Raw genomic sequence first — 72,089 nt, forward strand, 5'->3', positions numbered from 1 at the left:
TTTAAGAGAGGTGATGGATTCATAGGACATTCATAACTTTAAGGCATAAATTTTATTAATTATGAACTAAGAACAAGACTCAAATATAGATATAAGATTAAACTATAGAATAAAAATAGAGAACAAAATAAGATAAAAAAAAAACGCAAACATAGGCTACTAATGATAGAGGTTTTCACAGAGTTAGGACTCAACAACCTTGATTTTGAGAAGTGGATGCTCCCTCAGCTTGAGAGGAGAGCTTTTGGCGTTTCAATTCTTGGATTTCACGCCCCTGCTTCTCTTGTTCCTTCAGCAATTTGCAGATCATGCAGTTCTGATTCTGCTGTTCTTCCTTCAGTTGCTCCATAGTCTCTTGCAACTTGTTAATGGATGCTTCTAGGCTGGCCCAGTAGCCCATTTCAGGGAATTCAGGGAGGAACTCATGCGCCCTCCTCTTGATAGAGTTGTCTTGCACTTGTCCTTCCATTGACTTCTTGGTGATTGGATGTTCAATGGGTATGAACTCATCTACTCCCATCTTTACCCCAGCCTCTTTACAGAGCAAGGAGATTAAGCTTGGGTAAGCCAATTTGGCTTCAGTGGAATTCTTATTTGCAATTGTGTAGATCTCACAAGCAATCACATGATGCACCTCCACTGCTTTTCCAAGCATAATGCAATGAATCATCACTGCTCTCTTGATGGTAACCTCAGAACGGTTGCTAGTGGGCAATATGGAACGCCCAATGAAGTCTAGCCACCCTCTTGCAATTGGTTTGAGGTCTCCCCTCTTGAGTTGGTTTGGGACACCCTTAGAATTGGTTATCCACTTAGTTCCAGGGAGGCATATGTCCTCTAGAACTTGATCCAACCCTTTGTCCACTCTCACCATCCTCCTATTAAAGGAGTCAGGATCATCTTGCAGTTGAGGCAACTTGAAGATTTCTCTTATTTTGTCCAGATGGAAGTATATAACTTTCCCTCTGACCATGGTTCTATAGGTATGGTAAGCGGTTCCAGTCATTCTCTGCTTATCTGTCAGCCACAGATTTGAGTAGAATTCCTGAACCATGTTCCTTCCAAACTTTGTCTCAGGATTGGTTAGAACTTCCCAACCTCTGTTTCGAATTTGCTCTTGGATCCCCGGATATTCATCTTCTTTCAGATCAAATTTCACTTCCGGGATCACTGACCTCAGACCCATTATTTTGTGATAATGGTCTTCATATTCTTTGGTTAGGAACTTCTCTTGATTCCAAAGATTCTTTGGATTATTCTCTTTCTTGCCTCTTAAATTGGTTTGTTTTCCCTTAGGAGCCATGATATTGATGAATCTTGGCTTAGTGATCACGGAAAAGCACACCAAACTTAGAGGTTTGCTTGTCCTCAAGCAAAAGAAAAGAGAGAAGAAAGGGGGAAGAAGAGAAAATTCGAATGGTGTGATGGAATGAGGGAGACAAACGTATATTTATAAGGTGGGGAGGGGAGTTTTCGAAAAAGAAGAGAGAAATTTGAAAGGAGATTTGAGAAGATATGGAAAGAAATTGAAAAAAGGGTGAAATTTTTGAACAATGTTTGTAATTGATTTGAAATAAATTTGAAGAATGGTTTTGATTTTTGAAGATTTGAAAGTGAATGATGAATGATTGAAGTGTGATTTTGTAGAAAAGTATGGGTGAAAAAAAAGAAAGTTTGAAAAAAAAATTGAATTGAAAACAAAATTGTGGTCCCCCCCACCAAGCTGGCGTTAAACGCCCAGAATGGTGCCCATTCTGGCGTTTAACGCCCATTTGCTACCCTTTTTGGGCGTTTAACGCCCAGCCAGGTGCCCTGGCTGGCGTTAAACGCCAGAAATCCTTTATCACTGGGCGTTTTTCAAAACGCCCAGGATGCTGCACACAAGGCGTTAAACGCCCAGAATGGTGCCCATTCTAGCGTTTAACGCCCAAAATGGCACCATTCCTGGCGTTAAACGCCCAGAATGGTACCCATTCTGGCGTTTAACGCCCAAAATGCCCCTTACTGGCGTTTTTTCGCCAGTAAGCTCATTTTCTCTGCTTTTTGAGCTGAATCCTTCTGTAACTCTGTGAATTCCTTCATTTTTGATACTTGCCTCTGTAAGAACTAATTATATACCTTTCTAATGACTGGGTTGCCTCCCAGCAAGCGCTTCTTTACTGTCTTTAGCTGGACTTCTGCTAAGAATCACTCAAGTCTCAATCTTGAGCATTCCTGCTCAAAATTGCCTTCGAGATAATGCTTGATTCTCTGTCCATTAACAATGAACTTTCTGTCTGAATCAATATCCTGAAGCTCAACATATCCATATGGTGACACTCCTGTAATCACATACGGACCCCTCCACCGGGATTTGAGTTTTCCTGGAAACAATTTGAGCCTGGAGTTGAAGAGCAGAACTTTTTGTCCTGGCTCAAAGACTCTGGTTGACAATCTCTTGTCATGCCACTTCTTTGCCTTTTCCTTATAAATTTTTGCATTTTCAAAGGCATTGAGTCTGAACTCCTCTAGCTCATTTAGCTGGAGCAGTCTTTTCTCACCAGCTAACTGAGCATCCATGTTTAGGAATCTGGTTGCCCAATAGGCTTTATGTTCCAGTTCCACAGGCAAATGACAGGCCTTCCCATACACCAATTGGTATGGAGAGGTTCCTATAGGAGTCTTGAATGCTGTTCTGTATGCCCACAGAGCATCATCCAAGCTCTTTGCCCAATCCTTTCTTCGGGCCATCACAGTCCGTTCTAGGATTCTTTTTAGCTCTCTGTTAGAGACTTCAGCTTGCCCATTTGTCTGTGGATGATACGGAGTTGCCACTTTATGGCTGATTCCATATCTAACCATAGCAGAGTATAGCTGTTTGTTGCAGAAATGAGAGCCCCCATCACTGATTAGTACTCTGGGAACACCAAATCTGCTGAAAATGTTTTTCTGGAGAAATTTCAGCACGGTCTTGGTATCATTAGTGGGTGTAGCAATTGCTTCTACCCACTTAGATACATAGTCCACTGCCACCAGAATGTAAGTGTTTGAGTATGATGGTGGGAATGGCCCCATGAAGTCAATTCCCCATACATCAAACAATTCTATCTCTAATATCCCTTGTTGAGGCATGGCATATCTGTGAGGCAGGTTACCAGCTCTTTGGCAACTGTCACAGTTACGCACAAACTCTCGGGAATCTTTATAGAGAGTAGGCCAGTAGAAGCCACACTGGAGGACTTTAGTGGCTGTTCGCTCACTTCCAAAATGTCCTCCATAATGTGATCCATGGCAATGCCATAAGATCTTTTGTGCTTCTTCTCTGGGTACACATCTGCGGATCACTCCGTCAGCACATCTCTTAAAGAGATATGGTTCATCCCAGAGGTAGTACTTGGCATCTGAAATTAATTTCTTTCTTTGCACTCTGCTGTACTCCTTGGGTATGAACCTCACAGCTTTATAGTTTGCCATATCTGCAAACCATGGAGCTTCCTGAATGGCAAAGAGTTGCTCATCTGGGAAAGTCTCAGAGATCTCAGAAGAAGGGAGGGACGCCCCAGCTACTGGTTCTATTCGGGACAGATGATCAGCCACTTGGTTTTCTGTCCCTTTTCTGTCTCTTATTTCTATATCAAACTCTTGCAGAAGCAACATCCATCTGATAAGCCTGGGTTTTGAATCCTGCTTTGTGAGTAAGTATTTAAGAGCAGCATGGTCAGTGTACACAATCACCTTTGATCCCACTAGGTAGGATCTAAACTTGTCAATGGCATAAACCACTGCAAGTAACTCTTTCTCTGTGGTTGTGTAGTTCTTTTGTGCGTCATTTAGAACACGGCTGGCATAATAAATGACGTGCAAAAGCTTGTTATGCCTCTGTCCCAACACTGCACCAATGGCATGATCACTGGCATCACACATTAATTCAAATGGCAATGTCCAATCTGGTGCAGAGATAACTGGTGCTGTGACCAGCTTAGCTTTCAGGGTCTCAAATGCCTGCAGACACTCATTATCAAAGATAAATGGAGTGTCAGCAGCTAGCAGATTACTTAGAGGTTTGGCAATTTTGAAAAATCCTTTATAAACCTTCTGTAGAATCCTGCATGCCCAAGAAAGCTTCTGATTGCCTTAACATTGGCAGGTGGTGGTAATTTTCAATTACCTCTACCTTTGCCTTATCCACCTCTATTCCCCTGCTTGAAATTTTGTGCCCAAGGACAATTCCTTCAGTCACCATAAAGTGACATTTCTCCCAGTTTAAAACCAGGTTAGTCTCTTGGCATCTTTTCAGGACAAGTGATAGGTGGTTAAGACAGGAGCTGAATGAGTCTCCATATACTGAAAAGTCATCCATGAAGACTTCCAGAAATTTCTCTACCATGTCTGAGAAGATAGAGAGCATGCACCTCTGAAAGGTTGCAGGTGCATTGCACAGACCAAAAGGCATTCTCCTATAGGCAAACACGCCAGAAGGGCAGGTGAATGCTGTTTTCTCTTGGTCCTGGGGATCTACTGCAATTTGGTTGTAACCTGAATAGCCATCCAAAAAGCAGTAATAGTCATGACCAGCTAGTCTTTCTAGCATTTGGTCTATGAATGGTAAAGGAAAATGATCCTTTCTGGTGGCTGTATTGAGCCTTCTGTAGTCAATACACATACGCCACCCTGTGACTGTTCTTGTAGGAACCAGTTTATTTTTTTCATTATGAACCACTGTCATGCCTCCCTTTTTGGGGACAACTTGGACAGGGCTCACCCAGGGGCTATCAGAAATAGGATAAATAATCCCAGCCTCTAGTAATTTAGTGACCTCTTTCTGCACCACCTCCTTCATGGCTGGATTTAGCCTCCTCTGTGGTTGGACCACTGGTTTGGCATTATCCTCCAATAGGATCTTGTGCATGCATCTAGCTGGGCTAATGCCCTTAAGATCACTTATGGACCAACCAAGAGCTGTCTTGTGCGTCCTTAGCACTTGAATCAGTGCTTCCTCTTCCTGTGGATCTAAAGCAGAGCTTATAATCACTGGAAAGTGTCACCCTCTCCTAGAAATGCTATTTCAGAGATGGTGGTAGAGGTTTGAGTTCAGGTTTGGGAGGTTTATCCTCCTCCTGAGGAATTTTCGAAAATTCCTTTACTTCCTCTAGTTCTTCTTGATCAGGTTGAGGATCTTTGAAGATGTTCTCAAGCTCTGATTCTAGGCTTTCAGTCATATTGATCTCTTCTACCAGAGAGTCAATAATGTCAGCGCCCATACAGTCATCTGGTGTGTCTGGATGCTGCATTGCTTTCACAGCATTCAACTTGAACTCATCCTCATTGACTCTCAGGGTTACTTCCCCTTTTTGTACATCAATGAGAGTTCGTCCAGTTGCTAGGAATGGTCTTCCTAGAATGAGAGTTGCACTTTTGTGCTCCTCCATTTCCAGCACCACAAAGTCAGTGGGAAAGGCAAATGGCCCAACCTTGACAATCATGTCCTCTATTATGCCTGATGGGTGTTTAATGGAGCCATCAGCAAGTTGGAGGCATATCCTGGTTGGTTTGACTTCTCCAGCCAACCCAAGCTTTCTGATAGTGGATGCAGGTATTAGATTGATGCTTGCTCCAAGATCACATAGGGCTGTCTTGGTGCAAGCGCCTTCTAATGTGCATGGTATTATAAAGCTTCCAGGATCTTGAAGCTTTTCTGGTAAGCTTTTTAGTATGACTGCACTGCATTCTTCAGTGAGAAACACTTTTTCAGTTTCTCTCCAATCCTTCTTATGACTTAAGATCTCTTTCATGAACTTAGCATAAGAAGGTATTTGCTCAAGTGCCTCTGCAAACGGAATCTTTATTTCAAGAGTCCTTAGATAGTCTGCAAAGCGGGCAAATTGCTTATCCTGTTCCGCTTTGCGGAGTTTCTGAGGATAAGGCATCTTGGCTTGATATTCCTCAACCTTAGATGCTGCAGGTTTATTCCTTACAGAAGTGGTTGAAGAAGCCTTTTTAGAGGGATTACTGTCAGCACTCTCAGGTGTCTGATCCTCCCTTGGCGTATGAACGCCAGGATTGGGTGGAAAATGGGCGTTAAACGCCAGCTTTTCCCCCTTTTCTGGCGTTTGAACACCAGAACTGGGCAAGGAATGGGCGTTTAACGCCAGCTTTCCTTCCCTTTCTGGCATTTGAACGCCAATAATATTCCTCTCTGGGCCCTTACTGTCCTCAGAGGGATTTTGAACAGTGGTTTGGTTATCCTCTGTCAGTTGTTCCTTGTTTGGTTTTCTGCTCTTTTGAGCAGAGGTATTCAGTGTCTTCCCACTCCGCAGTTGAACTGCTTGACATTCCTCTGTTATCTGTTTAGATATTTGCTGTTTTGCTTGATTCAACTGCAGTTCTATGTTCTTGTTAGCAACTTTAGTATCATGGAGCATTTCTTTAAATTCTGCTAACTGTTCTGTCATCAGGAGCAATTGTTGATTAAGCTCATTCATCTGTTCTTGAGGATTAGGATCAGTGACTAAGGCCATGACCTCCTCTTTTGGAACGAACTCATTGCTAGAATATAAGTATTGGTTTCTAGCAACAGTGTCTATAAGCTCTTGAGCTTCTTCAATTGTCTTCCTCATGTGTATAGGTCCACCAGCTGAGTGGTCTAAAGACATCTGAGCTTTTTCTGTGAGCCCATAGTAGAAGATGTCTAACTGTACCCACTCTGAAAACATTTCAGAGGGGCATTTTCTAAGCATACCTCTATACCTCTCCCAGGCATTATAAAGGGATTCATTATCCTCTTGTTTAAAGCCTTGGATGTCCAGCCTTAGCTGTGTCATCCTCTTTGGAGGGTAAAAATGATTCAGGAATTTGTCTGATAACTGTTTCCATGTCTTTATGCTTGCTGCAGGTTGGTTATTCAACCACCTTTTAGCTTGATCTTTTACAGCAAATGGAAACAGTAATAGTCTGTAGACATCCTGATCTACCTCTTTATCATGTACTGTGTCAGCAATTTGTAAGAACTGTGCCAGAAACTCAGTAGGTTCTTCCTGTGGAAGACCGGAATACTGGCAATTTTGCTGCACTATGATAATGAGTTGAGGGTTTAGCTCAAAGCTGCTTGCTTTGATGGGAGGTATACAGATGCTACTCCCATATGCAGCTGTAATGGGGTTAGCATATGACCCCAGAGTCCTCTTGGACTGATTAATTCCACTTGAGTCCATAATGGACAAAAGGGAAATGATAATGATTGCAAAGAGATAAATTTTGTTTTTTTTTTTTTGAATTAAACGAAAATAATAAAATAAAACAAAAGGAAATTAAAATAAAAATTCGAAAATCAAAAAGAAAATAAAATAAAATTTCGAAAATTAAAAAGAAAATAAGATCAAAACAAATTGAGAACTGAATCAATTAGTTAATTAAAAAGATTTTGAAAACAGCAATTAAAAAGATATGATTGAAAAGTTTTTATGAAAAAGATTTGATTTTTAAAAAGAGGAAAGAGAAAAACAACAAAAAGACACCAAACTTAAAATTTTTAGAAAATCAAACACTAATTTTCGAAAATTTTAAAGGAAAAACACAAAGAGGACACCAAACTTAAAATATGAAACTAGACTCAACTAAAAGACTCTAAACAAACAAAAATAAAACAGTCCTAATCTAAGTAACAAGATAAGCCGTCAGTTGTCCAAACTCGAACAATCCCCGGCAACGGCGCCAAAAACCTGGTGCACGAAATTGCCATCACACTTTTGCAATCCCGCACAACTAACCAGCAAGTGCACTGGGTCGTCCAAGTAATACCTTGCGTGAGCAAGGGTCGATCCCACGGAGATTGTCGGCTTGAAGCAAGCTATGGTTACCTTGTAAATCTTAGTCAGGATAACAGAAATTATCAGGATTGAGTGTAAAAAGCAAAAGAACATGAGAAAGGTACTTGTTTTGCAGTAATGGAGAATAGGCTGAGGCTTTGGAGATGCTCCACCTTCCGAATCTCTGCTTTCCTACTGTCATCTTTATCAAACACGCAAGGCTCCTTCCATGGCAAGCTGTATGTAGGGTTTCACCGTTGTCAGTGGCTACCTCCCATCCTCTCATTGGAAATACGTCCCTGATGCTCTGTCACAGCATCGGCTATCCATCTGTCGGTCCTCAATCAGGCCGGAATAGAATCCAATGATTCTTTTGCGTCTGTCACTAACGCCCCGCCTTCAGGAGTTTGAAGCACGTCACAGTCATTCAATCATTGAGTCCTACTCAGAATACCACAGACAAGGTTTAGACCTTCCGGACTCTCTTGAATGCCGCCATCAGTTCTAGCTTATACCACGAAGATTCCGATTAAAGAACCCAAGAGATATCTACTTAATCTAAAATAGAACAGAGGTGGTTGTCAGGCACATGTTCATAGTTGAGAATGATGATGAGTGTCACGGATCATCACATTCATCCGGATTAAGAGCAAGTGATATCTTAGAATGGAAGCACGCATGATTGAATAAGAAACAGTAGTAATTGCATTAATCCATCAAGACACAGCAGAGCTCCTCACCCCCAACCATGGGGTTTAGAGACTCATGCTGCGGAAAGTGTACAAGAAACGTGTAAAAAATGTCATAAGGTCATAAGGTACCGATTACAATGTCAAAAGATCCTATAAATAGTAAACTAGTATCCCAAGGTTTACAGAAATGAGTAAATGACAGAAAAATCCACTTCCGGGCCCACTTGGTGTGTGCTTGGGCTGAGCATTGAAGCTTTTATGTGTAGAGACGTTTTCTGGAGTTAAACGCCAGCTTTCATGCCAGTTTGGGCGTTTAACTCCAACTTTTATGCCAGTTCCGGCGTTTAACGCTGGAATTTCTGATGCTGATTTGCCACGCCGGTTTGGGCCATCAAATCTTGGGCAAAGTATGGACTATCATATATTGCTGGAAAGCCCAGGATGTCTACTTTCCAATGCCGTTGAGAGCGCGCCAATTGGGCTTCTGTAGCTCCCGAAAATCCACTTCGAGTGAAGGGAGGTCAGAATCCAACAGGATCTACAGTCCTTTTCAGTCTCTGGATCAGATTTTTGCTCAGAACCTTCAATTTCAGCCAGAAAATACCTGAAATCACAGAAAAACACACAAACTCATAGTAAAGTCCAGAAAAGTGAATTTTAACTAAAAACTAATAAAAATATACTAAAAACTAACTAAAAGATACTAAAAACATACTAAAAACAATGCCAAAAAACGTATAAATTATCCGCTCATCATAAACCCTAGTAGCTAGTCTAGTATAAATAGGATAATTTACTATTGTATTAGACATCTCTTGACAGTTTAATCTTTGGACTGTTTAGTCTTTGATCATTCAGTCTTTTGATCATTCAGGGGGCTGGCCATTTTGCCATGCCTGAACCTTTTCACTTATGTATTTTCAACGGTGGAGTTTCTGCACACCATAGAATAAGGGTGTGGAGCTCTGCTGTACCTCAAGTTTCAATATAATCACTGTTACTTTCTATTCAATTCTCTTTTATTTTTATTCCAAGATATACGTTGCATAACACTTTGATGAATGTGATGATCCGTGACACTCATCATCATTCTCACCTATGAACGCGCGTGACTGACAACCACTTCCGTTCTACCTTAGGCCGGGCGCATGTCTCTTAGATTCCCCAACAGAATTTTCGTGGTATAAGCTAGATAGATGGCGGCATTCATGGGGATCCGGAAAGTCTAACCTTGTCTGTGGTATTCTGAGTAAGATCCCGGGAATCCGGAAAGTCTAACCTTGTCTGTGGTATTTCGAGTAGGATTCCGGTATTGAATGACTGTGACGAGCTTCAAACTCGTGATTGCTGGGCGTGATGACAAACGCAAAAGGATCAATGGATCCTATTCCAACATGATCGAGAACCAACAGCTGATTAGCCGTGCTGTGACAGAGCATTTGGACCATTTTCACTGAGAGGATGGGATGTAGCTATCAACAAGAATGATGCCTCCAGACGATTAGCCGTGCAGTGACAGCGCATAAGACCATTTTTCCGAGAGGATTAAAAGTAGCCATTGATGATGGTGATGCCCTACATACAGCTTGCCATGGAAAGGAGTAAGAAAGATTGGATGAATGAAATAAAAAGTAGAGATACGAGAGGAGCACAGCATCTCCATACGCCTATCTGAAATTCCCACTACTGATTTACATAAGTATTTCTATCCCTTTTTATTTTCCATTTATTATAAATTTTCGAAACCCATAACCATTTAATCTGCCTAACTGAGATTTACAAGGTGACCATAGCTTGCTTCATACCAACAATCTCTGTGGGATCGACCCTTACTCACGTAAGGTATTACTTGGATGACCCAGTACACTTGCTGGTTAAGTTGAATGGAGTTGTGATCATAAATTCCAATAGAGCCAATTTTTAAATCTCATGCAAATACAAAGAGGATCACAATTTCGTCCACCAACGCCTAAGTGAAGAATAGTGATTGGCGTGCCACGCCTTCGATACCAAGTGGCACGCCCATGTAATTGGCCTCTTCCACCCTTTCTGGAAACTTATACCAGTGTGCCACGCCTAAAGGTTGGCGTGCCATGCCCATGATCTTATCTCGCTCCAATAAGTGGCATGCCACGTCTTGGCCTTCAAGTGGCACGCCAAAGTGACTTTTTGGAACAGGGTGCCACACCATCGTTACCAAGTGGCACGCCCAAGTGAGGTTGAGAGGTTGGCGTGCCACGCCTTCGACTTCAAGTGGCACGCCCAGTCTTCAATTGCCTTCAGCCCCTTCTCTGGATCATTGTACCAGCGTGCCATGCCATGCTGCTCAAGTGGCATGCCCATGTATTTGTGCACTCTTCAAGCTTGGCGTGCCACGCCTAAGTGATTTTTTGGAGCTGGCGTGCCACGCCTTCGACACCAAGTGGCACGCCGTAGTGGAGGTTCTTCTTGAGGTAGTGAGTTGGCGTGCCACGCCTTCGACTTCAAGTGGCACGTCCATAGTAGTTGATGGGTCAGGTGTGCCACGCCCAACCTAGCGTGCCACGCTCCTTTTGTTTCCTCCATTTTGCTCTGTGAAATTTTGTACTAGCGTGCCACGCCTAGTCCCTGGCGTGCCACGCCCACATGCATGCTTGGATCTCCCTTCTGGAATTTAGTACTGGCATGCCACGCTTAGCTCCTGGCGTGCCACGCCAGTGCATTTTTGTGGCGTTTGCCTCCAAGTGACACGCCAGTCTCACACGCCCATCTTCTTGTTTGTCTTCTTCCCATTTTTGATACCTTTTTCACCTGCAATTCAGCACAACTCATCTCAAAGTAGTGTACCATAATATTCATCAAATAATGCATGAATTATACTGATCAAATGAGATTTGTGCTCTTTTATGGTCTTCTTTATGCAAGAAAGAAGGGTAGATGATGCAAGTCATCACAACACCAAACTTAAGCTTTGCTTGTCCCAAGCAAATCAATGTGAGTAAACTTTTATATATTGAGGCCTTGGTTTCGAATGATTTCAAAACAACTAAGAGTAAAACTAAGTGCATAACACATGTATGAATGTTTTAATTGTCATGGAAAGCTCTTGGGTCCTTGAGGGTTCACTCAGGTATAGGCTTTAGGGGTCCTTTCTATTGATTGTCACCTTGAAGTAGTAAAGGTTGTTTTGCTTTCTTGATCACGACTCTAAGTGTTCTGTCTCAAGACAACCCTTTAATTAGGCTTTCAACTAGCACTCCTAAACCAGTTGGTTTTAGGGTACTGGGTGTTGAGACACCCCTAAGAATTTACTTGCCCAGGTCTCTTCTTGACACATCTTCACCACAAGCATCTACTTGGATCATTTATTCTTTTTGAGCTTTTTAATGTTTCTTTTTCTTTTCTATCCCAGTAGTTGATGCTCAGAGCCTTGGGTCTTTATTGCTTACTACTTCTTGGTTCTATGGATATTCAAGGAACACCCCTTAGTCTTCCCTTTGTTATACCTTCTAGGACTAGTTCTCTCCATGACTCATTTTCTTTTTAGTTCATCCAAGGTTCTACACTTAGCTTCTTGTTTCTTAGTTTGTTCGATGATCCCTCTTGGCCTTGGTCTCTCTTATTGCTTTTTCACAACTCACAGTAACTCTTATGGAGACAAGCTCTACTTTTATTGAAGTTGTAAAGAAGACTTGAAATACGTGGCATTTTCTTTCTTAAAAAAAGACTCATAAAGACTTTAAACAGGAATTGAAACTAAGCATAAAGCATAAACTATCCCAGTATGCTTATTCAAGAAGTAAATAAAGCAAAAGCTTAAACAGAATTCAGAAATTGGAAAGTGTCAACCATGGGACTCAACAACCTTGGGCAGCTTCATCTTTAGTTCATTGGCCCCTTCCCTTTGTCCTTCTTCTTGTGAGTGGATGAGCCACCTTCACCCGGCTTGGAAGAACCTTCTTGAGCCTTGGTGTCTTTGGGCTTCCAGAATCCTAGCCTCCTCATGTAATCATTCTCATCTTCCTTATGTTTGGCTGGGATTTCCTCTTGTCTTGCACTTAGCTCTTCAATCCCTTGCATGAAGGTTGGGTAACCTGGGTTTAGAGCGACAATAGCATTACACAAGTGATTCAGCTTTGCTTGTGTGTTGATGTCATACTGCCTCCTGGATATGGTCCTGGCATCATAGAGATGCCTGAACTCGGCCAAGTTCCTCTATTGCCACTTGCCTTGCTCTCCTATTTTGTCCAATGTGCTTCGCACCTCTCCCCAGTCAAATTGTTTTTGCTGCTCCTTCCTCATATGCTCCCAATTCTCTTGGAGTTGTTGAATGTTTTGGTTGACTTGGCTCCATTGTTGTTGCTGAGCCTCCTTGAATTGATTGACATCTTCCCTCAAGTGGTGTAGATCTTCCCTCATTTGGTGTACATCTCCTTGCATTTGCTCCCAATTGAATTCCTCTGGAAATTGTTGATATTGGTAGTGTGGTGGTGGTTGAAGTGCTAGAAAGTGAGGTTGTTCTTCTGCCTCCCCCTATTGTTGTTGTTGTTGTGGTTCATGAGCATGGGCTCTTTGTTCTCTAGCTCTGTTGAGTGGGTGGATAACCACCACTTTGGCCATCTTCTTGGCAGTGATGAACTTGTCTTGCTTCACAATCACCTCATCAATAATCTTTTCAACTCCAGCCTCATCACACAGCCTTTGTATAATGCTGAGTGGTGCACGAAATTGCAATAACACTTTTGCAATCCCGCACAACTAACCAGCAAGTGCACTGGGTCGTCCAAGTAATACCTTGCGTGAGCAAGGGTCGATCCCACGGAGATTGTCGGCTTGAAGCAAGCTATGGTTACCTTGTAAGTCTTAGTCAGGATATCAGAAATTATCAGGATTGATTGTAAAAAGCAAAAGAACATGAAAAAGGTACTTGTTTTGCAGTAATGGAGAATAGGCTGAGGCTTTGGAGATGCTCCATCTTTCGAATCTCTGCTTTCCTACTGTCATCTTCATCAAACACGCAAGGCTCCTTCCATGGCAAGCTGTATATAGGGTTTCACCGTTGTCAATGGCTACCTCCCATCCTCTCAGTGAAAATACGTCCCTGATGCTCTGTCACAGCATAGGCTAATCATCTGTCGGTTCTCAATTAGGCCGGAATAGAATCCAGTGATTCTTTTGCGTCTGTCACTAACGCCCCGCCTTCAGGAGTTTGAAGCACGTCACAGTCATTCAATCATTGAGTCCTACTCAGAATACCACAGACAAGGTTTAGACCTTCCGGACTCTCTTGAATGCCGCCATCAGTTCTAGCTTATACCACGAAGATTCCGATTAAAGAATCCAAGAGATAACTACTCAATCTAAGGTAGAACGGAGGTGGTTGTCAAGCACACGTTCATAGTTGAGAATGATGATGATTGTCACGGATCATCACATTCATCCGGGTTAAGAACAAGTATTATCTTGGAATGGAAGCAAGCATGATTGAATAAGAAACAGTAGTAATTGCATTAATCCATCAAGACACAGCAGAGCTCCTCACCCCCAACCATGGGGTTTAGAGACTCATGCCGTGGAAGGTACACAAGAAACGTGTAAAAAATGTCATGAGGTCATAATGTCTGGATACAATGTCAAAAGATCCTATAAATAGTAAACTAGTATCCTAAGGTTCACAGAAATGAGTAAATGACAGAAAAATCCACTTCCGGGCCCACTTGGTGTGTGCTTGGGCTGAGCAATGAAGTAATTTCGTGTAGAGACCTTTTCTGGAGTTAAACGCCAGCTTTCATGCCAGTTTGGGCGTTTAACTCCAAGTTTTATGCCAGTTCCGGCGTTTAACGCTGGAATTTCTGATGCTGATTTGCTACGCCGATTTGGGCCATCAAATCTTGGGCAAAGCATGGACTATCATATATTTCTGGAAAGCCCAGGATGTCTACTTTCCAATGCCGTTGAGAGCGTGCCAATTAAGCTTCTGTAGCTCCAGAAAATTCACTTCGAGTGCAGGGAGGTCAGAATCCAACAGCATCTGCAGTCTTTTTCAGTCTCTGGATCAGATTTTTGCTCAGAACCTTCAATTTCAGTCAGAAAATACCTGAAATCACAGAAAAACACACAAACTCATAGTAAAGTCCAGAAAAGTGAATTTTAACTAAAAACTAATAAAAATATACTAAAAACTAACTAAAAGATACTAAAAACATACTAAAAACAATGCCAAAAAGCGTATAAATTATCCGCTCATCACAACACCAAACTTAAATTGTTGCTTGTCCCCAAGCAACTGAAAATCAAAATAGGATAAAAAGAAGAGAATATACTATAGACTCCAAAATATCAAGGAAACATAGCTCCAATTAGATGAGCGGGACTAGTAGCTTTTTGCCTCCGAACAGTTTTGGCATCTCACTCTATCCTTTGAAGTTTAGAATGATTGGCATCTATGAGAACTCAGAACTCAGATAGTGTTATTGATTCTCCTAGTTAAGTATAATGATTCTTGAACATAGCTAGTGTATGAGTCTTGGCTGTGGCCCAAAGCACTCTGTCTTCCAGTATTACCACCGGATACATACATGCCACAGACACATAATTGGGTGAACCTTTTTAGATTGTGACTCAGCTTTGCTAAAGTCCCCAATTAGAGGTGTCCAGGGTTCTTAAGCACACTCTTTTTGCCTTGGTTCACAACTTTATTTTATTTTATTTTTTTTTCTTTTTCTTTCTCTCTTTTTTTTTCGAAATTTTTTTTTTCACTGCTTTTTCTTGCTTCCAGAATCACTTTTGATGATTTTTCAGATCCTCAATAACAGTTCTCTTTCTCCTCATTCTTTCAAGAGCCAACAAATTTAACATTCTCAAAACATCAAATTCAAAAGACATATGCACTGTTCAAGCATTCATTCAGAAAGCAAAAAGTATTGTCACCACATCAAACTAATTCAACTAGTTTCAAGGATAAATTTCGAAATCCTGTACTTCTTGTTCTTTTGTGATTAAAGCATTTTTCTTTTAAGAGAGGTGATGGATTCATAAGACATTCATAGCTTTAAGGCATAAACTTTAATTTTATTAATTATGAATTAAGAACAAGACTCAGAAAATAAATATAAGATGAAACAAAATATAAAAAAAACGAAAACAATAGGCTCCTAATGATAGAGGTTTTCACAGAGTTAGGACTCAACAACCTTGATTTTGAGAAGTGGATGCTCCCTCAGCTTGAGAGGAGAACTTTTGGCGTTTCATCTCTTGAATTTCACGCCCCTGCTTCTCTTGTTCCTTCAGCACTTTGCAGAGCATGCAGTTTTGATTCTGCTGTTCTTCCTTCAGTTGCTCCATAGTTTCTTGCAACTTGGTAATAGATGCTTCTAGGCTGGTCCAGTAGTCAATTCTTGGGAATTCAGGGAGGAATTCCTGCGCCCTCCTTTTGATAGAGTTGTCTTGCACTTGTCCCTCTATTGACTTCTTGGTGATTGGATGTTCAATGGGTATGAACTCATTTACTCCCATCTTCACCCCAGCTTCTTTACAGAGCAAGGAGATCAAGCTTGGGTAAGCCAATTTGGCTTCAGTGGAATTCTTATTTGCAATTGTGTAGATCTCACAAGCAATCACATGATGCACCTCCACTTCTCTTCCAAGCATAATGCAATGAATCATCACTGCTCTCTTGATGGTGACCTCAGAACGGTTGCTAGTGGGCAATATGGAACGCCCAATAAAGTCTAGCCAACCTCTTGCAATTGGTTTGAGGTCTCCCCTCTTGAGTTGGTTTGGGACACCCTTTGAATTGGTTATCCACTTAGTTCCAGGGAGGCATATGTCCTCTAGAACTTGATCCAACCCTTTATCTACTCTCACCATTCTCCTATTGAAGGAGTCAGGATCATCTTGCAGTTGAGGCAACTTGAAGATTTCTCTTATTTTGTCCAGATGAAAGTACATAACTTTCCCTCTGACCATGGTTCTGTAGGTATGGTAAGCGGTTCCAGTCATTCTCTGCTTATCTGTTAGCCACAGATTTGAGTAGAATTCCTGAACCATGTTCCTTCCAACCTTTGTCTCAGGATTGGTTAGAACTTCCCATCCTCTGTTTCGAATTTGCTCTTGGATCCCCGGATATTCATCTTCTTTCAGATCAAATTTCACTTCCGGGATCACTGACCTTAGACCCATTATTTTGTGATAATGGTCTTCATGTTCTTTGGTTAAGAACTTCTCTTGATTCCAAAGATTCTTTGGATTATTCTCTTTCTTGCCTCTTAAATTGGTTTGTTTTCCCTTAGGAGCCATGATATTGATGAATCTTGGCTTAGTGATCACGGAAAAGCACACCAAACTTAGAGGTTTGCTTGTCCTCAAGCAAAAGAAAAGAAAGAAGAGAGAGAGAGGAAGAGGAAATTCGAATGGTGTGGGCAAAGGGGGTTCCAAACGTGAATTTATAAGGGTGGGAAGAAGAGATTTCGAAAAAAAAATAAAAATTAGAAAGGAGATTTGAGAAGATATGGAAAGAAATTGAGAAAAGGGTGAGTTTTTGAAGAAGATTTGGGATTAATTTGAAATAGATTTGAAGAATGGTTTTGATTTGTGAAGATTTGAAAGTGAATGATGAAAGGTTGAAGTGCATTTATGTAGAAGAGTATGGTTAAAAAGAGGAAAGTTTGAAAAAATTTGAGTTGAAAATAAAAATGTGGTCCCCCCACCTTTCTGGCGTTAAACGCCCAGAATGGCACCCATTCTGGCGTTTAACGCCCATTTGCTACCCCTTTTGGGCGTTTAACGCCCAGCCAGGTGCTCTGGCTGGCGTTAAACGCCAGAAATCCTTTGTCACTGGGCGTTTTTCAGAACGCCCAGGATGCTGCACACCTGGCGTTAAACGCCCAGAATGGTGCCCATTCTGGCGTTTAACGCCCAAAATGGCACCATTCCTGGCGTTAAACGCCCAGAATGGTACCCATTCTGGCGTTTAACGCCCAAAATGCCCCTTACTGGCGTTTTTTCGCCAGTAAGCTCATTTTCTCTGCTTTTTGAGCTGAATCCTTCTGTAACTCTGTGAATTCCTTCATTTTTGATACTTGCCTCTGTAAGAACTAATCATATACCCTCCTAATGACTGGGTTGCCTCCCAGCAAGCGCTTCTTTACTGTCTTTAGCTGGACTTCTGCTAAGAATCACTCAAGTCTCAGTTTTGAGCATTCCTGCTCAAAATTTCCTTCAAGATAGTGCTTGATTCTCTGTCCATTAACAATGAACTTCTTGTCAGAATCAATATCCTGAAGCTCAACATATCCATATGGTGACACTCCTGTAATCACATACGGACCCCTCCACCGGGATTTGAGTTTTCCTGGAAACAATTTGAGCCTGGAGTTGAAGAGCAGAACTTTTTGTCCTGGCTCAAAGACTCTGGTTGACAATCTCTTGTCATGCCACTTCTTTGCCTTTTCCTTATAAATTTTTGCATTTTCAAAGGCATTGAGTCTGAACTCCTCTAGCTCATTTAGCTGGAGCAGTCTTTTCTCACCTGCTAACTGAGCATCCATGTTTAGGAATCTGGTTGCCCAATAGGCTTTATGTTCTAGTTCCACAGGCAAATGACAGGCCTTCCCATACACCAGTTGGTATGGAGAGGTTCCTATAGGAGTCTTGAATGCTGTTCTGTATGCCCACAGAGCATCATCCAAGCTCTTTGCCCAATCCTTTCTTCGGGCTATCACAGTCCGTTCTAGGATTCTTTTTAGCTCTCTGTTAGAGACTTCAGCTTGCCCATTTGTCTGTGGATGATATGCAGTTGCCACTTTATGGCTAATTCCATATCTAACCATAGCAGAGTATAGCTGTTTGTTGCAGAAATGAGAGCCCCCATCACTGATTAGTACTCTGGGAACACCAAATCTGCTGAAAATGTTTTTCTGGAGGAATTTTAGCACGGTCTTGGTATCATTAGTGGGTGTAGCAATTGCTTCTACCCACTTAGATACATAGTCCACTGCCACCAGAATGTAAGTGTTTGAGTATGATGGTGGGAATGGTCCCATGAAATCAATTCCCCATACATCAAACAATTCTATCTCTAAGTAGGCCAGTAGAAGCCACACTGGAGGACTTTAGTGGCTGTTCGCTCACTTCCAAAATGTCCTCCGTAATGTGATCCATGGCAATGCCATAAGATCTTTTGTGCTTCTTCTCTGGGTACACATCTGCGGATCACTCCGTCAGCACATCTCTTAAAGAGATATGGTTCATCCCAGAGGTAGTACTTTGCATCTGAAATTAATTTCTTTCTTTGCACATTGCTGTACTCCTTGGGTATGAACCTCACAGCTTTATAATTTGCAATATCTGCAAACCATGGAGCTTCCTGAATGGCAAAGAGTTGCTCATCTGGGAAAGTCTCAGAGATCTCAGTAGAAGAGAGGGACGCCCCAGCTACTGGTTCTATTCGGGACAGATGATCAGCCACTTGGTTTTCTGTCCCTTTTCTGTCTCTTATTTCTATATCAAACTCTTGCAGAAGCAACACCCATCTGATAAGCCTGGGTTTTGAATCATGCTTTGTGAGTAAGTATTTAAGAGCAGCATGGTCAGTGTACACAATTACCTTTGATCCCACTAGGTAGGATCTAAATTTGTCAATGGCATAAACCACTGCAAGTAACTCTTTCTCTGTGGTTGTGTAGTTCTTTTGTGCGTCATTTAGAACACGGCTGGCATAATAAATGACGTGCAAAAGCTTGTTATGCCTCTGTCCCAACACTGCACCAATGGCATGATCACTGGCATCACACATTAATTCAAATGGCAATGTCCAATCTGGTGCAGAGATAACTGGTGCTGTGACCAGCTTAGCTTTCAGGGTCTCAAATGCCTGCAGGCACTTATTATCAAAGATAAATGGAGTGTCAGCAGCTAGCAGATTACTAAGAGGTTTGGCAATTTTTGAAAAATCCTTTATAAACTTTCTGTAGAATCCTGCATGCCCAAGAAAGCTTCTGATTGCCTTAACATTGGCAGGTGGTGGTAATTTTTCAATTACCTCTACCTTTGCCTTATCCACCTCTATTCCCCTGCTTGAAATTTTGTGCCCAAGGACAATTCCTTCAGTCACCATAAAGTGACATTTCTCCCAGTTTAAAACCAGGTTAGTCTCTTGGCATCTTTTCAGGACAAGTGCTAGGTGGTTAAGACAGGAGCTGAATGAGTCTCCATATACTGAGAAGTCATCCATGAAGACTTCCAGAAATTTCTCTACCATATCTGAGAAGATAGAGAGCATGCACCTCTGAAAGGTTGCAGGTGCATTGCACAGACCAAAAGGCATCCTTCTGTAAGCAAACACGCCAGAAGGGCAAGTAAATGCTGTTTTCTCTTGGTCCTGAGGATCTACTGCAATTTGATTGTAGCCTGAATAGCCATCCAAAAAGCAATAATAATCATGACCAGCTAGTCTTTCTAGCATTTGGTCTATGAATGGTAAAGGAAAATGATCCTTTCTGGTGGCTGTATTGAGCCTTCTGTAGTCAATACACATGCGCCACCCTGTGACTGTTCTTGTAGGAACCAGTTCATTTTTTTCATTATGAACCACTGTCATGCCTCCCTTTTTGGGGACAACTTGGACAGGGCTCACCCAGGGGCTATCAGAAATAGGATAAATAATCCCAGCCTCTAGTAATTTAGTGACCTCTTTCTGCACCACCTCCTTCATGGCTGGATTTAGCCTCCTCTGTGGTTGAACCACTGGTTTGGCATTATCCTCCAACAGGATTTTGTGCATGCATCTAGCTGGGCTAATGCCCTTAAGATCACTTATGGACCACCCAAGAGCTGTCTTGTGCGTCCTTAGCACTTGGATCAGTGCTTCCTCTTCCTGTGGATTTAAAGCAGAGCTTATGATCACTGGAAAAGTGTCACCCTCTCCCAGAAATGCGTACTTCAGGGATGGTGGTAGAGGTTTGAGTTCAGGTTTGGGAGGTTTATCCTCCTCCTGAGGAATTTTCGAAAATTCCTTTACTTCCTCTAGTTCTTCTTGATCAGGTTGAGCATCTTTGAAGATGTCCTCGAGCTCTGATTCTAGGCTTTCAGTCGTATTGATCTCTTCTACCAGAGAGTCAATAATGTCAGCGCCCATGCAGTCATCTGGTGTGTCTGGATGCTGCATTGCTTTCACAGCATTCAACTTGAACTCATCCTCATTGACTCTCAGGGTTACTTCCCCTTTTTGTACATCAATGAGAGTTCGTCCAGTTGCTAGGAATGGTCTTCCTAGAATGAGAGTTGCACTTTTGTGCTCCTCCATTTCCAGCACCACAAAGTCAGTGGGAAAGGCAAATGGCCCAACCTTGACAATCATGTCCTCTATTATGCCTGATGGGTGTTTAATGGAGCCATCAGCAAGTTGGAGGCATATCCTGGTTGGTTTGACTTCTCCAGCCAACCCAAGCTTTCTGATAGTGGATGCAGGTATTAGATTGATGCTTGCTCCAAGATCACATAGGGCTGTCTTGGTGTAAGCGCCTTCTAATGTGCATGGTATTATAAAGCTTCCAGGATCTTGAAGCTTTTCTGGTAAGCTTTTTAGTATGACTGCACTGCATTCTTCAGTGAGAAACACTTTTTCAGTTTCTCTCCAATCCTTCTTATGACTTAGGATCTCTTTCATGAACTTAGCATAAGAAGGTATTTGCTCAAGTGCCTCTGCAAACAGAATCTTTATTTCAAGAGTCCTTAGATAGTCTGCAAAGCAGGCAAATTGCTTATCCTGTTCCGCTTTGCGGAGTTTCTGAGGATAAGGCATCTTGGCTTGATATTCCTCAACCTTAGATGCTGCAGGTTTATTCCTTACAGAAGTGGTTGAAGAAGCCTTGTTAGAGGGATAATTATCAGCACTCTCACGTGCCTGATCCTCCTTGGGCGTTTGAACGCCAGGAATGGGTGAAGATTGGGCATTAAACGCCAACTTCTCCCCCTTTTCTGGCGTTTGAACGCCAGAACTGGGCAAGGAATGGGCGTTTAACGCCAACTTTCCTTCCCTTTCTGGCGTTTGAACGCCAATAATATTCCTCTCTGGGCTCTTATTGTCCTCAGAGGGATTTTGAACAGTGGTTTGGTTATCCTCTGTCAATTGTTCTTTGTTTGGCTTCTTGCTCCTTTGAGCAGTGGTGTTCAGTGTTTTCCCACTCCTTAGTTGAACTGCTTGACATCCTTCTGTTATCTGTTTAGATATTTGCTGTTTTGCTTGATTCAACTGCAGTTCTATGTTCTTGTTAGCAACTTTAGTATCATGGAGCATTTCTTTAAATTCTGCTAACTGTTCTGTCATCAGGAGCAATTGTTGATTAAGCTCATTCATCTGTTCTTGAGGATTAGGGTCGGTGACTAAGGCCATGACCTCCTCTTTTGGAACGAACTCATTGCTAGAATATAAGTATTGGTTTCTAGCAACAGTGTCTATAAGCTCTTGAGCTTCTTCAATTGTCTTCCTCATGTGTATAGATCCACCAGCTGAGTGGTCTAAAGACATCTGAGCTTTTTCTGTAAGCCCATAGTAGAAGATGTCTAACTGTACCCACTCTGAAAACATTTCAGAGGGGCATTTTCTAAGCATACCTCTATACCTCTCCCAGGCATTATAAAGGGATTCATTATCCTCATGTTTAAAGCCTTGGATGTCCAGCCTTAGCTGTGTCATCCTCTTTGGAGGGTAGAAATGATTCAGGAATTTGTCTGACAACTGTTTCCATGTCTTTATGCTTGCTGTAGGTTGGTTATTCAACCACCTTTTAGCTTGATCTTTTACAGCAAATGGAAACAGTAATAGTCTGTAGACATCCTGATCTACCTCTTTATCATGTACTGTGTCAGCAATTTGTAAGAACTGTGCCAGAAACTCAGTAGGTTCTTCCTGTGGAAGACCGGAATACTGGCAATTTTGCTGCACTATGATAATGAGTTGAGGGTTTAGCTCAAAGCTGCTTGCTTTGATGGGAGGTATACAGATGCTACTCCCATATGCAGCTGTAATGGGGTTAGCATATGACCCCAGAGTCCTCTTGGACTGATTAATTCCACTTGAGTCCATAATGGACAAAAGGGAAATGATAATGATTGCAAAGAGATAAATTTTGTTTTTTTTTTAGATAACCGAAAAAAAATAAAAATAAAATAAAACAAAAGGAAAATAAAACAAAAAAAATTCGAAAATCAAAAAGAAAAATAAGATCAAAGCAAATTGAGAACTGAATCAATTAGTTAATTAAAAAGATTTTGAAAACAGTAATTAAAGAGATATGATTGAAAAGTTTTTATGAAAAAGATTTGAATTTTTTTAAAAAGAGGAAAGAGAAAAACAACAAAAAGACACCAAACTTAAAATTTTTAGAAAATCAAACACTAATTTTCGAAAATTTTAAAGGAAAAACACAAAGAGGACACCAAACTTAGAATTTTTATGAATCAAAAAGGGACTAAGAACATGCAATTTCGAAAAACTAGAAAAAAAAACAAAAGCATGCAATGGACACCAAACTTAAAATATGAAACTAGACTTCAACTAAAAGACTCTAAACCAACAAAAATAAAACAGTCCTAATCTAAGCAACAAGATAAGCCGTCAGTTGTCCAAACTCGAACAATCCCCGGCAACGGCGCCAAAAACTTGGTGCACGAAATTGCAATAACACTTTTGCAATCCTGCACAACTAACCAGCAAGTGCACTGGGTCGTCCAAGTAATACCTTGCGTGAGCAAGGGTCGATCCCACGGAGATTGTCGGCTTGAAGCAAGCTATAGTTACCTTGTAAGTCTTAGTCAGGATATCAGAAATTATCAGGATTGATTGTAAAAAGCAAAAGAACATGAAAAAGGTACTTGTTTTGCAGTAATGGAGAATAGGCTGAGGCTTTGGAGATGCTCCATCTTCCGAATCTCTGCTTTCCTACTGTCATCTTCATCAAACACGCAAGGCTCCTTCCATGGCAAGCTGTATATAGGGTTTCACCGTTGTCAATGGCTACCTCCCATCCTCTCAGTGAAAATACGTCCCTGATGCTCTGTCACAGCATAGGCTAATCATCTGTCGGTTCTCAATTAGGCCGGAATAGAATCCAGTGATTCTTTTGCGTCTGTCACTAACGCCCCGCCTTCAGGAGTTTGAAGCACATCACAGTCATTCAATCATTGAGTCCTACTCAGAATACCACAGACAAGGTTTAGACCTTCCGGACTCTCTTGAATGCCGCCATCAGTTCTAGCTTATACCACGAAGATTCCGATTAAAGAATCCAAGAGATAACTACTCAATCTAAGGTAGAACGGAGGTGGTTGTCAAGCACACATTCATAGTTGAGAATGATGATGATTGTCACGGATCATCACATTCATCCGGGTTAAGAACAAGTATTATCTTGGAATGGAAGCAAGCATGATTGAATAAGAAACAGTAGTAATTGCATTAATCCATCAAGACACAGCAGAGCTCCTCACCCCCAACCATGGGGTTTAGAGACTCATGCCGTGGAAGGTACACAAGAAACGTGTAAAAAATATCATGAGGTCATAATGTCTGGATACAATGTTAAAAGATCCTATAAATAGTAAACTAGTATCCTAAGGTTTACAGAAATGAGTAAATGACAGAAAAATCCACTTCCGGGCCCACTTGGTGTGTGCTTGGGCTGAGCAATGAAGTAATTTCGTGTAGAGACCTTTTCTGGAGTTAAACGCCAGCTTTCATGCCAGTTTGGGCGTTTAACTCCAAGTTTTATGCCAGTTCCGGCGTTTAACGCTGGAATTTCTGATGCTGATTTGCTACGCCGGTTTGGGCCATCAAATCTTGGGCAAAGCATGGACTATCATATATTTCTGGAAAGCCCAGGATGTCTACTTTCCAATTCCGTTGAGAGCGCGCCAATTGGGCTTCTGTAGCTCCAAAAAATCCACTTCGAGTGCAGGGAGGTCAGAATCCAACAGCATCTGCAGTCCTTTTCAGTCTCTGGATCAGATTTTTGCTCAGAACCTTCAATTTCAGTCAGAAAATACCTGAAATCACAGAAAAACACACAAAATCATAGTAAAATCCAGAAAAGTGAATTTTAACTAAAAACTAATAAAAATATACTAAAAACTAACTAAAAGATACTAAAAACATACTAAAAACAATGCCAAAAAGCGTATAAATTATCCGCTCATCACTGAGGAATGCCAACCTTGTGTTGTCACTGGTGCTTTTTAGCACTTTATTGATGTTGTTGGCAATCATCTTCCCCACATTGATGTTCTCTCCTTTCATGATGCTGTAGATGAGCACAGCTCTCTCCTTGGTCACCTCAGAAGTGTTGGATGTGGGGATTAGGGACCTCCTCACAAATTCTAGCCACCCTCTAGCTTAGGGGCTCAAATCTCTTCTCCTCAATAGGTTAGGTATCACATCCTTATCATTGATCCACTGCACATTCATCACACATATTTCGCTCAAAATCTCCTCAAACACAGGGTCTTGTTGCTTCATTCTCTCTTTATAGCTCCGAGTGGAGCTTGTCCTCTTCACCATTAGCATTCTTTCTATGCTAGAGGGGCTATAGTCAATGGATTTTCTCCTCACATAGCTAATGTAGCCATATTATTGCCCTGGTTGAGGTACCGTGTTGGCATAGAACTCCCTCACCAAGCTTTCTATCACTTTCCTTGGTGGGTTGCATAGGAGTGACCAACCCTTCTATTCAATCTCAATGTTGATCTTAATGTGCTCATTCCTCCCTAGTTGGAATCCAACTTCTGGAATGATTTCCCTCTCACTCACCCAACCATAAAATTGGTTTTGGTTGAATACAGAGAGCAACTTGTAGGTATTGAAAGAGCTTGAGGATCCAGAGGTTGGTTCCCTGGTTCTTCTTTTCTTTGAGGCTAAGCTTTTTGGTGGTGCCATTAAGTTGGGAGAGTGTGAAAAAAAGGGGGGTTGAATGAAAGAGAAGGCAAAACAAGGTTTTGCTCCAACACCAAACTTGGGACTTGATTGTCCCAATCAAGAAAAAGAAAGAAAATAGGGGATAGTAGAAAATGAAAGGAGATGCGAAGGTGAGTATTGTAGGGGTTGTTGAAGTGGGAGAGGAGATGGGGAGTGAGGCTTTTATAATGGGTGAATGATGTGGTTTGAAGGTGGGAAATAAAAGGGATTAAATGTTTTCCTACTTTGGGAAGTGGCGCCTAGCGTGGGAAGAGGCGCCAACTCTTTTCTCACTGTGTCTTCTGCGTGTATTGAGTTCCAAAGTGCAAGTACACTTTGACTTCCTTGTTTTGTGAGTTGTTTACCATGTGGGCCCCATCTTCTCTCCTGAAATTGAAACTGAACCCATTAGTGATGATAAAATAACCCCTTCACAATTCTTCTCATCAAGAATAAATTGGGTTGCAACTGATGGGTGTCCCTTGGGACACCAAACTTAATTCTTTGGCATCTTAATAAATTGATTTCATCATTGTGTATTTAATGTGTTCATAAGAGTAGAATAACATCAATCTTTTCATTTTCTTTTGATTCCAAACTCCTCTGAACTCATTAAATCACATTCATGTTCTTACCAAAAGCATTAAGTGCTTTCAAATTGGGTGAATTGGGCTGCTATGTTATCATTAACGGTGGCCACACCAAACTTAATCTCTGGGCTTACTCTTCAAAATCAACTTGTTCTCAACCTAGATTAAGTGGGTGAGAGGCCACACCAAAATTAGCACTTTAGCTAGTTCTCAGCCCATTCACTCATCATTACTTATGCATTCATCAAGTTGCAAATCCCAAATAAAAAGAAATAAAAGAGTGTAAAGAAGATCTAACTATCAAAGCTAACATCAAACTTCCTAATCTTCAATTGTAAACTAATCTTAGTTACTGAAAATTAAGCTATCTAATTCACAGAATTTAAACTACATCTAAGAGAAGCAATTAAATAAAAAAGGATAAAGTGTTGGGGTGCCTCCCAACTAGCGCTTCTTTATTGTCATTAGCTTGACATTCCTTCATCTTTAGCTGAGCTTGTAGCTCACTCTCTGCTCCTCCAAGGAGCCTCCCAAGTAGTGTTTGAGTCTATGGCCATTGACAAAAAAAGTTCTCTGAGTCTTGTCTTCCATGAGCTCCACATGACCATAGGGAAACACTTTGAGTATGGTGAAAGGTCCTGACCATCGAGACTTAAGTTTTCCAGGGAAGAACTTGAGTCTTGAGTTGTAGAGTAACACCTTCTGCCCTTCAGTGAACTCTCTCCTTGCTATCTTTTGGTCATGCCACCTTTTTGTATTTTCTTTGTAGATTTTTGCATTCTCATATGCTTGACTTCTAAACTCTTCCACTTCATTGAGTTGCATTAATCTCTTTTCTCCAGCAGCTTGCTCATCAAAATTGAGTAGTTTTAGAGCCTAGAATGCTCTGTGCTCCAGCTCAACTGGTAAGTGACAAGCCTTGCCAAATACTAGTTGGTATGGTGACATCCCAATGGGAGTCTTGAAGGCCATCCTGTAGGCCCATAGAGCATCGTCTAGTTTCCTAGACCAGTCCTTTGCTGAACTTCCAACAGTTTTTTCAAGTATTTATTTCAGCTCTCTGTTGGAGATCTCGGCTTGTCCGTTAGTCTATGGGTGGTATGGAGTTGCCACTTTGTGTTTGACTCCATATTTGAGAAGGAGTGCTTCCAATTGTTTGTTGCAGAAGTGTGATCCTCCATCACTAATGAGAGCTCTGGGAACTCCAAATCTGCTGAAGATATTCCTTCTCAAGAAGCTTATCACAACCTTGTTGTCATTTGTTGCAGTAGCTATGGCCTCTACCCATCTTGAAACATAATCAACAGCCACTAATATGTAGCTATTTGAGTATGAGGTTGGGAATGGTCCCATAAAATCTATTCCCCATACATCAAATAGTTCCAGCTCTAATATGTATTGCTGTAGTATTTCATTCCTCTTGGTTAGATAACCAGCCCTTTGACATTTATCACACCTTGACACCATTTCCTTGGCATCCTTAAAAATTGTTGGCCAGTAAAATCTGGATTGGAGCACTTTTGCTGCTGTCATTTCTCCACTGAAGTGACCTCCATATGCTGATCCATGGCACTGCCATAATACTTCCTGCCCTTCTTCATGGGGTATACACCTTCTTAGGACACCATCATTACACTTTTTGAACAAATAGGGGTCATCCCAGATGTAGTGTTTGGCATCCTTGATTAGCTTCCTCCTCATGTGCTTATTGATGTTAGTTGGTAGCTCCCCAATAGCCTTGAAGTTAGCTATGTTTGTGAACCAAGGTGCTACTCGAATCATCATCAATTGTTCATCAGGAAAGCTTTTATTTACTGCTACTTGCTACATTTCTTCTTCTTGTGGGATCCTTGAGAGGTGGTCAGCTACTTTGTTCTTTGCTCTGCTCCTATCTTTAATCTCAATATCAAATTCTTGGAGCAGCAAGATCCACCTTATTAGTCTAGGCTTAGATTCTTGTTTGGTAAGCAAGTACTTGAGTGCTGCATGATCAGTGAACACAATTACTTTTGAGCCAATGAGATATGATCTAAACTTATCAAAAGCAAAAACTATGGCTAAAAGTTCTTTCTCTTTGGTGGTATAGTTCCTTTGATTCTCATTAAGGACCTTGCTAGCATAGTAGATTACATGTATTAGCTTGTCTTTCCTCTGTCCTAGAATAGCACCAACAGCAAAATCAGATGCATCACACATTAGTTCAAAGGGAAGATCCCAACTTGGTGGTGCTATAATAGGTGCAGAGGACAGTTTCTTTATGAGTTCATCAAAGGCTACCATACATCCTCTATCAAAAACAAAAGGAGTATTTGAGACAAGTAGGTTGCTAAGGGGTTTTGCAATCTTTGAAAAATCTTTAATAAACCCCCTATAGAACCCAGCATGTCCCAAAAAGCTTCTGATTGCTTTGACATTGCAAGGTGGAGGTAATTTTTTAATTACTTCTACTTTTGCTCTATCTACTTCTATGCCATCCTTTGAAATCCTGTGACCAAGAACCACCCCTTCAGTTACCATAAAATGGCACTTCTCCCAGTTTAAAACAAGGTTGGTTTCTTGACACCTTTTTAGCACAAGAGAAAGATGGTATAGGCAATCAGAATATGAGTCCCCAAACACAGAAAAGTCGTCCATAAATACTTCTATGAACTTCTCAATCATATCTGAAAAATGGAGAGCATGCACCTTTGGAATGTTGCAGGTGCATTGCACAATCCAAAGGGCATCCTCCTATAAGCAAATACACCATATGGACAAGTAAATAAAGTTTTTTCCTGATCCTTGGGATCTACAATAATTTGGTTGTAGCCCGAGTATCCATCTAGGAAACAATAATACTCATGTCCTGCCAGTCTTTCAAGCATTTAGTCCATGAATGGTAGGGGAAAGTGATCCTTCTGGGTGGCTTCTGGTGCACGAAATTGTGATCATCAACAATGGCGCCAAAGACTTGGAGCTCTCAAACGTGAATCACACTTTGTCACAATTTCGCACAACTAACCAGCAAGTGTACTAGGTCGTCCAAGTAATACCTTACGTGAGTAAGGGTCGATCCCACGGAGATTGTTGGTATGAAGCAAGCTATGGTCATGTTGTAAATCTCAGTTAGGCGGATAATAAATGGTTATGGAGTTTGATAGTTTAAAATATAAATAAAACGTAAAATAAAGATAGAGATACTTATGTAAATCATTGGTGGGAATTTCAGATAAGTGTATGGAGATGCTTTATCCCTTTTGAATCTCTGCTTTCCTACTGCTTTCATCCAATCATTCTTACTCCTTTCCATGGCAAGCTGTATGTAGAGCGTCACCATTGTCAAAGGCTACTTCCCATCCTCTCAGTGAAAATGGTCCAAATGCTCTTGTCACAGCACGGCTAATCATCTGTCGGTTCTCGATCATGTCGGAATAGAATCCAGTGATTCTTTTGTGTCTGTCACTACGCCCAACAATCGCGAGTTTGAAGCTCGTCACAGTCATTCAATCCCTGAATCCTACTCGAAATACCACAGACAAGGTTTAGACTTTTCGGATTCTCAAGAATGGCCGCCAATAATTCTAGCTTATACCACAAAGACTCTGATCTTTCGGAATGGAGGCTAAGAGACACACGCTCGATCTAAGGTAGAATGGGAGTGGTTGTCAGGCACGCGTTCATAAGGATGGATGATGATGAGTGTCACGGATCATCACATCCATCAGGGTGAAGTGCAGCGAATATCTTAGAATAAGAATAAGCTTGAATTGAATAGAAGAACAATAGTAATTGTATTAATTCTCGAGGTACAGCAGAGCTCCACACCTTAATCTATGGTGTGTAGAAACTCCACTGTTGAAAATACACAAGTGATGGTCTAGGCATGGCCGAGAGGCCAGCCCCCAAAATGTGATCAATAGTCTCCTAGGATGAAAAATAGATTAAAACTGAGACCAAACATGTCTAATACAATAGTAAAATGTCCTATTTATACTAGACTAGTTACTAGGGTTTACAGAAATAAGTCTTAGTGCAGAAATCCACTTTCGGGGCCCACTTTGGTGTATGCTTGGGCTGAGCTTGAGCTTTACACATGCAGAGGCTTCTATTGGGGTTAAACGCCAAGTTGTAACGTCTGTTTGGCATTTAACTCTGGTTTGTGACGTGTTTCTGGTGTTTTACTCCAGAATGCAGCATGGAACTGGCATTGAACGCCAGTTTGCGTCGTCTAAACGTGAATAAAGTATGGACTATTATATATTTCTAGAAAGCCCTGGATGTCTACTTTCTAACGCAGTGAAGAGCGCGCCATTTGGGGTTCTGTAGCTCCAGAATATCAATTTCGAGTGCAGGGAGGTCAGAATCCAACAGCATTAGCAGTCCTTTGTCAGCCTCCTATCAGATTTTTGCTCAGGTACCTCAATTTCAGCCAGAAAATATCTGAAATCACAGAAAAACACACAAACTCATAGTAAAGTCCAGAAATGTGTATTTTGCATAAAAACTAATAAAAACATCCCTAAAAGTAGCTAGATCCTACTAAAAACTACCTAAAAACAATGCCAAAAAGCGTATAAATTATCCGCTCATCACGATACCAAACTTAAATTGTTGCTTGTCCCCAAGCAACTGAAAATCAACTAGGATAAAAAGAAGAAAAAATACTATAAATTCCAGAATATCAATGAATATTAGTTCTAATTAAATGAGCGGGACTTGTAGCTTTTTGCTTCTGAACAGTTCTGGCATCTCAGTTTATCCTTTGAAGTTTAGAATGATTGGCATCTCTAGGAATTCAGAGTTCAGATAGTGTTATTGATTCTCCTAGTTAAGTATGTTGATTCTTGAACACAGCTACTTTTATGAGTCTTGGCCGTGGCCCTAAGCACTTTGTTTTCTAGTATTACCACCGGATACATAAATGCCACAGACATATGACTGGGTGAACCTTTTCAGATTGTGACTCAGCTTTGCTAAAGTCCCCAGTTAGAGGTGTCCAGAGCTCTTAAGCACACTCTTTTTTCTTTGGATCACGACTTTAACCACTCAGTCTCAAGCTTTTCACTTGGACCTGCATGCCACAAGCACATGGTTAGGGACAGCTTGATTTAGCCGCTTAGGCCTGGATTTTATTTCCTTGGGCCCTCCTATCCATTGATGCTCAAAGCCTTGGATCCTTTTTACCCTTGCCTTTTGGTTTTAAGGGCTATTGGCTTTTTCTGCTTGCTTTTTCTTTTTTTTCTTTTATAATTTTTTTTGCCACTTTTTTTTCGCAAGCTTTGTTCTTCACTGTTTTTTCTTGCTTCAAGAATCAATTTTATGATTTTTCAGATCATCAACAACATTTCTCTTTTTCATCATTCTTTCAAGAGCCAACAATTTTAACATTCATAAACAACAAAATAAAAAATATGCACTGTTCAAGCATTCATTCAAAAAACAAAAAGTATTGTCACCACATCAATATAATTAAACTAATTTCAAGGATGAATTCGAAAGTCATGTACTTCTTGTTCTTTTGTATTAAAAACATTTTTCATTTAAGAAAGGTGAAGGATTCATGGAATTATTCATAGCCTTAAGACATAGTTACTAAATACTAATGATCATGTAGTAAAGACACAAACATAGACAAACATGAAGCTTAAAAACCGAAAAACAGAGAGATAAGAACAAGGAAGTTAAGGAATGAGTCCACCTTAGTGAGGGTAGCGTCTTCCTCTTGAAGAACCAAAGGTACTCTTGAGCTCCTCTATGTCTCTTCCTTGCCTATGTTGCTTGATCCCTAGTGATTTTGGTGCTCCTATCCTTAGTTGCTCCCAATATTTGTGTGGAGGAAAATGTATCCCCTGAGGTATCTCATGAATTTCTTGATGAGGGAATTCCTCATACTCTTGTTGAGGTCCATGAGTGGGCTCTCTTGATGTGCGGTCAAATGCTCTACTACTGAGCTATGGACCCTTGAGATGAATCTCTCCATCTCCCATGACTCGGAGGTGGAAGCTTTTGTCTTCCCTTTTCTCTTTCTAGAGGTTTCTCCGGCCTTAGGTGCCATAAATGGTTATGGAAAAACAAAAAAGCTATGCTTTTACCACACCAAACTTAGAATGTTGCTCGCCCTCGAGCAAAAGAAAGAATAGAAGAAGAAGAAGAAGATATGGAGGAGATGGAGAGAGATGTGTATTCGGCCAAGGGGGAGAAGAGAAGGTTGTATAGTTCGTTAATATAGAGTGGGTTTGGGTGGGAAAGAGTGGATGGATGTGATTGGTGAAGGGGTAATGGGGAAGAGAGATTGAGGTGATTGGTGAAGGGTATAGTGTTATTGGATTGTGTGAAGAAGAGAGGAGTGGGGTAGGTGGGGATCCTATGGGGTTCACAGATCTTGAGGTGTCAAAGATTTCTCATCCCTGCACCTTTTAGGTGTGTAAAACGGCCTCTGTATGCAATCCTGGCGTTTAACGCCAGACTGATGCTTGTTTCTGGCGTTAAACGCCAGCTCTATGCTTGTTTCTGGCGTTAAACGCCATTTTGCTGCTTGTTTCTGGCGTTTAACGCCAGCTTTCCCCAGGGTGCAATCCTAGCGTTTGAATGCCAGACTGCTGCTTGTTTCTGGCATTCAACACCAGCTTCATGCTCTGTTCTGGTGTTAAACGCTAGCCAGATGCTCCTTACTGGCGTTCAAACGCCAGTAAGCTCTTCCTCCAGGGTGTGCTGTTTCTTCGGCTGTTTTTGATTTTGTTTTTAATTTTTGCAATATTTTTGTGACTCCACATGATCATAAACCTAATAAAACATAAAAGAACAATAGAAATATAGATAAATAAAAATTGGGTTGCCTCCCAATAAGCGCTTCTTTAATGTCAATAGCTTGACAGTGAGCTCTCATGGAGCTTCACAGATCATCAGAGCATTGTTGGGACCTCCCAACACCAAACTTAGAGTTTGAATGTGGGGGTTCAACACCAAACTTAGAGTTTGGTTGTGGCATCCCAACACCAAACTTAGAGTTTGACTATGGGGGCTTTGTTTGACTCTGTATTGAGAGAAGCTTTTCATGCTTCCTCTCCATGGTTGCAGAGGAAGATCCTTGAGCTTTAAACACAAGGTAGTCCCCATTCAATTGAAGTACAAGCTCTCCTCTGTCAACATCAATCACAGCTCCTGCTGTGACTAGGAAAGATCTTCCAAGAATGATGGATTCATTCTCATCCTTCCCAGTGTCTAAGATTATGAAATCAGCAGGGATGTAAAGGCCTTTAACCTTTACCAACACGTCCTCTACCAATCCATAAGCTTATTTTATTGACTTGTCTGCCATCTCTAATGAGATTCTTGCAGCTTATACCTCAAAGATCCCCAGCTTCTCTATTACAGAGAGTGGCATAAGATTTATACCTGACCCCAGGTCATACAGAGCCTTCTCAAAGGTCATGGTGCCTATAGTACAGGATATTAAGAATTTACCAGGATTTTGTTTCTTTTGAGGTAGAGTTTGCTGAACCCATGTATCTAGTTCACTAATGAGCAAGGGACGTTCACCTTTCCAAGTCTCATTACCAAACAACTTGGTATTCAGCTTCATGATGGCTCCTAGATATTGAGCAACTTGCTCTTCAGTTACATCTTCATCCTCTTCAGAGGAAGAATAGTTCTCAGAGCTCATGAATGGTAAAAGGAGGTTCAATAGAATATATATGGTCTCTAGGTGAGCCTCAGATTCCTTAGGTTCCTCAATTTGGAACTCCTTTTTGTTCAGAGGACGTCCCAGGAGGTCTTCCTCACTGGGGTTCACGTCCTTCTCCTCCTTTGTGCATTCGGCCATATTGATTATATCAATGGCCTTGCATTCTCTTTTTGGATTCTCTTCTGTATTACTTGGAAGAGTACTAGGAGGAGTTTCAGTAATTTTCTTACTCAGCTGACCCACTTGTGCCTCCAAATTTCTAACGGAGGACCTTGTTTCACTCATGAAACTTAAAGTGGCCTTAGGTAGATCAGAGACTATGTTTGCTAAGCTAGAGGGTCTCTACTCAGAATTCTCTGTCTGTTGCTGAGAAGATGATGGAAAAGGCTTGCTATTGCTAAGCCTGTTTCTTCCACCATTATTAAAGCCTTATTGAGACTTTTGTTGATCCTTCCATGAGAAATTTGGATGATTTCTCCATGAGGAATTATAGGTGTTTCCGTAGGGTTTACCCATGTAATTCACCTCTGCCATTGCAGGGTTCTCAGGATTATAAGCTTCTTCTTCAGAAGATGCCTCTTTAGTAATGTTGGATGCATTTTGCAATCCATTCAGACTTTGAGAAATCATGTTGACTTGCTAAGTCAACATTTTGTTCTGAGCCAATATGGCATTCAGAGTGTCAATTTCAAGAACTCCCCTCTTCTGAGGTATCCCATTACTCACAGGGTTCTTTTCAGAGGTGTACATGAATTGGTTATTTGCAACCATGTCAATGAGTTCTTGAGCTTTTGCAGGCGTTTTCTTTAGGTGAATGGATCCTCCTGCAGAATGGTCCAGTGACATCTTAGAAAGCTCAAGTATACCATCATAGAATATATCTAAAATGGTCCACTCTAAAAGCATGCCAGAAGGATACTTTTTGGTCAACTGCTTGTATCTTTCCCAAGCTTCATAGAAGGATTCACCATCTTTTTGCTTGAAGGTCTGAAAATCCACTCTAAGCTTGCTCAGCTTTTGAGGAGGAAAGAACTTGGCCAAGAAGGCTGTGACCAGCTTATCCCAAGAGTCCAGGCTATCTTTAGGTTGTGAGTCCAACCATGTTCTAGCTCTATCTCTTACAGCAAAGGGGAAAAGCATGAGCCTGTAGACTTTAGGATCTACTCCATTAGTCTTAACAGTATCACAGATCTGCAAGAATTCAGTTAAAAACTAATAGGGATCTTCTGATGGAAGTCCATGAAACTTGCAGTTCCGTTGCATTAGAGCAACTCGTTGAGGCTTCAGCTCAAAATTGTTTGCTCCAATGGCAGGGATTGAGATGCTTCTTCCATAAAAATTGGAAGTAGGTGTAGTATAATCACCAAGCATCCTCCTTGCATTATTGTTGTTGTCATTATTTTCGGTCGGCTGCCATCTCCTCTTCTTTTTCGAAAATTTCTGTAAGGTTGTCTCTAGATTGTTGTATTTTAGCTTCTCTTAGTTTCTTCTTCAGAGTCCTTTCAGGCTCAAGGTCTGCTTCAACAAGAATGGTCTTGTCCTTGCTCCTGCTCATATGAAAAAAAAAGGGAACAGAAAATAATAATAGGGATCCTCTTTACCACAGTAGAGAGATTCCTAATCTGAGCAACAAGATGAACCGTCAGTTGTCCAAACTCGAACAATTCCCGGCAACGACGCCAAAAACTTGGTGCACGAAATTGTGATCATCAACAATGGTGCCAAAGACTTGGAGCTCTCAAACGTGAATCACACTTTGTCACAACTTCGCACAACTAACTGGCAAGTGCACTGCATCGTCCATGTAATACCTTACGTGAGTAAGGGTCGATCCCACGGATATTGTTGGTATGAAGCAAGCAATGGTCATCTTATAAATCTCAGTTAGGCGGATAATAAATGGTTATGGAGTTTGATAGTTTAAAATATAAATAAAACGTAAAATTAAGATAGAGATACTTGTGTAAATCATTGGTGAGAATTTCAGATAAGTGTATGGAGATGCTTTATCCCTTTTGAATCTCTGCTTTCCTACTACTTTCATCCAATCATTCTTACTCCTTTCCATGGCAAGCTGTATGTAGAGCGTCACCGTTGTCAATGGCTACTTCCCATCCTCTCAGTGAAAATGGTCCAAATGCTCTTGTCACAGTACGGCTAATCATCTGTCGGTTCTCGATCATGTCGGACTGGAATCCAGTGATTCTTTTGCGTCTGTCACTACGCCCAACAATCGCGAGTTTGAAGCTCGTCACAGTCATTCAATCCTTGAATCCTACTCGGAATACCACAGACAAGGTTTAGACTTTCTGGATTCTCAAGAATGGCCGCCAATAATTCTAGCTTATACCACGAAGACTCCGATCTTTCGGAATGGAGGCTAAGAGACACGCACTTGATCTAAGGTAGAACGGGAGTGGTTGTCAGGCACGCGTTCATAAGGACGGATGATGATGAGTGTCACGAATCATCACATCCATCAGGGTGAAGTGCAGCGAATATCTTAGAATAAGAATAAGCTTGAATTGAATAGAAGAACAATAGTAATTGCATTAATTCTCGAGGTACAGCAGAGCTCCACTCCTTAATCTATGGTGTGTAGAAACTCCACCATTGAAAATACATAAGTGATGGTCCAGGCATGGCCGAGAGGCCAGCCCCTAAAACGTGATCAATAGTCTCCTAAGATGAACAATAGATTAAAACTGAGACCAAAGATGTCTAATATAATAATAAAATGTCCTATTTATACTAGACTAGTTACTAGGATTTACAGAAATAAGTCTTAGAGCAGAAATCCACTTTCGGGGCCCACTTTGGTGTGTGCTTAGGCTGAGCTTGAGCTTTACACGTGCAGAGGCTTCTCTTGGGGTTAAACGCCAAGTTGTAACGTCTATTTGGCGTTTAACTCTGGTTTGTGACGTGTTTCTGGCGTTTTACTCCAGAATACAGCTTGGAACTGGCGTTTAATGCCAATTTACGTCATCTAAACTCGAATAAAGTATGGATTATTATATATTTCTGGAAAGCCCTGGATGTCTACTTTCTAACGCAGTTAAGAGCGCGCCGTTTGGGATTCTGTAACTCCAGAAACTCCATTTCAAGTGCAGGGAGATCAGAATTCAACAGCATCAGCAGTCCTTTGTCAGCCTCCTATCAGATTTTTGCTCAGGTCCCTCAATTTCAGCCAGAAAATACCTGAAATCACAGAAGAATACACAAACTCATAGTAAAGTCCAGAAATGTGAATTTTGCATAAAAACTAATAAAAACATCCCTAAAAGTAGCTAGATCCTACTAAAAACTACCTAAAAACAATGCCAAAAAGCGTATAAATTATCCGCTCATCAGCTTCATTAAGTTTCCGGTAGTCAATGCACATATGCCATCCGGTTACCGTTCTTGTGGGTATCAATTCATTCTTCTCATTTGCCACAACAGTGATCCCTCCCTTCTTAGGAACTACTTGCACTGGGCTTACCCTAGGGCTGTCTGAGATTGGGTAGATCACCCCTGCATGCCACAACTTCAGCACTTCTTTCTGAACTACTTCATTCATAGTTTGGTTCATCCTCCTTTGTTGCTGTCTTGAGGGTTTGGCATCTGGTGCACGAAATTTACACTCACACTATGTAATTCCGCACAACTAACCAGCAAGTGCACTGGTTCGTCCAAGTAATACCTTACGTGAGTAAGGGTCGAATCCCACGGAGATTGTTGGCTTGAAGCAAGCTATGGTTATCTTATTATTCTTAGTCAGGATACCAATAGGGTTCTTTAGTTTCAATTGTAAGAAGTAAAAGGGCATGAAATTAGTAATTGTTACACAGTAATGGAGAATATGTTGGAGTTTTGGAGATGCTTTGTCTTCTGAATCCCTGCTTTCCTACTGTCATCTTCTTCACGCATGCAAGGTTCCTTCTATGGCAAGCTGTGTGTTGGTGGATCACCGTTGTCAATGGCTACCATTCGTCCTCTCAGTGAAAATGGTCTAGGTGAGCTGTCATCGCACGGCTAATCATCTGTCGGTTCTCACTCATGCTGGAATAGGATCCATTGATCCTTTTGCATCTGTCACTATGCCCAACACTCGCGAGTTTTAAGCTCATCACAGTCATCCAATCCCTGAATCCTACTCGGAATACCACAGACAAGGTTTAGACTTTCCAGATTCTCAAGGATGCTGCCAATGGATTCTAGCTTATACCACGAAGACTCTGATTAAGGAATCCAAGAGATACTCATTCAATCTAATGTAGAATGGAGGTGGTTGTCAGGCACGCGTTCATAGGTTGAGAATGGTGATGAGTGTCACGGATCATCACCTTCTTCATATTGAAGTGCAAATGAATATCTTAGATAGAAACAAGCGTGTTTGAATAGAAAACAGAAATAATTGCATTAATTCATCGAGACGCTGCAGAGATCCTCACCCCCAACAATGGAGTTTAGAGACTCATGCCGTCAAAGAGTACAAAGTTCAGATCTAAAATGTCATGAGATACAAAATAAGTCTCTAAAAGTTATTTAAATACTAAACTAGTAACCTAGGTTTACAGAAAATGAGTAAACTAAGATAGATAGTGCAGAAATTCACTTCTGGGGCCCACTTGGTATGTGCTGGGGCTGAGACTTGAGCTTCTCACGTGCCTGGACTATTTCTAGAGTTAAACGTTAGGTTGTAACCTGTTTCTGGCGTTTAACTCCAACTTGCAACCTGTTTCTGGCGTTCAACGCCAGAATGCAACATGGAACTGGCGTTAAACGCCAGTTTACGTCATTTATCTTCGAGAAAAGTATGGACTATTATATATTGCTGGAAAGCCCTGAATGTCTACTTTCCAACCCAATTGAGAGCGCGCCAATTGGACTCTTGTAGCTCTAAAAAATTCATTCCGAGTGCAGGGAGGTCAGAATCCAACAGCATCAGCAGTCCTTTTTCAGCCTAAATCAGATTTTTGCTCAACTCCCTCAATTTCAGCCAGAAAATACTTGAAATCATAGAAAAACACACAAACTCATAGTAAAGTCCAGAAATATGAATTTTGCCTAAAAACTAATAACAATATACTAAAAACTAACTAAAACATACTAAAAACTATATGAAATTACCCCCAAAAAGCATATAAAATATCTGCTCATCAATGAGTGTGTAAAAAGTGAATAAATGGGTAGTTAGGTTGTGTATTAGAATTGTATAGGTTGTTGTGTGTGTGTTAGGTGAGAGTTTAGGTTAATCAAAGATTCAAATTTCAAGCTCGCTTGGCCATATATACATCCTTACCTTTACCCTAACCCCATTACAACCTAAAGAGAAGCCCTCATGATGAATGTACGCATGCACCAAATAACAGTTGATTGTTAGATGAAAAACAAACATTGGAAAGCATGATTAGAGGAGAAATGAGTGATCAACCCTATACACTTGAGCGAATAGAGCGGATACACTTCTGGTGAGGGTTCGATACTCAACTCCTTGTTCCCGGCTTTCGCAAGCTTTCTTCTTGCAAGCTGTTTACATGTTATTTCGATGTTTGAATAGGTAGAGTTCGTGGATTATCTTATCACTTTAGCCCTATGTGCTCATATATGTTGTTGGAAGATTGATTCACTTTTGACCAAGTAGATAGAAGCATTTGCATTAGTTGCATCCATGTAGATAAATCGCATTTCATAAACCACATTCTCCTATGTTCTTTGGTCTTTTTATTTTTAGCATGAGGACATGCTTGGTTAAAATGTGGGGAGGTTTGATAAACCCCAATTTTGTGGTTTATCTTGTGCAGAATTTGGAGGGTTTTATCAATATTTTCTGCACGTATTCATATAAATTGCATGGTTTTGTGTTTCCTACCTAATTTTGCTTCATGGTTGAAAACATGCTTCTTTGACCTTAAAAATGCTATATTTTAATTATCTTCTATTACCATTCGATGTCGTGATGTGTTTGTTAAGTGGATTCAGGATCTATAGGGCAAGGATGGTCTTAAAAATGGAAAGGAAGCAAGCATAAGTGGAAGGAACATGAAGAATGGAGCTTTGAAGAATTGGCAGCAATGCACACGCATGACTGACGCACACGCGTGAAAGCATATTGCTAGGACTGGCGCACAAAAGCTAACGCATTCGTCAATGGGAGCGTCTTGAGTATATGAGCTTAGGTGGGCGGCCATGTGGTTAATGGCTTCCGCTATGGTAGCAACCATGACTTCTAGCTTCTTTAGCTCCTTTTATTTCTCTTCTTGCCTTTGGATATAAGAGCTAATATCACTTCATTGTTCTTGGAAGAAGGTATGGAGCGCTTCATCCCTTGAAGGTGGTAGTGGAAGATGTGGTTCATTATTTGGGAGGTGGTTCATCTTGGTAAGGGCATAGAGATGGTGTATATCGAGGTGGTTCTTGGGAGCAATTGTATTAGAATTGTTATGGTTCTATGTATAATTCATATGGCTCATAAGGTAGTTAGTATGGTGGATAAGGATTAGAGTCATATGGAGGTGTTTGGTGGTAGGGGGCTTATGAGTAAGGTTATTGAGGGTTATGTTGAGGGAAAGAATTACATGTTTGTGGTGGTTGTGGTTGACAACCACAATGAGGGTCACCACATCCATTAGGATGATATGCATTAGGAGTTGGATTGTACCCATAAGAAACCGCAGAAGGTTGTTGCCATGAAGGTTGTCCATAAGCTTGAGACTCCCCCCGCCTTTGATTTCCAAATCCTTGATGCAAATCTCCATTATTGAAGCTTTTAGTTCTATTTCCTACAACATAGTTTGAACCAAAATTATAGCCAAAGTGGTGAGAATTCATGGTACAAGAGGAAATAAAAACAAAAGCTAACAAGAAATAATGAAAATAAACTCCTAAAACTAGCAAACAAACCAAAAACCAAGCTATTCACAATATTGACATATATACAATAACCAATAACAAGCACACATTGCAACTCCCCGGCAACGGTGCCAAAAACCTGAAAGAGCAAAACCGTCGGCTTAGAATTTCTTCTCGATTAGAGGAAAATAACTTCGTTGCAAATATAGTTCCAAACCGACAAGTAATGCTCAATCAAAGTTTAATTTTAGTTGTCACAAGTCCAACCCAATAAAGATAACTGAGAGTATTAGTCCCTGGTCGTTCTCCCTAAGAATCACAATCAAGTGCCTAATTATTGGTTATGAGGTCAAAAGGGGGTTGGTTGGTAAAAGTGCAAGAAAATAAATGACAAGTAAATAAAGCAAACAATTAAAGAAAGCAAGTAATAAAGAGAGACATTCATGGCAAGGATTGAGAATATAGGCTTTCTATCCTAGTCATTAATTATCATACAATAGTTAACATGAGTTAATCCTATTTAGTCATCTCTAAAATTGGAAAAAGGTACAATGTTATCTTCACATGAGAGAAAGTCAAATAAGACTAGTTAATCTCAATCCAAAAGTCCTAATCAACTCACTAATTGAATTAGTAAGAGATTAGAGTCAATGAAAATAATATTAACTAACAACCCTAGATCACCAACATAAGTTGGGTATTAATGACTCAAGATTGCCTAATTTCACTTTCCAAGCCAAGAATGCTCAAAAAGCTACTTTAACACCCAACCAAGCATTTCATCAAACACTTGGAAGGCATAAAAGAAAAGCATGGTAAATTGCAAGAAATAGTAAATTCTACAACTACCCAATGCAAGAAATCAATAATAGCAACTCAAACAAGCAAGAAAAGAACATAAAACATGAAATTGCATAAAAGAAAAATCCAAATCCAACAATAGTTCATAAACATAAAAGAGGCCCAAAAGAGAAATTAAAAAGAGGGACTAAGGAAATTAAAGCAAATCAACAAGGAAAAGTAAAGGAAACAAAATCAAAACAAGTAATTAAACCTAAATCTAAGAGAAAACTAAACTAAGAATCCTAATTTCTAGAGAGAAGAGGGAGCTTCTCTCTCTAGAACTAACCTAAGGCATGCTTCCTACACTAACTAACTGCTCCCCAGCATATTGCCTTTAATGAGGTCACGTGCCTAACGTCACGCATGGGCATAGTCGACGCGTGCGCATCGCATTGAAAAATTCCTCCTCACGCGTGCGCGTGGCTGACGCGTGCGTGTTGCTGGCAGATCTCCTTCTCACGTGTACTGATGACTTACATTATCTATCCTTTTTCTTACATAAAAAGGACCATGAAAGAGGCATAATCTCATTTGATCATTGCAATTCATCCCTTAATTGATGAATATCATAGTACATTGCTTTGAAATGAGTTTGTGCTGGATTTCAGGTGGAGAAGACATCAAAAATGGGAAAGAAAACAACAAAACAAGTGGGGCGTGTGAAGCAGGCGTGCCACTTGGAACAAACGCTACAAAACTGTATTGGCGTGGCACGTCAGAAGCTGGGCGTGGCACGCTGGTACAACATTTCAGAGAGCAAAAATGAAGACCATCAAAGGGGCGTGGCACGCCAAGAGCAAGGCGTGGCACGCGAACTCGTTACTAGAAGATTCATCACTGTGGCGTGCCACTTTATATCGAAGGCGTGGCACGCCAGCCCCAGAGATCACTTGGGCGTGCCACTTGAGGACCAAGGCGTGGCACGCCAAGCCTATAAGACCCACAATTGAATGGGCGTGCCACTTGAGCAACAAGGCGTGACACGCTAGTGAACAATGAGACAATGCAAAAGCTGGGCGTGCCACTTGGTATCGAAGGCGTGGCACGCCAACCTCTGGGACCATGGCAATGAAGGGCGTGACACGCAAGTCTCATGGCGTGGCACGCTGGTAGTGTTTTCCAGAGGAGGAATTAAAGGGCCAGTGGACTCAGGCGTGCCACTTGGGAGATGAGGCGTGGCATGGTGCACGAAATGCAATCTAACTCTTTGGCAATTCGCACAACTAACCAGCAAGTGCACTGGGTCGTCCAAGTAATACCTTACGTGAGTAAGGGTCGATCCCACGGAGATTATTGGTTTGAAGCAAGCTATATTTATTTTATTAATCTTAGTCAGGAGGCCAATAAGATTATTTGGATTTAATTGTAAGAAGTCAAAGTGTTTAGAATTATTAGAAAAATAAAAGAGAATCAAATCGTTACTTGGTGTGCAGTAATGAGAAATATGTTGGAGTTTTGGAGATGCTTTGTCCTTTGAATTTCTACTTTTCCTTGAAGTCCTCTTCCCACACGCGGGGTCCCTTCCATGGCAAGCTCTATGTAGGGTGTCACCGTTGTCAATGGCTACCTCCCATCCTCTCAGTGAAAACGTTCCTATGCTCTGTCACAGCACGGCTAATCATCTGTCGGTTCTCAATCAGGTTGGAATAGAATCCATTGATTCTTTTGCGTCTGTCACTAACGCCCAGCCTTCAGGAGTTTGAAGCTCGTCACAGTCATTCAATCCCAGAATCCTACTCGGAATACCACAGACAAGGTTTAAACTTTCCAGATTCTCATGAATGCCGCCATCAATCCGGCTTATACCACGAAGATTCTGATTAAGGAATCTAAGAGATACTCATTCAATCTGATGTAGAACGGAGGTGGTTGTCAGGCACACGTTCATGGATTGAGGAAGGTGATGAGTGTCACGGATCATCACCTTCTCCATAATTAAGCGCGAATAAACATCTTAGATAAGAACAAGCGTGTTTGAATGGAAAACAAAGTAATTGTATTAATTCATCGAGACGCTGCAGAGCTCCTCACCCCCAACAATGGAGTTTAGAGACTCATGCCGTCAAAAAGTATATAATTCAGATCTGAAAATGTCATGAGGTACAGAATAATTCTCTAAAAGTTGTTTAAATAGTAAACTAGTAGCCTAGGTTTACAGAATACGAGTAAACTAAGATAATTGGTGCAGAAATCCACTTCTTGGGCCCACTTGGTGTGTGCTGGGGCTGAGACTAAAGCTATCCACGAGTAGAGGCTTCTCTTGGAGTTAAACTCCAAGTTATGACGTGTTTTGGGCGTTCAACTCCGGATCATGACGTGTTTCTGGCGTTTAACTCCAGACAGCAGCATGTACTTGGCGTTCAACGCCAAGTTACATCGTCTATATTCGCGCAAAGTATGAACTATTATATATTTCTGGAAAGCCCTGGATGTCTACTTTCCAATGTCGTTGAGAGCGCGCCAATTGGACTCCTGTAGCTCCAGAAAATCCATTTCGAGTGCAGGGGGGTCAGGATCCAACAGCATCAGCAGTCCTTTTTCAGCCTAAGTCAGATTTTTGCTCCGCTTCCTCAATTTCAGCCAGAAAATACCTGAAATCACAGAAAAATACACAAACTCATAGTAAAGTCCAGAAATATGATTTTTTCCTAAAAACTAATAACATTTAACTAAAAACTAATAAAAACATGCTAAAATCTAAATGAAATTACCCCCAAAAAGCGTATAAAATATCCGCTCATCACAACACCAAACTTAAACTGTTGCTTGTCCTCAAGAAACTAGATGAATAAAATAGGATGAAAAGAAATTAAGAAACAATAATATCTCAGAGTTTCAAGTGAAGCTCAGATTCTAATTAGATGAGCGGGGCTAGTAGCTTTTTGCTTCTGAACAGTTTTGGCATCTCACTTTATCCTTTGAAATTCAGAATGGTTGGCATCCATAGGAACTCAGAATTCAGATAGTATTATTGATTCTCCTAGTTTAGTATGTTGATTCTTGAATACAGCTACTTTATGAGTCTTGACCGTGGCCCTAAGCACTTTGTTTTCCAGTATTACCACCGGATACATAAATGCCACAGACACATAATTGGGTGAACCTTTTCAGATTGTGACTCAGCTTTGCTAGAGTCCCCAATTAGAGGTGTCCAGAGTTCTTAAGCACACTCTTTTGCTTTGGATCACGACTTTAACCACTCAGTCTCAAGCTTTTTACTTGGACCTGCATGCCACAAGCACATGGTTAGGGATAGCTTGATTTAGCCGCTTAGGCCTTGATTTATTTCCTTGGGCCCTCCTATCCATTAATGCTCAAAGCCTTGGATCCTTTTTACCCTTGTCTTTTGGTTTTAAGGGTTATTGGCTTTTTCTGCTTGCTTTTCTTTCTTTTTGGCAATTTTTTTTCACAAGAATTTTTTTTTTACTGCTTTTTCTTGCTTCAAGAATCAATTTCATGATTTTTCAGATCATCAATAACATTTCTCTTGTTCATCATTCTTTCAGGAACCAACAATTTTAACATTCATAAAATTCAATATCAAAAATATGCACTGTTCAAGCATTCATTCAGAAGACAAAAAGTATTGCCACCACATATAAATAATTAGAATTTTCCTTATTAAGAACTTGAAAAAATTAAATTGCCTCTTTATTCTACAAATCTACTATTTTATTCATGTTTGATGATGATGAGAAAAATAAGTTATAACTTAATTGGAAATAAAGCCAAAATAGATATGCTAATTGCTACTACTCCTATATAACTTCTAAGGTAAAATCCTATAATAATACTATCACAGAGTTAAAGCTAGAATTAGAACTTAACAACCTGTATTTTGGGAAGTGGATGTTCCTCTTGTCTGTGGGGTGCCTTCAAGAATTAATTTCTGACGCTTCAGCTCCCTTAAGTTCACATCCTTGCTCTTTCTGTTCCCTTAGGTGCCATGATCTTGATGAGTTTTAGCTCAGTGATCATGGCAAATCACACCAAACTTAGAGGTTTGCTTGTCCTCAAGCAAAAGAAAGGAAAGAAGAGGAATAGAAGGAGAGGCAGTTTCGAAAAAAAAAAAAGATAAGATGAGTTGAAAAAGATATGAGAAGAAATTAAAAAGGTTTGAAAAAGAATTGGATTGGAAAAAGATTTGTGTTTATGAATTAAGATACATTTGATATTTTTGAAAAAAAAAAAGGGATTTTAGAAATTAGGGTTAAAATTTTTGGAATTGAAACATGTTTATGCAAGAAATCATGAATTGAAACATAAAAATTAGAAAATTTGTGAAGAAAAACGAATTTTACCTCCTCCCCACCATTCTGGCGTTAAACGCCCAAACGCTGCATGTTTTGGGCGTTTAACGCCCAAATGTTGCTTCTCCTGGGCGTTCAACGCCCAGCAGATGCATCTTTCTGGCGTTGAACGCCAGGAAGTCCTTTATCACTGGGCGTTTTTCTGAACGCCCAGGATGCTGTCAATCTGGCGTTAAACGCCCAGAAGGTGCTTCTTTCTGGCGTTTAACGCCCAGATGGCTACCCTTACAGGCGTTGAACGCCCAGTGGGTGCTTCTTTTGGGCGTTCAACGCCCAAAATGTTTCTTACTGGCTTTTTTTTTTTGCCAGTGAACTTCCAAATTCCCCTGTAACTCTGTGAATTCAAGCAATTGCTATTTTACCTTGAAGATACTTGGACACATACCTGTAAAAAAAAGGAAATTTATTTAATTAGTAAATAAACTTTGTAAATGGCTGGGTTGCCTCCCAGCAAGCGCTTCTTTATTGTCTTTAGCTGGACTATCACTGAGCTCTAATCAAGTCTCAGTTTCGAGCATTCTTGCTCGAAGTTACTTTCAAGATAATGTTTAATTCTCTGTCCATTAACAATGAACTTTTTGTTGGATTCATTATCCTGAAGCTCTACGTATCCATATGGTGATACGCTTGTAATCACATATGGACCTCTCCACCAGGATTTTAATTTCCCGGGGAATAATTTGAGCCTGGAATTGAATAGCAGAACTTTCTGCCCCGGCTCAAAGACTCTGGATGACAATTTCTTATCATGCCATCTTTTTGCTTTCTCTTTGTAAATTTTTGCATTCTCGAAAGCATTGAGTCTAAATTCCTCTAGCTCATTTAACTGAAGCAATCATTTTTCTCCAGCTAATTTGGCATCAAGGTTTAGGAATCTGGTTGCCCAGTAGGCCTTATGTTCCAGTTCCACTGGCAAGTGACATGCCTTTCCATACACAAGCTGGTATGGAGAGGTCCCTATAGGGGTCTTGAATGCTGTTCTGTATGCCCACAGAGCATCATCCAAGCTCCTTGCCCAATCCCTTCTACGGTTAATTACAGTCCATTCCAAGATTCTTTTGAGTTCTCTATTTGAGACTTCAGCTTGCCCATTAGTCTGTGGGTGATATGGAGTAGCTACCCTGTGGCTAACTCCATAACGAACCAAAGCAGAATAAAGCTATTTATTGCAGAAATGACTGCCCCCATCACTGATTAATACTCTAGGGGTACCAAATCTACTGAAGATGTGTTTCTGGAGGAATTTTAACACTGTTTTAGTGTCATTGGTGGGTGTTGCAATAGCTTCCACCCATTTGGATACATAATCCACTGCCACCAGAATATAAGTGTTTGAGTATGATGGTGGGAAGGGTCCCATAAAGTCAATACCCCATACATCAAACAACTCAATCTCCAAGATCCCTTGCTGAGGCATGGCATAACTGTGAGGCAGATTGCCAGATCTTTGGTAACTGTCACAATTAAGTACAAATGCTCGGGAATCTTTATAGAGAGTAGGCCAGTAGAAGCCACATTGGAGGACTCTTGTGGCTGTTCACTCACCTCCAAAATGTCCTCCATACTGTGATCCATGGCAGTGCCATAGAATCTTCTGTGCTTCTTCCTTAGGCACACATCTACGGATTACTTCGTCTGCACATCTCTTGAAGAGATATGGTTCATCCCAAAGATAGTACTTTGCATCTGTGATCAATTTTTTTAATTGCAGCCTACTGTACTCTTTGGGTATGAATCTTACTGCCTTGTAGTTTGCGATATCTGCAAACCATGGCACTTCCTGGATGGCAAAGAGTTGTTCATCCGGAAAGGTTTTAGAGATTTCAGTGAGAGGGAGGGACGCCCCTTCTACTGGTTATATTCGGGACAGGTGATCTGCTACTTGATTCTCTGTCCCTTTTCTGTCTCTTATTTCTATATCAAACTCTTGCAGAAGCAAACACCCATCTTATAAGTCTGGGTTTTGAATCCTGCTTTGTGAGTAGATATTTAAGAGCAGCATGATCAGTATACACAATCACTTTTGATCCTACTAAATAGGATATGAATTTGTCAATGGCGTAAACCACTGCAAGTAGCTCTTTTTCTGTGGTTGTGTAATTCTTCTGTGCATCATTTAAAACACGGCTGGCATAGTAAATGACGTGCAGAAGCTTGTCATGCCTTTGTCCCAACACTGCACCAATGGCATGGTCACTGGCATCACACATCAATTCAAACGGTAATGTCCAGTCTGGTGCAGAGATGATTGGTGATGTAACCAATTTAGCTTTCAGAGTCTCAAATACCTGCAGACACTCTTTATCAAAGATAAATGGCGTGTCAGCAGCTACCAGGTTGCTCAGAGGTTTGGCGATTTTTGAAAAATCTTTTATAAACCTCCTATAGAATCCTGCATGCCCCCAGAAAGCTTCTGATTGCCTTAACATTGGCAGGTGGTGGTAATTTTTCAATTACCTCTACCTTAGCTTGATCCACCTCTATCCCCTTGTTCGAAATTTTGTGCCCAAGGACAATTCCTTCAGTCACCATAAAGTGACACTTCTCCCAGTTTAAAACCAGGTTAGTCTCTTGGCATCTCTTTAGAACAAGTGCTAAATGGTTAAGGCAGGAGGTGAATGAGTCTCCAAATACTGAAAAGTCATCCATGAAGACTTCCAGGAATTTTTCCACCATATCAGAGAAAATTGAGAGCATGCACCTCTGAAAGGTTGCAGGTGCATTGCACAAGCCAAATGGCATCCTTCTGTATGCAAATACTCCAGATGGGCAGGTGAATGCCGTTTTCTCCTGATCCTGGGGATCTACTGCAATTTGATTATAACCTGAATATCCATCCAGGAAGCAGTAGTATTCATGACCTGCTAGTCTTTCTAGCATTTGGTCTATGAATGGTAAAGGAAAATGATCCTTTCTGGTGGCTGTATTGAGCCTTCTATAATCAATACACATATGCCACCCTGTAACTGTTCTTGTAGGAACCAGTTCATTTTTTTCATTGTGAACCACTGTCATGCCTCCCTTCTTAGGGACGACTTGGACAGGGCTTACCCAAGGGCTGTCAGAAATAGGATAAATAATCCCAGCCTCTAGTAATTTAGTGACCTCCTTTTGCACCACTTCCTTCATGGCTGGGTTCAGCCGCCTTTGTGGTTGGACCACAGGCTTGGCGTCACCCTCCAATAGGATCTTGTGCATGCATCTAGCTGGACTAATGCCTTTAAGATCACTGATGGACCACCCAAGAGCTGTCTTGTGTGTCCTTAGCACTTGAATTAGTGCTTTCTCTTCCTGTGGCTCTAAGGTAGAGCTTATAATTACAGGAAAGGTATCACCTTCTCCCAGAAATGTATATTTCAGGGATGGTGGTAATGGTTTGAGCTCGGGTTTAGGAGGTTTCTCCTCTTCCTGAGGGATTTTCAGAGGTTCTACTATTCTCTCTTATTCCTCCAGGTCAGGCTGAACATCTTTAAATATGTCCTCTAGCTCTGAGTTGAGACTTTCAGCCATATTGACCTCTCTTACCAGAGAGTCAATAATATCAACACTCATGCAGTTATTTGGGGTGTCTGGATGTTGCATGGCTTTGACAACATTCAACTTGAACTCCTCCTCATTGACTCTCAAGGTTACTTCCCCTTTTTGGACATCAATGAGGGTTCGGCCAGTTGCTAGGAAAGGTCTTCCTAGAATGAGAGTTGCACTCTTGTGCTCCTCCATTTCCAGCACCACAAAGTCAGTAGGAAAGGCAAATGGCCCAACTTTAACAATCATGTCCTCAATTACGCCTGATGGGTATTTAATGGAGCCATCAGCAAGTTGAAGACATATCCTGGTTGGTTTGATTTCTTCAGTTAAACCAAGCTTTCTGATAGTAGATGCAGGTATTAGGTTGATACTTGCCCCAAGATCACATAAAGCTTGCTTGGTACAAGTACCCTCTAATGTGCATGGTATCATAAAGCTCCCAAGATCTTTAAGCTTCTCAGGTAAGCTTTTCAGAATGACTGCACTGCATTCTTCAGTGAGGTAAACTTTTTCAGTCTCCCTCCAATCCTTCTTATGACTTAAGATCTCTTTCATGAACTTAGCATAAGAGGGTATTTGCTCAAGTGCTTCTGCAAACGGAATCTTTATTTCAAGAGTCCTTAGATAGTCTGCAAAGCGGGCAAATTGCTTATCCTGTTCCGCTTGGCGGAGCTTTTGAGGATAAGGCATTTTGGCTTTGTATTCCTCAACTTTAGTTGCTGCAGGTTTATTACCTACAGAAGTGGGTTGGGAAGCCTTTTTAGAAGGGTTGTTATCAGCACTTGTATGTGACTGATCCCCCACTGGTATTTGAATGCCAGGGGTGGAAGCTGGGGTGGCGTTAGACGCCACCTCCTTATTTGTTACTGGCGTCTGAACGCCAGAACTATGTTCCCTTTGGGCGTTCAACGCCGGATTCATGCTTGTTTCTGGCGTTGAACGCCAGGAATGAGCATGGTCTGGGCGTTCAGCGCCAGCCTTATTCCTCTCTGGGCTCTGATTGTCCTCAGAGGGATTTTGAGTAGCCATTTGTTCATTTCTTGGCTTCTTGCTGCTTTGAAGTGAGGTATTTAATGTTTTCCCACTTCTTAATTGAACTGCTTGGCATTCTTCTGCTATTTGTTTTGACAATTGCTTTTCTGTTTGCTTTAACTGTACTTCCATATTCCTGTTAGCCATTCTTGTTTCCTGTAATATTTCCTTGAATTCGGCTAGCTACTGAGTTAGAAAGTCCAATTGCTTATTGAATTCATTAGCCTGATCCACCGGACTGAGTTCAGCAGTTACTGTTTTAGCTTCTTCTTTCATGGAAGATTCACTGCTTAGGTACAGATGTTGATTTCTGGCAACTGTATCAATAAGCTCTTGAGCTTCTTCAATTGTTTTTCTCATATGTATAGATCCACCAGCTGAGTGGTCTAGAGAAATCTGAGCTTTTTCTGTAAGCCCATAGTAGAAGATGTCTAATTGCACCCATTCTGAAAACATTTCAGAGGGGCATTTTTTTAGCATCTCTCTGTATCTCTCCCAGGCATCATAAATGGATTCATTATCTCCTTGTTTGAAGCCTTGGATGCTTAGCCTTAGCTGTGTCATCCGTTTTGGAGGGAAATAGTGATTCAGGAATTTTTCTGACAGCTGCTTCCATGTTTTTATGCTGTTCTTAGGTTGGTTATTTAACCACCTCTTAGCTTGATCTTTTACAGCAAATGGAAACAGTAATAATCTGTAGACATCCTGATCCACTTCCTTATCATGTAATGTGTCAGCAATTTGCAAAAATTGTGCCAGAAACTCTGTAGGTTCTTCATGTGGAAGACCAGAATACTGGCAGTTTTGCTGCACCATGATAATGAGCTGAGGATTCAACTCAAAGCTACTAACTCCAATGGAGGGTATACAGATACTACTCCCATATGAAGCAGTAGTGGGGCTAGCATATGACCCCAAAGTCCTCTTGGACTGTTCATTTCCGCTTATGTCCATGTTGGAGTAAAGGGGTAATGTGGATTTAAATTTTTAGTTTATAAAAAAAAATTCGAAATAAAATAAAAACCAAAATAAAAATAAGATAAAATAAGAAAATTAAAATAAAATAAAAAAAATTTAATAAGAATTTGGAAATATTTTATGAAGATTTTTGAAAAAGTGAGGAAAGAGAAAGTGGTTAGGATATTTTTGAAAAAGATAAATTTTTTTTTTAGAAACTTAAAAAGATAAGAATTGAAAAATTTTGAAATTGAAATCTGAATTTTTATATAAAAATTTCGAATATGTAGTTTTAAAATTAGTTAGAAAAGATATATATTTTTTTTTAATTTTGAATTTTATGATGAAAGAGAAAAACACACAAAAGACACAAGACTTGAAATTTTTAGATCTAATGCTCCTTATTTTCGAAAATTTTGGATGGAAAACACCAAGGAACACCAAACTTAAAAAATTTAAGATCAAAACACAAGAAAGACTCAAGAACACCTTGAAGATTCACAAGAATACCAAGAACAAAAGAAAGAACACCAAACTTAAAATTTTTAGAAAACCAAGACAAATTTTCGAAAATTAAAGAAAGATCAACAAGAAAATACCAAACTTAGAGTTTGGCACAAGATTCAATCAAAGAAAAATTATTTTTGAAAAAGATTCCAAAGAAGATACCCAATTATCAAGAACAACTACCAATGCTCCAGCCAATTGGGCAGTAACTTCAATGTTGATTTTAAAAATGTATCATATTTATGGATAAAAATATAAATTTTTGAAAGTTAATGTTTTGAAAAAGCACAAGAAAAACAAGAAAAGACACAAAACAAGAAAAACTTAAAATCAAACAAGAAAAATAAACAGGAACAACTTGAAGATCAATGAAGAGTAAAGAACACAAGTCGAAAATTTTTTTTTTTAAAAATAAAATATGCAATTGACACCAAACTTAGAACAAGACACTAAACTCACGAAAATTAGCAATTAATTAAGAAAAATAATAAATTTTGAAAAGAAATTTTTGAAAAGAAACTATCCTATCAGAATTTAATGACTCTATAACAATAAAAATAAAAAATAAATAAAAAAATATAAATTATTCCTAATCTAAGAAATAAAATAAACCTTTAGTTGTTCAAACTCAAATAATCCCCGGCAACGGCGCCAAAAACTTGGTGCACGAAATGCAATCTAACTCTTTGGCAATTCGCACAACTAACCAGCAAGTGCACTGGGTCGTCCAAGTAATACCTTACGTGAGTAAGGGTCGATCCCACGGAGATTATTGGTTTGAAGCAAGCTATATTTATTTTATTAATCTTAGTCAGGAGGCCAATAAGATTATTTGGATTTAATTGTAAGAAGTCAAAGTGTTTAGAATTATTAGAAAAATAAAAGAGAATCAAATCGTTACTTGGTGTGCAGTAATGAGAAATATGTTGGAGTTTTGGAGATGCTTTATCCTTTGAATTTCTACTTTTCCTTGAAGTCCTCTTCCCACACGCAGGGTCCCTTCCATGGCAAGCTCTATGTAGGGTGTCACCGTTGTCAATGGCTACCTCCCATCCTCTCAGTGAAAACGTTCCTATGCTCTATCACAGCACGGCTAATCATCTGTCGGTTCTCAATCAGATTGGAATAGAATCCATTGATTCTTTTGCGTCTGTCACTAACGCCCAGCCTTCAGGAGTTTGAAGCTCGTCACAGTCATTCAATCCCAGAATCCTACTCGGAATACCACAGACAAGGTTTAGACTTTCCAGATTCTCATAAATGCCGCCATCAATCCGGCTTATACCACGAAGATTCTGATTAAGGAATCTAAGAGATACTCATTCAATCTGATGTAGAACGAAGGTGGTTGTCAGGCACACGTTCATGGATTGAGGAAGGTGATGAGTGTCACGGATCATCTCCTTCTCCATAATTAAGCGCGAATAAACATCTTAGATAAGAACAAGCGTGTTTGAATGGAAAACAAAGTAATTGTATTAATTCATCGAGACGCTGCAAAGCTCCTCACCCCCAACAATGGAGTTTAGAGACTCATGCCATCAAAAAGTATATAATTCAGATCTGAAAAAGTCATGAGGTACAGAATAATTCTCTAAAAGTTGTTTAAATAGTAAACTAGTAACCTAGATTTACAGAATAAGAGTAAACTAAGATAATTGGTGCAGAAATCCACTTCTTGGGCCCACTTGGTGTGTGCTGGGGCTGAGACTAAAGCTATCCACGAGTAGAGGCTTCTCTTGGAGTTAAACTCCAAGTTATGACGTGTTTTGGGCGTTCAACTCCGGATCATGACGTGTTTCTGGCGTTTAACTCCAGACAACAACATGTACTTGGCGTTCAACGCCAAGTTACGTCATCTATCTTCGCGCAAAGTATGCCCTATTATATATTGCTGGAAAGCCCTAGATGTCTACTTTCCAACGCCGTTGAGAGCGCGCCAATTGGACTCATGTAGCTCCAGAAAATCCATTTCGAGTGTAGGGGGGTCAGGATCCAACAGCATCAGCAGTCCTTTTTCAGCCTAAGTCAGATTTTTGCTCCGCTTCCTCAATTTCAGCCAGAAAATACCTGAAATCACAGAAAAATACACACACTCATAGTAAAGTCCAGAAATATGATTTTTGCCTAAAAACTAATAACATTTAACAAAAAACTAATAAAAACATGCTAAAATCTATATGAAATTACCCCCAAAAAGCGTATAAAATATCCGCTCATCATGGCACGCCAGCAAGAAGATGAAGCAAATGAAGGGCATGACACGTCAGTCTCATGGCGTGGCACGCTGGTAGTATTTTCCAGAGAGGAAGAAGAGGAGCCAATGAACTCAGGCGTGCCACTTGGATGACGAGGCGTGGCACGCCGACAAGGTGGTGAAGCTTTAAGAAGGGCGTGGCACGCCAGACCCTGGGCATGCCACGCTGGTACAAATCTTCAAAAGCATAGAAATAAGGGAAGTGACCTTGGGCGTGCCTGATGAGCGGATAATTTATACGCTTTTTGGCATTGTTTTTAGGTAGTTTTTAGTAAGTTCAAGCTACTTTTAGGGATGTTTTCATTAGTTTTTATGTTAAATTCACATTTCTGGTCTTTACTATGAGTTTGTGTGTTTTTCTGTGATTTCAGGTAACTTCTGGCTAAAATTGTCGGACTTGAGCAAAACTCTGATAGGAGGCTGACAAAGGACTGCTGATGCTGTTGGAATCTGACCTCCCTGCACTCGAAATGGATTTTTTGTAGCTACAGAACTCCAAATGTGCGCTCTCAACGGCGTTGGAAAGTAGATATCTAGAGCTTTCCAGTAATATATAATAGTCTATACTTTATTTGGGAATTGACGACGTAAACTGGCGCTCAACACCAGTTCCATGTTGCTGTCTGGAGTAAAACGCCAGAAACACGTCACGACCCGGAGTTGAACACTCAAAACACGTTACAACTTGGCGTTCAACTCCAAAAGAAGCCTCAGCTCGTGGATAGATCAAGCTCAGCCCAAACATACACCAAGTGGGCCCCGAAAGTGGATTTATGCATCAATTACTTACTCATGTAAACCCTACTAGCTAGTCTAGTATAAATAGGATAATTTACTATTGTATTAGACATCTTTGGTCTCAGTTTGTTTTATTCTTCATCTTAAGAGACTATTGATCACGTTTTGGGGGGCTGGCCATTCGGCCATACCTGAACCTTTCACTTATATATTTTCAACGTTGGAGTTTCTACACACCATAGATTAAGGGTGTGGAGCTCTGCTGTACCTCAAGTTTTAATGCAATTACTACTCTTTTCCATCCAATTCGATTTATTTCTGTTCTAAGATATTCGTTGCACTTCAACTTGATGAATGTGATGATCCGTGACACTCATCATCATTCTCACCTATGAACACGTGTGATTGATAACCACTTCCGTTCTACCTTAGGCCGGGCGCATATCTCTTGGATTCCTTAATCAGAATCTTCGTGGTATAAGCTAGAATTGATGGCGGCATTCATGGGAATCCGGAAAGTCTAACCTTGTCTGTGGTATTTTGAGTAGGATTCCGGGATTGAATGACTGTGACGAGCTTCAAACTCCTGAAGGCTGGGCGTTAGTGACAGACGCAAAAGAATCAAGGGATTCTATTCCAACCTGATTGAGAACCGACAGATGATTAGCCGTGCTGTGACAGAGCATTTGGACCTTTTTCACTGAGAGGATGGGATGTAGCCATTGACAACGGTGATGCCCTATATACAACTTGCCATAGAAAGGAGTGATGAGAAGGAAGAAGGAAAAAGTAGGAAAGCAGAGATTCAGGAGGAGCACAGCATCTCCATACGCCTATCTGAAATTCCCACCATTAATTTACATAAGTATTTCTATCCCTTTATTTTATTTATCTTTTAAATATCTAATCCAATTACATTTGACTCTACCTGACTGGGATTTACAAGATGACCATAGCTTGCTTCATACCAACAATCTCCGTGGAATCGACCCTTACTCACGTAAGGTATTACTTGGATGACCCAGTGCACTTGCTGGTTAGTTGTGCGAAGTTGTGAACCATGGTATTGGCACCAGTTTTTGGCGCCATTGCCAGGGAAAGAAAAAGTAATGAATTTTACAAAATGCAATAACATATGAATCACAATTTCGTGCACCATGTTTTTGTCACAAGACCAAACATAAATTGTTGCTTGTCCCCAAGCAACTGAAAATCAATTAGGATAAAAAGAAGAGAATATACTATAAATTTCAAAATATCAATGAATATTAATTCTAATTAGATGAGCGGGACTTGTAGCTTTTTGCTTCTGAACAGTTTTGGCATCTCACTTTTTCCTTTGATGTTCAGAATGATTGGCTTCTCTAGGAACTTAGAATTTCGGATAGTGTTATTGACTTTCCTAGTTAAGTATGTTGATTCTTGAACACAGCTACTTTTGAGTCTTGGCCGTGGCCCTAAGCACTTTGTTTTCCAGTATTACCACCAGATACATAAATGCCACAGACACATGACTGGGTGAACCTTTTCAGATTGTGACTCAGCTTTGCTAGAGTCCCCAGTTAGAGGTGTCCAGAGCTCTTAAGCACACTCTTTTGCTTTGGATCACGACTTTAACCACTCAGTCTCAAACTTTTCACTTGGACCTTCATGACACAAGCACATGGTTAGGGACAGCTTGATTTAGCCGCTTAGGCCTGGATTTTATTTCCTTGGGCCCTCCTATCCATTGATGCTCAAAGCCTTGGATCCTTTTTACCCTTGCCTTTTGTTTTTAAGGGCTATTGGCTTTTTCTGCTTGCTTTTTTCTTTTTCTTTCTATTTTTTTTCGCCACTTTTTTTTGCAAGCTTTTGCTTTTTCACTGCTTTTTCTTGCTTCAAGAATCAATTTTATGATTTTTCAGATCATCAATAACATTTCTCTTTGTTCATCATTCTTTCAAGAGCCAACATTTTTAACATTCATAAACAACAAGATAAAAAATATGCACTGTTTAAGCATTCATTTAGAAAACAAAGAGTATTGTCACCACATCAATATAACTAAACTAAATTCAAGGATAAATTCAAAATTCATGTACTTCTTGTTCTTTTGAATTAGAAACATTTTTCATTTAAGAAAGGTGAAGGATTAATGGAATTATTCATAACTTTAAGACATAGTTACTAAACACTAATGATAATGAAGTAGAGACACAAAACATAAATGAACACAACATAAAAACCGAAAAGCAGAAAGAAATAAGAACAAGGAATGAATCCACCTTAGTAGCGTCTTCTTCTTGAAGGACTAACAATGTCCTTAAGCTCTTCTATGTCCCTTCCTTGCCTTTGTTGCTCCTCCCTCATTGCTCTTTGATCTTCTCTTATTTCATGGAGAATGATGGAGTGCACATGATGTTCCACCCTTAATTGTTCCACATTGTAGCTCAAATCTTCTAAGGAAGTGTTGAGTTGTTCCCAATAGTTGTTGGGAGGAAAGTGCATCCCTTGAGGCATCTCAGGAATTTCTTGATAATGAGCTTCCTCATGCATCTCTTGAGATTCGTGGAGGGTATCTCTTGCTTGCTCCATCCTCTTCTTAGTGATGGGCTTATCCTCTTCAATGAGGATGTCTCCTTCTATGATAACTCCAGCTGAGTAACATAGATGGCAAATAAGATGAGGAAAAGCTAGCCTTGCCATGGTGGAGGACTTATCGGCTATTTTGTAGATTTAATTAGAGATGACTTCATGAACTTCTACTTCCTCTCTAATCATGATGCTATGAATCATGATGGCCCGATCCATAGTAACTTCAGATCGGTTGCTAGTGGGAATGATGGAGCGTTGAATGAACTCCAACCATCCTCTAGCCACAGGCTTGAGGTTTAGTCTTCTCAGTTGAACTGGCTTGCATTTGGAGTCTCTTTTCCATTGAGCTCCTTCCACACATATGTCCATAAGGACTTGGTCCAACCTTTGATTAAAGTTGACCCTTCTAGTGTAGGGGCGTTCATCTCCTTGCATCATGGGCAAGTGGAATGCCTACCTCACATTTTCCGGACTAAAATCTAAGTATTTCCCCCGAACCATTGTGAGATAATTCTTTGGACTCGGGTTCATACTTTGATCACGGTTCTTAGTGATCCATGCATTGGCATAGAATTCTTGAACCATTAGGATTCTGACTTGTTACATAGGGTTGGTTAGGACTTCCCAACCTCTTCTTCGGATTTCATGTCGGATTTTCGGATACTCATTTTTCTTGAGCTTGAAAGGGACCTCAGGGATCACCTTCTTCTTTGCCACAACATCATAGAAGTGGTCTTGATGGCTTTTGGAGATGAATCTTTCCCTCTCCCATGACTCGGAGGTGGAAGCTTTTGTCTTTCCTTTTCCTTTTCTAGAGGATTCTCCGGCCTTAGGTGCCATTGATGGTAATGGAAAAACAAAAAGCTTATGGTTTTACCACACCAAACTTAAAATATTGCTCGCCCTCGAGCAAGAGAAGAAAGAAGAGAAGAAGAAGAAGAAGAAGAAGAAAATATGGAGGAGAGTGAGGGAAGGTGTTTCGGCTAAGGTATAGAAGAGGGGGTTGTGATGGGTGAAAATGAAGTAGAATGGAGGGGTATATATAGGGAGGGGAGTGGGTGTAGTTTCGGTCATTTAGGGTGGGTTTGGGTGGGAAAGATTTTTGAATTTTGAAGGTGGGTGGGGTTTATAGGGAGGAGTGGATGGATGTGAGTGGTGAATGTGGTAATTGGGAAGAGAGATTGAAGTTGTTGGGAAGTGTGTTTTGGGGAAGAGTGTTATAGGATTAGGAGGTAAGGTGGGAATATGTTAGGTGGGGATCCTGTGGGGTCCACAGATCCTGAGGTGTCAAGGATTTACATCCCTGCACCAATTAGGCATGTAAAATGCCTTTGCATAGCTTTCTGGCGTTTAAACGCCGAGGTGATGCACGTTCTGGGCGTTCAACGCCCAGATGCAGCATGTTTCTGGCGTTGAACGCCAGTTCCATGCTTGTTACTGGCGTTCAGCGCCAGCTTTCCTCAAGGCACATTCCTGGCGTTCAAACGCCAGGATGTTGCTTGTTTATGGCGTTCAGCGCCAGATTCATGCTCTATTCTGGCGTTGAACGCCAGATAGATGCTCCATACTGGCGTTGAACGCCAGTCTGTCCTCCCTCCAGGGTGTGATTTTTCTTCTGCTATTTTTGATTCTGTTTTTAATTTTTATATTTTTTTCGTGACTCCACATGATCATGTACCTAATAATATACAAAATGACAATAAAACTAGAATTAGATAAATAAAAATTGGGTTGCCTCCTAACAAGCGCTCTTTTAATGTCATTAGCTTGACAGTGGCCTCTCATGGAGCCACAAAGGTGATCAGGTCAATGTTGTATAGTCCCAATACCAAACTTAGAGTTTGGTTTTGGGGATGTAACACCAAACTTAGAGTTTGGTTGTGGCCTCTCAACACCAAACTTAGAGTTTGACTGTGGAGGCTCTTCTTGACTCTGTACTGAGAGAAGCTCTTCATGCTTACTCTCTTTTGTCACAGAGGGATGGCCATGTGCCTTAAACACAAGGTATTCCCCATTCAATTAAAGGACTAATTCACCTCTGTTGACATCTATCACATCTCCTGCTATGGCTAGGAAAGGTCTTCCAAGGATGATGCACTCATCCTCTTCCTTCCTAGTGTCTAAGATTATGAAATCAGCAGGGATGTAAAGGCCTTCAACCTTTACTAACACATCCTCTACTAATCCATAAGCTTGTCTCAATGACTTGTCTGCCAATTGTAATGAGAACAAGGTAGGTAGTACCTCAATGATCCCCAGCTTCTCCATTACAGAGAGTGGCATAAGATTTATCCCTGACCCCAGATCACATAGAGCTTTTTCAAAGGTCATGGTGCCTATGGTACAAGGTATTAAGAACTTGCCAGGATCTTGTCTCTTTTGAGATAAAATTTGCTAAATCCAGGTATCTAGTTCACTAATGAGCAAAGGAGGTTCACTTTTCCAAGTCTCATTACCAAACAACTTGGCATTCAGCTTCATGATAGCTCCTAAATATTGAGCAACTTGCTCTCCAGTCATATCTTCATCCTCTTCAGAGGAAGAATAGTCTTCAGAGCTCATGAATGGCAGAAGGAGATTTAATGGAATCTCTATGGTCTCTATATGAGCCTCAGATTCCTTTGGATCCTTACTAGGAAACTCCCTCTTGCTTGAGAGACATCCCAGGAGGTCCTCCTCACTAGGATTTTCGTCCTTCTCCTCCCTTGTGCATTCGGCCATATTGATCACATCAATGGCCTTGCACTCTCCTTTTGGATTCTCTTCTGTATTGCTTGGGAGAATACTAGGAGGAGTTTCAATGTCTTTCTTACTCAGCTGGCCCACTTGTGCCTCTAGATTTCTGATGGAGGATCTTGTTTCACTCATGAAACTGAAAGTGGCTTTTGACAGATCAGAGACTAAATTTGCTAAATTAGAGGAGCTTTGTTCAGAATTCTATGTTTGTTGCTGAGAAGATGATGGAAAAGGCTTGTTATTACTGAGACTATTTCGTCCACCATTATTAAAGCTTTGTTGAGGCTTTTGTTAATCCTCCTTGCATTATTGTTATTGGGTTCGGCTGCCATCTCCTTCTCTTGTTCGAAAATTTCTGAAAGGTTGTTTCTGGATTGTTGTAATTTAGCTTCTCTTAGTTTCCTCTTCAGAGTCCTTTTAGGTTCTGGATCAATTTCAACAAGAGTGCCTTTTTCCTTGTTCCTGCTCATATGAAAGAGAAGAAAACAAGAAAAGAAGAGGAATCCTCTATGTCACAGTATAGAGATTCCTTTTATGTTAGTAAAAGAAGAAGAGAATAGAAGAAGGAAGAGTGAAGAATCCAAACACAGGGGGAAGAGTGAGTTCGGATTTTTGGATGAAGAGATGTGAAGAGAAGTGTTAGTAAATAAATAATTAAATAGAATAAGAAAAGAGAGGGAGAATTCGAAAATTAATTTTTTTTAAAAGGAGTTAGTAATTTTGAAAATTAAAGATAAGATATGATTAAAATTAAAATTTAAAACAATTAAAAAGAATTTTTGAAAAAGAGAGAGATATTTTCGAAAATTAGAGAGAGAAAAGTAGTTAGGTGGTTTTGAAAAAGATAAGAAACAAACAAAAAGTCAAATAGTTAGTTGAAAAAGATATTAAAATTAAATTTGAAAAGATAAGAAGATAAGATAAGATATGATATTTTGAAATCAAAATTTGAAAAAAGATAAAATTTTGAAAAAGATAAGATAAAAAGATGTGATAAAAAGATATGTTTGAAAAAGATTTAATTTTTAAAATTAAAATTAATTACTTAACTAACAAGTAACTACAATATATGATTCTAGAATTTAAAGATTGAACCTTTCTTAACAAGAAAGTAACAAACTTCAAATTTTGAATCAATCACATTAATTGTTAGCTAATTTTCGAAAATTTGATATAAAGATAAGAAAAAGATTTTGAAAATATTTTGAAAAAGAATTTTAAAAAGATAAGATTTTTTAAAATTGAAATTTTGACTTGACTTGTAAGAAATAACTAATTTTAAAAATTTTTGACCAAGTCAACCCAAAATTTCGAAAATTTGGAGAGAAAAAAGGAAAATATATATTTTTGATTTTTGAATTTTTAATAAAGAGGGAGAAAAACACAAACATGACCCAAAACATGAAAATTTTGGATCAAAACACAAGATGCATGCAAGAACACTATGAATGTCAAGATGAACACCAAGAACACTTTGAAGATCATGATGAACATCAAGAACATAATTTTAAAAAATTTTTGATGCAAAAAAAACATGCAAGATACCAAACTTAGAAATCTTTAATGCATGGACTCTAACAAACGAAAAATGCATATGAAAAACAACAAACAACACAAAACAAGAAAACATCAAGATCAAACAAGAAGACTTGTCAAGAACAACTTAAAGATCATGAAGAACACCATGAATGCATGAATTTTCGAAAAATGCAAGAAAAATTTTTAAAGCATGCAATTGACACCAAACTTAAAAGTTGACTCAAAACTCAAACAAGAAACACAAAATATTTTTTATTTTTGTGATTTTTTTAATTTATTTTGGATTTTTATTAATTTTTTTCGAAAATAAAGTTTGGAAAAACGAAAAAGAAAAGAAAAATTTTGAAAAAGATTTTTGAAAAGAAAATTACCTAATCTGAGCAACAAGATGAACCGTCAGTTGTCCATACTCGAACAATCCCCGGCAACGGCGCCAAAAACTTGGTGCACGAAATTGTGATTCATATGTTATTGCATTTTGTAAAATTCATTGCTTTTTTTTCCCTAGCAATGGCGCCAAAAACTGGTGCCAATACCATGGTTCACAACTTCGCACAACTAACCAGCAAGTGCACTGGGCCATCCAAGTAATACCTTACGTGAGTAAGGGTCGATCCCACGGAGATTGTTGGTATGAAGCAAGCTATGGTCATCTTGTAAATCCCAGTCAGGTAGAGTCAAATGTAATTGGATTAGATATTTAAAAGATAAATAAAATAAAGGGATAGAAATACTTATGTAAATTAATGGTGGGAATTTCAGATAGGCGTATGGAGATGTTGTGCTCCTCCTGAATCTCTGCTTTCCTACTTCTTCCTTCTTCCTTCTCATCACTCCTTTCTATGACAAGCTGTATATAGGGCATCACTGTTGTTAATGGCTACATCCCATCCTCTCAGTGAAAAAGGTCCAAATGCTCTGTCACAACACGGCTAATCATCTGTCGGTTCTCAATCAGGTTGGAATAGAATCCCTTGATTCTTTTGCATCTGTCACTAACGCCCAGCCTTCAGGAGTTTGAAGCTCGTGACAGTCATTCAATCCCAGAATCCTACTCGGAATACCACAGACAAGGTTAGACTTTCCGGATTCCCATGAATGCTTCAATTCTAGCTTATACCACGAAGATTCTGATTAAGGAATCCAAGAGATATGCGCCCGGCCTAAGGTAGAACGGAAGTGGTTGTCAATCACGCGCGTTCATAGGTGAGAATGATGATGAGTGTCACGGATCATCACATTCATCAAGTTGAAGTGAAACGAATATCTTAGAACAGAAATAAATCGAATTGGATGGAAAAGAGTAGTAATTGCATTAAAACTTGAGGTACAGCAGAGCTCCACACCCTTAATCTATGGTGTGTAAAAACTCCACCGTTGAAAATACATAAGTGAAAGGTTCAGGCATGGCCGAATGGCCAGACCCCCAAAACGTGATCAATAGTCTCTTAAGATGAAGAATAAAACAAAACTGAGACCAAAGATGTCTAATACAATAGTAAATTATCCTATTTATACTAGACTAGCTACTAGGGTTTACATGAGTAAGTAATTGATGAATAAATCCACTTCCGGGGCCCACTTGGTGTATGTTTGGGCTGAGCTTGATCTATCCATGAGCTGAGACTTCTTTTGGAGTTGAACGCCAATTTGTAACGTGTTTTGGGCGTTCAACTCCGGGTCGTGACGTGTTTCTGGCGTTTTACTCGAGACAGCAACATGGAACTGGCGTTGAGCGCCAGTTTACGTCGTCAATTCCCGAATAAAGTATGGACTATTATATATTTCTGGAAAGTTCTGGATGTCTACTTTCCAACGCCGTTGAGAGCACGCCATTTGAAGTTCTGTAGCTCCAGAAAATCCATTTCGAGTGCAGGGAGGTCAGATTCCAACAGCATCAGCAGTCCTTTGTCAGCCTCCTATCAGAGTTTTGCTCAAGTCCCACAATTTCAGCCAGAAGTTACCTGAAATCATAGAAAAACACACAAACTCATAGTAAAGTCCAGAAATGTGAATTTAACATAAAAACTAATGAAAACATCCCTAAAAGTAGCTTGAACTTACTAAAAACTACCTAAAAACAATGCCAAAAAGCGTATAAATTATCCGCTCATCAGTGCCACTTTGGCTCGAAGGTGTGGCACGCCAGGTTACTTTTCCACTTAAAATACCTTGGGCATGCCACTTTGGTTCGAAAGCGTGGCACGCTAGGGGCGAAACAGAGGACGGCGTGCCACTTGAATGAAGAGGCGTGGCACGCCAAATCAGAAACAGAAGGAGCATGACACGCCAGAGACACGCCAGCTGGAAGATCACGTTTGTTGAGTTTCTTTTCCCTCCAAATTGTAATTTTCTTTTCACTTTTGTAATTTTCTTTTATTTTCTAGATCTAGGAGTAGTATAAATACCCTTGGAAGTATTGGAAAAGGGTCAGCAAGTCACAGAGTTTGGTTTTGGGGATTTCACTTTTTAGTTTTGACACTTCATCTCTTCCATCTCTTGTACTTTCTCTCTGAGCTATGAGTAGCTAAATTTCCTCTCATTGAGAGAGGGTGCTCTATTGTACTTGATGGATTAATGATAGTGAATTTCTTCTTCTCTTCATTTTCTCTTTGATTGCTAGAAGGAATTTCGATTTTCATGCCTAGTGTTCAATTAACTTGGAAAAGAGATTGAATGCAAAATGGGTTTCATGGGAACCTTGGAAAAGGAAACATGAAACCATGCTAGAAATCCCTTCTCACACTTGAGTAGAATATGGGTTTTGGTATTTGGATATGGTGACATACAATCCTCCCTCTACCTGGACCTATGATGATATGTGGTATAATCAGGGACCAAGCATATCTCTCTTCATGAGCAATTAGACCAAGGAATTGGCTATTGATCAAGATCTGAGAGATTGAGTCACCAAGGGATTAGGGCTCAATCAATCATAATTGCCAAGAGGTCAATGAGTTGCATGATTGAAGAGGATATGAGCTGGAATTAATCCAAAGAGACAATATCTCCTAATCTTAATGAATTCCCCCATTCTTATCTCTTCCATTCTTTTATAGCTTTACTTACATTCTGCAAAATCACATTCCCCTTTACATTCTTGTTATTTCCATTTCTGCATTTTACTGCTTTCTTTTATTTCTTTTGCCCTTTATGTTTCTGCCATTTATAATTCTGCACACACAACTTATTCTGCTGAGCTTGACTAATTCACCAATTGATTAAAATTGCTCAAATCTACCAATCTCTGTGGATACGATCCCACTCCACTGTGGGTTAATACTTGAAGATAATTTTGGTGCGCTTGCCAAGAGCGGATTCATCAATATTATTGGGAAAGGGTAGTGAATTACGCCCATCACGTACGCGTGGATGACGCATGCGCGTGGCCTTGAATTCTCCAAATGCTCGTTTCTTCATGAATTCTTCACTTTACATACTTTTCTCTTCATTTCTTCCATCCAATACTTGCCTTATGAATCTGAAATAACTCAACAAACATAATAAGGCATCGAATAGAATTAAAGTAAATTAAATTTAGCTATTTTAAGATTTAAAAAACATGTTTTCACTTTTAAGTACAAAATTTGAGAGAATTACAAAAACATGCTATTTCATTGAATAAATGTAAAAAAAATTTATTAAATTTTCTAAATTAAACACAAAATAAACCACAAAATTAAAATTATAAAAAAGCGTGGGAACAAAATTCCCACAAAAAATTTTAAATTTTCACCAATTATTTCTCCAAAGTCCAAACACTTGCACTCAACCCTCAAACGTTCACTCAAAAAACACTATTTTTTTTTTTTTTTCAGAGACCCTTCCTTACTCAATCCTAACATTCACCCTCTAAACACTTACATTACACTCAACCTTAGAAAACCCATTTTCGTCACTCAAACATCTTCATCACTGAATCCTCGAAAAACCCTCGCAACTGTCCTCTCTCGCAACCCTCGCAATCAACCATCCATTTGTACTGCCTCCGTCGGTGTTGCCTCTGTCGGCGCGCCCTCCATCGGCGCGCCCTCTCGCTCGCAAGCCTCCGTCAGCGCTCACTCTCGCTCGCTAGCCTCCCTCAACGCTCACTCTCTCTTGCAAACCCTACCTCCGTCAATGGTCTCTCTCTCTCTCTCTCTCTCCTCCCTTAATCATTGTTGCCTCTCCCTCAATTGGCACTCAACCCTCACCATAACACAAGAAGGTTCCTATTAATCTATTTCTATTCCTGTTCTTATTTCCTAATTAATTCTCTGCCATAGTGAGTGAATGTTGTGTTTAGTTTATTCTCTACCATGAACAAGACGATTCCAAGAAAGAGGAGAAGGAACTTTTTGCCAAGGTTAACATGCTCATGGAGAAGATCATTTCTCCGCCTGATAACCCTAAGCCTGCGATTCTCCGCGTCCTGGCCTCTATCCTCAAAAATGCAAGAGTCACGGTGTGTTTTGGCTTTCGCTTTTCCTTCTTCCATTCGTTATTGTTATTGTTTGAAATTCATGAAGTTTTTCAGCGTATTCGTCGAGTTTAGCTTTTCATAGAAAATGTGAATTCAATTGTGTTTTTATTGTACCTATATAATATGATCACTGTTGCTAATGCGTCATTGATGATTTATATTTCAGAATGTAGATACGTGGAAGAGAATGGTGATTCTTCTTCAAGTAATGCCCGTGCTTCCCATAACATTGGTCGCCTTGGGAGCTTAATTCAGGTATTTTCACCTAAATGGTCTTTTTTTTAAATCTCTTTAATGGAGCTTTTAATGAAGCTAACTTTGATGTTAAATGCTAAAATAGAAGTTATCCGACATGACCATTGTCCATAAGAAAATGACGAGTTCTTTGAGTTGATATCTTTGAAGTTTCCGGCAGAATCGATGTACTTAACTGCCGTTCAAGCTGCCACTTGTACACTGCTCTTATGTTGTTCATTGACTTGGAGTTAAGAATTATTTTTTATGCGAGTCTTTTTTTTCAATGTATGTTACGCATGATGTGATGGAGTGTAAATGTATAGTATCCTCATGTTTTTGAGGAACATGCACTGGATTGCATCAAAGAATAGGTGCTAGATAATAGTGGTAGACTATCTACTGAAGAGCAAAATCTAAAGCATAACTCAGGGAGAAGGGGTGCCTCAGATTCTGAAATGTTAAAAACCTATTCAACAGGAGTTCTTGTCCTGTGTTTGGTTAGGTATGTTACTGAATCACTAGGCAATTTCCTAGAGTTTAATCACAAAAGTCTAGCTTATTTTACTGTGAGGTATTATTATTACATGTAGTTCAAGTGGGTGATGCTCCTTATCTTGCTTATCCATATATGTTTAGTTCTAATTTTCTCAATTTCGCTTATTAATAATGAATGTCTCAGCAGAGGTCAAGTTATGGAGGATGTATTGACATCTGGATTGTCAGCTAAGCTCATGCGTTATCTCCGTCTGCGTGTGCTTGGTGAGACAAGTAGCAGCCAAAAAAAAATTACTCATGCAACAGATAGTAGGCATGCATCAGGGAATAGTTTAGTTTGAGTTAGAGATGATGGTCGTGGAAGATTTCGATGTTAGAAGGGTGCCTGATTCTAAAATGAATGCAAGGATAACTTCAAATGATTCTGTTTTGGAAAGAGGGGATGATGATGATTGCTATAGAGACTGTCGTATTAAAAGTAGAGATATTTCTGATATTATTTGGAAAGCAATTTGTGCTGCTGAAGCTGAAGCCAGATCTGCCAATGCACCTGATGAAGCTGTTAAAGCAGCTGGTGATGCAGCTGTTGACCTTGTTAAAATTGTAGCTTCAGAGGTATAATAATATTTGGATTCAAATGCTAAAAATGTTGTAGTTTATAATTTGCATTCAAATGTTAAAATTGTTGCTTCTAATATTTTTCAGGAGTTTAAATCCGCTAATGATGAAGATGCTGCTTTTTGGCTGCTTCAAAGGCTGCATCCACTGTTGTTGAGGCTGCATCTATAGTTGAGGTTTCAAGGTATGCTACGCATATTCATTGTTTTATGTGCATGATCTTGGTGCTTACATGACAACTGCAAGGATATTAGGATAGTACTTTTAGTCATGGTAATTGCCTAATTGGTTATAATGTTCTTCTCTGATTGGTCGCAGGAGCTCCATTAGTATCAATATTGTTCTGTTGTTAGTGTATGTTGAATTTTGAACTTTGTTTTTATGCATGTATGATGCATGAGCATCTTTAGTTATTTTCTTTATTATTTCTTTGAATAAAGTTAGTGATTTCCTCATTCTTAATTGAATTTTTTTTTTTTTTTTTGCTTTAATCAATGTGTTCTGGAGTTGCTTTGAATTCTTCAATCATAGGAGATTGCGAAAGGAAGTGAGCGAAACAGAGGGTTGCTGAACCAAATAGAGAGTTCATGGAGCAAACAAAGAGGTTACTGAACTAGACAGAAACTCCCCTAGATGCCAAGCCTTAAGCCACGTTCAATGTGCCTCACCTCATGTTGAACGTGCCACTTATGAAGCACCTCCAGTGTCCTTACCAAGCTTCACATCCAACGTAGGAAGCCCCACGTCCAATGTGTTAAACCTCACATTCAACTTGCTTGGCTTCACGTTGAACGTGCCACACAAAGGCACCTCCAGTGGCTTCAACTTGCACCCCACGCCCAACATGCTGCCACCCTTGTTCAACTTGCCTCTTGGTGCATCCAACGTGCCTTCAATCCACACCTCCAGGGGCCTGTATTCCTTTCTATGCTATGCTATGCTATGCGTTGAACGTTCCATCAAGCCACACCTCCAAGGGCTGCTTTTAGGCCTTGCGTTCAACATGGCTCTTGTGCGTTGAATGTGCCACTTCGGCCAACCTCCAAGACCTCCTAAATGTCTTCACTAATCTCCAAACTTCAAGCACTTAATTGGATGATCCAAGATGATGTTGCAAGTCTATGATTTTAACAAAGCATCCCATCAAGTTTTGAATTTCAATTACAAGGAAGATCACTAGACTTATTAGAAAAGACTTGATTAATTAGATTGGATTTGATTTAGTTTCTTTTTAAACGATTTTTTGAATTCAGAATTATTTCTTTTAGGTTTAATATAAAAAAAGGAAAAAAGACACCCACGCCCTTCTCGACTCCTTTAGTCGTTTTGAATTCACAATTCTAGGTTTTTCATTCTACCATGAGCAACTAATCTCTTTTGTTAAGATTAGGAGCTCTGTTCATCTTTCCATAGATTATTAATCTAAGTGTTTTACTTTATTTCAGGTTTATGGTTTGATCTATTTCATGATTGAATTTTCGTTTTTTATCCTTAAAGATTTAGAATTTTCAGAAAACATTCTAACTCCGTTTTAGATTCTAATTATTGTTTTGGAAAAAGTAATATCAAAATTAGCTTGAAAATTTTTTCTCACTACCTCTTTATTTAGGTTGAATTGCATGAATTAGTTCTTTGCGTAAAAAATCGAATTTGTGTGTGGATAAACTGTGAATGGTGTTGAGTATTTGTGGGATTTTGTGTTGGAGCGAAATTTGTTGAAAATGGTGGATTAAGTGTGTATGTGTGCATGTATGTTTATAAACTACTTGGTGGTTAAAGTTTGGAATTATGTAATGGTTGGTGGTTAAAGTTTGGAATTATGTAATGGTAGGTTATTGATGTTGGTTTGCAATTGATGAATGTGATAAATGAAATTGGATTTGGTATGAGTAGGTTGGTAATAATGTGGAGTTAACAATTGAATAGTTGGAAGTGGTTTGGATTGAGAATTTTGGAAAACTAGAAGACTTGTAACTTTTCGTAAAAACTGGAATTTTTAACCAACTTTGGCAGGCCATAACATGGTTTCTATATCACCAAATCTTGTGAAACTTGTTTTGATCGAAAATTGGATCCGTGAAGTTTATAACATTCGAGGAGCTAACTGAAAAAGATTTTTAACGAAAAATTTATGCGTGTTTGAAGTTGGTGTAAAAAACTGATTTTTTGAACTTATAAGCTTTTTGGAGTTTCTAATAGGCATGCGTACGCGGAAAGCTCTACGCGATGCGAGTATTGGGATCTACCCAGATATCTCGTGTATGAAGACACGGGCTCGCGTACGCGGCGTTGTCAAAACTGAAATCTTGCATACGCGACAGTGCCACGCAATGCGAGGACTATTCCCTGTTTTATGAACTTGCGTATGCGGACACGGTCTCGCATACGCGGCACGATATTTTGCAAATTCTCGCGTATGTGACAGGTGGTTCGCATACGCATGACCCTTGTTTCCTAAAACTTGCAACTTTTTTAGTTTTCAACAATTCCTTTAACTTTTCAAACCTCTGTAACACATGTTAAAGGTACGATAGCTAGTGTTTAGGCTTTTGGGGTGAGCAAGAATGTACTGATAGGATAAAAGAGGTAGTTTCGATTTTGTATTTATAGCCGAAGACTTAGGGTTACAGAGTGTTGTGGGAAGGTTAACTAGAGTAGTTTTGTAAAGTGTTTTGAGTTGATTAAGGAGGAGATATCGTTGTATAGTAGAGATAAGTTTAAAGAACTATATGTTAATTTTAATACAATATTAGGCGTAATTTTATTATAAAGGGAGTATTTTATCTCGATCACTCTTTCTTGAAAGTGCGATCTTAGTGAGATGGTGGAAGGTGGAAGGTGGGAATCCCCTTTTTTCTTCCTCCTGGTATTGTAAAATCACCTCCAGTGAGATGGTAGAAGATTAGGATCCACCCATTTGATCCTCCTGAACATATGTGAACATACTTCCTTGGTAGACACAAGGATTGTGGTTCGCCCCACTTGCTCTGGGTCAAGATGGTTTGAACTTTCTGGGTAAATGCAAGGGTGTAGTTTACCCCCACTTGCTCCAGGTTGAGATGATTGTGAGCTTCTTGGGTAAATGCATTAGTCCCTCCACTTGCTCTAGGATGGTATTATGATTGATCTTAGTTTTCATGGGCAAATGCAGTGACCGGCCACCACTAATTTCAAGTCGAGATTTGAGATTTCTTTGACCCAGCTGCGCAATGGATGGTTGATTATTTATACATATGCATATGCTTTGAGCTTTTCGCTGCTGGGACTGTCTAAGGTTCGCTACCAGACATGTCAGGTTTGGCTGGATAACCGATAGATGATACCATCGACCATAGGGCAGACATGCATCATGTGCATTTGTATGCATTGCTTGAGTATGCATATTTTGGTTTGCCTAATTGTGTATATATATCTATATGCTACATGACTTAAATGTTGTATCTGTTTCTTTAATTGTGTATTACTTGTATGATTTGTATGTGTTTGACCTTGAGAGACCCCTTTTACAATAGACGTGTGAAGAGGGTTGTTCCACCCGGTGATTAGGAAGTTTGAAGGAGACAGGAGGTGATGTGTTAGATTAGAATTATAATCCCCTTATATAGATTACCGGTTATTTTGGTTTAGTGAAAACTCTAGGATTTGATCTGGGTTGTAGAAGATTTAAGATTTCCTTCGACTTCATGAATCCTTATATCTTATCTTTTTGGAATTGTTACCATACTAATAACCTCCGGTTCTCATTCCATACATGTTACTTTTCAGATGCAGGACGTGAGGCACCTTGCCGAGCGTGCTAGAGACTCTCTAGGAGCGAAGATCTACATTTTGGATTTTTATATTATGTACTTAGTTATATATATGTGTATGATGAGCGGATAATTTATACGCTTTTTGGCATTGTTTTTAGGTAATTTTAGTATGATCTAGTTACTTTTAGGGATGTTTTCATTAGTTTTTATGCTAAATTCACATTTCTGGACTTTACTATGAGTTTGTGTGTTTTTCTGTGATTTCAGGTATTTTCTTGCTGAAATTGAGGGAACCTGAGCAAAACTCTGATAAGAGGCTGACAAAGGACTGCTGATGTTGTTGGAATCTGACCTCCCTGCACTCGAAATGGATTTTTTGGAGTTATAGAACTTCAAATGGGGCACTCTCAATGGCGTTGGAAAGTAGACATCCAGAGCTTTCCAGCAATATATAATAGTCCATACTTTATTCGTGATTAGACGACGTAAACTGGCGCTCAACGCCAGTTCCATGTTGCTGTTTGGAGTCAAACGCCAGAAACACGTTACGAACCGGAGTTGAACGCCCAAAACACGTTACAACTTGGCGTTCAACTCCAAATGAAGCCTCAGCTCGTGGATAGATCAAGTTCAGCCCAAACATACACCAAGTGGGTCTTGGAAGTGGATTTATGCATCAATTACTTACCTCTGTAAACCCTAGTAGCTAGTTTAGTATAAATAGAACTTTTTATTAGTTTATTAGAGACTTTTGATTGTATTATTCAGTCTTGAGACGTTTAGTTCTTAGATCTAGGGGCTGGCTATTCGGCCATGCTTGGACCTTTCACTTATGTATTTTCAACGGTGGAGTTTCTACACACCATAGATTAAGGGTGTGGAGCTCTGCTGTTGGTGCCAAAGAAATCCGGGGTGACAACAATAAAAAATGAAAGTGGTGAACTTATAGCAACAAGAGTGCAAATTCTTGGAGAGTATGCATAGACTACCGAAGGTTGAATGCGGCCACAAGAA

General features: G+C 40.0%; 1 protein-coding gene and 1 non-coding gene across 8 annotated transcripts; both read left to right on the forward strand.

Annotated features, from left to right (window-relative positions):
* The first annotated feature begins 34,560 nt into the window (after positions 1-34,560).
* Positions 34,561-34,664, forward strand: LOC130942516 (small nucleolar RNA R71). Its single transcript, XR_009071083.1, has one exon. It is a non-coding gene; the product is annotated as a small nucleolar RNA R71 (small nucleolar RNA).
* Positions 34,665-65,402: 30,738 nt separating this feature from the next.
* Positions 65,403-68,773, forward strand: LOC130939174 (DDB1- and CUL4-associated factor homolog 1-like). Of its 7 annotated transcripts, none has more exons than XR_009070192.1 (6): positions 65,403-65,955; positions 66,140-66,228; positions 66,314-66,712; positions 66,893-67,320; positions 67,411-67,507; positions 67,831-68,773. XR_009070192.1 is itself a non-coding variant. In XM_057867277.1 (4 exons), the coding sequence occupies exons 3-4, from the start codon at positions 67,054-67,056 to the stop codon at positions 67,492-67,494; spliced, it is 351 nt and encodes a 116-aa protein (XP_057723260.1). In that variant the 5' UTR covers positions 65,403-65,955; positions 66,140-66,712; positions 66,893-67,053; the 3' UTR covers positions 67,495-67,812. The 7 variants fall into 7 exon arrangements, 1 of the variants encoding a protein (XP_057723260.1); XR_009070193.1 differs by having other exon boundaries at positions 66,317-66,712; XR_009070190.1 differs by having other exon boundaries at positions 65,403-65,718; positions 65,797-65,955; positions 66,140-66,712.
* Positions 68,774-72,089: the final 3,316 nt, after the last annotated feature.

Source organism: Arachis stenosperma, chromosome 7, assembly GCF_014773155.1.
Source record: "Arachis stenosperma cultivar V10309 chromosome 7, arast.V10309.gnm1.PFL2, whole genome shotgun sequence".
NCBI lineage: Eukaryota > Viridiplantae > Streptophyta > Magnoliopsida > Fabales > Fabaceae > Arachis > Arachis stenosperma.

Excerpts from the sequence above, each read along its gene's own strand:
- LOC130939174 (XM_057867277.1), top strand. The coding sequence starts at position 67,054 with ATGATGGTCGTGGAAGATTTCGATGTTAGAAGGGTGCCTGATTCTAAA. Across the intron at positions 67,321-67,410 it reads TTAAAATTGTAGCTTCAGAG|GAGTTTAAATCCGCTAATGA; the intron begins GTATAATAATAT and ends AATATTTTTCAG.